Source organism: Lynx rufus, unplaced genomic scaffold (genome assembly GCF_022079265.1).
Source record: "Lynx rufus isolate CCGP_SWC_20201006 ecotype Redwood Valley unplaced genomic scaffold, mLynRuf1.p SCAF_10, whole genome shotgun sequence".
Classification (NCBI taxonomy): Eukaryota; Metazoa; Chordata; class Mammalia; order Carnivora; family Felidae; genus Lynx; species Lynx rufus.
In genome coordinates this window covers 86678194-86746737 of record NW_025814824.1, presented here as the reverse complement: position 1 = coordinate 86746737, position 68544 = coordinate 86678194, and the positions used below count along the sequence as shown (strand labels likewise).

Here is a 68544-nt window from a genome sequence, read left to right as displayed (position 1 = left end):
ACCCAGACTGGCCACCAGGGACCCAGGCTGGGCTGATGAGCCTGGCAGGAGCTGGAGACCATCAGGCCAGGCGGGAGCCCTGAGTGTGTCAGGGACAGGGTGACACTTGGCAAGTGGCCAGCTGGCTTCCCTGAGCCTCAGTTTCCTCATCATGTAGAGGGCCTGAAGATGTTCCCACCTTGCAAGGACTGCAGGGATTATGGAAGAGAGTGTAGACCAGGGGAGTCTGCTCAGCTGACCCTCTTGTCAGCAAGGTTGGGTGTGGATGGGGGCATGGGGTGTGCCTTCCATCAGGGCACCCGAGAGAGCAGACTGAGCTAAAGCCTGAGCCCATCCTGCCTCTCCTCCCCTCTGTTGACACTCTTCTCGGGGGTCTCCCTGCAGCTGCCCCTTCAGGTCACTTACCAGCTGTTCCTGGAAGACAGGCTCCACAGGGACCCAGAGCAGAGGAGGGGCTGGGATCAGGTTTGGGGTGGAGTCCTGGGCCTTGGTCTGCAGGGCTCCCAGCAGGACAAGGCCCAACCACAGGAGACCTAAGGCCATGATTTCAGGGCCAAGAAGGCAGGCACCACTTTCAGTTTCCCTGAAAGAAGGGATGAGTGAGGAGGCTTCTGGGGGGATGCTATTTATGGTCTCTGTGGCCAATGGCTCACCCCAGGGTGGAGCGACTTATCCTTTGCCAAATCCTGGAAGGATGAGGCAATTGCCAGCAACTCGTGCTGAGGATCATGGCAAGCTCTCTGCCCTTTCCCTCAGGTCAGAATTATGCAAGATGAGGGGCAGAAAGGTCCAGGAGGCTGGAGGGTGCATTCCCCATATCTCCACATCTCTGGAGGGGACAGTGACTCCTTCCACACTCTCTTCCCTCTGGTTAGCACTGTGAGTGGTCAAGGGTCTTCGATCTGGACCAGCTGTCTGACTGCCAGGAGCCTCTCAACTGGAGCTCAAGAGCAGGGTGTGGTAAGGGTGGTGGGACCCCCTTCCTGCACCTGGTGAAAACAGAGAATTCTTCACACCAAAGGAGCCAATGTTGCTTTCTGGTTCTCCAAGGGGAACAGAAGTGGAGGCAGCTGAAAAGGACATTCCTGGCACGAAGGACAGAGTGTACCCTGTGCTGCTCATGGAGCCCAGATCCTGGCCCTCCCAGGGACCCACCCCAGGCCCTGGCACAGTGTGAAACACGCTTCTGCTCCCTGCACCTCCCAACAGCTCACCTGGGAATGTTCCTGATGAGGGAACATAAGGTAAGCTGAGGGGAAAATACATGCTAGCATCCCCCTCCCCCTAGTTGGGATCTGTGTGACAATCCTCAGGCGCTCCTGGCTGCCCAAGAACAAAGGAAAAGAAAGAAAACAAATGGTTAGCTGAGAGAGATTACTGTCCTGAAGGTCATGACTCTCCATCAGTCTACCTATGTCCTAGTAAGTTAGGAGAAAAAGGGAATCTTATCAATAGCCTAATCGCCAGAAACCTATACTCAGTTTCCTGGAGCCCCAACTTCACCCTCCCTCCCATAGTGATATGGGGAACAAAGGCAAGAAGGAAATGGCAGATGGAATTGAATTTCATTAAAACCTACAGTCCATTGAGAAACTTGAGGCACATACAGAGTATAACATTTCTCCAGGAATTCCTTACTGTCTGAATGTTAATGCTTTGCTAGAGGGTTAAACAACCTTAGCTTGACAACATCTAGGCCTCCAGTAATGTGGGAGTCTACTTGAGCATATGAAAATCCCTTTAGAAACTTCCTCTTGACTTTATGTCCCCCAACCCCATGGATTATAACCAGTCACTCTTCACAACCCCAGTGTAGCTCTTTATGCTCAAGACTATTGTCCCTGTGCTTTAATAGAATCACCTTTTTTGAACAAAAGATGTTCCAAGAATCCTTTCATGGCTGTCATCTCTGAACCCCCACCATTCAAAAGCACCCTCATTGCCATCAAGAATCAGCTCCTCCCCTCCTCCATGCCCCATTGGCAGGGTGAACCCAGACCTCAGTTGGCCCCTAAGGGACTTGGCCCTTAGTTCCTTCCTGGTGGGGGACAATGGGGACATGCATCTGCACTGTGTGAAGTGGGGGGGGGGCTGGCGCCCCAAGGGGGGCTCTCTACCCTGCTACTCTGGACACCGGGAACCTTGGGTCACAGTGAGTGCAAGGACTCAGCCTCATCCTTGAGAGATCACTGATTTAATCTGCCATATCTGGCCATAGTCTTGAACTGTGGAGCCCAGGGATAGGACTGGATCGCCAGAAATGTTCCTGCCATGGCTGATCCCAGCTTTGTCTGGGAGGGAAGCAGTTTCCTCATGGGAGCTTGGATGTCCATGGGAGGCAGTGATGGGCCCCAGCCCCCAGGCAGTGTCTCCTAGATATCACCACCAGGGCCAGAGCTGATGTAATGCCTGACCTGAGGCTGACCTGAGGGCTGACTGGCCTCAACTGAGACTCCCAGAGACCTCATTAGCATGTCTACTTGCTACAGGGGAACCAGCTCCCCTAGCCTGGGCTTTGGGTGGTTGGTCCAGAGAGAAGGAACTCTGGGTGAATAGGGAGCATAATATACAAGCTAGAGCCCCCCACCCCCACTCTCAGGTGGGATATGTGTGACATTCCTCTGGCTGCCCAAGAACAAAGGAAAGGAAAGAAAACACATGGTTAACTGATAGAGATCCCAGTCATGCAGGACATGAGTCTCCATCAGTTTACAAACATCTTAGTAAGTTAGAAGAAAAAGACAATCTTATCAATAGTCTAGTTTCCAGAAGCCTATAGACTCAGGTTCCTGGAGCCCCTATTAACACCCTCCCCACCATGGAGTTGCAGGAAAAAAGCAAGAAAGAAATGGCAGGTAAGATTAAATTTCCTGATACCCTGCAGCCCAGTGACAAATAATTGAGGCACATACAGGGTACATTTTCCCAGGACCCCCTACCATTCCTAAATATAAATGCCTTACTAGAGGTAAAACAACCTAAGCTTGACAATAGCAGGTCCTAGGGTAGATTAGGAGTCTTCTTTAGCACGTCAGACTCCTTTTAGAGGCCTCCTTCCCTTTTGACTTTACTTCCCCTAACTTCCTAGTATATAAACACTCTTCCCAACTTCAATGCAGCTTTTTCTGCCCATGGGTCCTGTCCTCATGTTTTAATAAAATCTTTTTTTTTTTTTTTCACCAAGACATCTTCAAGAATTCTTTCTTGGCTGTCAGCTCTGGAACCCTCCCCACCCCACTCAATAACCTCACCATTTGGCCTCCAATGTGGGGTGTGGGTCTTTTCATCTGGACTCAGAGCTTCAGTGCAAACTTGGTGAGCACTTTCTCTTTGCTTCCTTTGCTCTTATTTCAGGGGCTTTTCAAGGAGTCTGGTCTTATTAGAACACTTTCCTGTCTATTGCTCAGGCTGTACTCCTGTAGCCTGTGGCTACTCCATGGGGAGGTGAGAGCCTGTCTTTTGGCTGGAAGTGAATCCCCAGGCCGGAATGGTAAACAGATCCAGAAACTTGTGCCCTCTCTTTATTTCTGTCCTTATACATAGTTGTCTGTCCTGGGCACAGGACAGCCACCTAAGTGACTAACATGGCTGCCAATCTTAAGACTCCTGTGTAAGGTTTCCTCTTCATTGGTCTAGCGTGATCCCATCCACATCCCTGGTCTCACCAGTTCTGGCTGTGGGACCTCCCCTAGAAGCCTGCAAAACCAGTACCCTGATGAACTGGGGACCATTTCCCAGGAAGCTGGCTGTAAAGACTGTATGTGTTGGCATGTAGAGTAGATCATAATGGGTTTCAGTCTTCACAGTTTTTTGTCAATGTCCTCTATTAACTAGGACTTAAATTACAAAATTGGGCAATTCCATCTTGTAAAACTTTTCCAGTATTTTCCATGATTTAAAAATGATGTTGTCTTCAGCTTCTCAGCAAGGCAAACTAGGTCCATCTGCTGGCACCGACTTGTAGGCTAGGATGAAATGGGAAAGTGGGGGGGACACCACCATCCCTCCTACAGAAGCCCTTAAAGGCTGGTTGGTGATCGAGATTTGCTTCGAGGTACGCCTCCGGTCACTTTGACCCCTCAGAAACCTCTGATGTATCCTGCACGGGTGCTGCCACCTGGTGATTGGGCGGGATTTTCATGGTAATGGCCCTTCTCTACTTTTCTCTCTCTAGGAAGAGGATGGGAGCTTCTCAGTCCCCAAGGACTCCTCCTTGGGATGCCTTTTTAACCCACTGGAAACAAATTGGATTGCAAAATTTAGGAAAGGGCTGATGTCATATAACTGTGTATGGCCTTAGTAGGATCTAGCAGCTAGAGCTCTTCTGCAGGAAACAGAATCAATGCACAGGGGTACCCTAGGTCGAGGCCTTCACAGATCTAAGGACCTGGACCAAAAGCCTTTTGCAGAATGCACTTGCCCAAATGTGTTTGGTTAGTAAACTCCCTCCGGGCATAGTGGATGTCCTAACAGGCCTCCTCCTGATGGAACTCAGGTGCTAGTGGAAGCACAGGCCCTCCCTGACAAAGGGGATGCTGACTCTTTCTCTCTCTTCCTCCTCCTAATAGATGTGGGAGTCTCTCCCTCATCCATTTCCTGAGTTATTGGCTATAATTGGAGCCAACTGTGGGTAGTCTACCTTGAGACATGGACTTTAAAGAATATTCCCAAGCAACTGCCCAAAAGCCCTTTGTTTCAGGGAAATCCCTTTTCTCTAGCCTGACATAGACTCCCTATTTCCACTTTGATGGAAAACAAACAAACAAACAAACAAACATGGCATCTCCTCTTTCCCAGCTGACAAAGTTTAGAACCAGAAATCCTCTCTCTCTGCCTCTGGCATTTCGCCTCTTCTGCCTTCCCTTCTCCCTCCTCCTGTTTCTGCATCACCCTCTGTGTGACCTACATAGCTGGCTTCTATACCATCCTCCCACCTGCGATGTCAAGGAGCGATGAGCACCCCTTTGGATCACCCACTTCAGATTCTCCCACTGCTGTCCCAGGTAAAATGTGACAATGGGTAACAAACTGTCCTTAAAGTGAACACAGGTGTGGGGCGCCTGGGTGGCGCAGTCGGTTAAGCGTCCGACTTCAGCCAGGTCACAATCTCGCGGTCCGTGAGTTCGAGCCCCGCGTCGGGCTCTGGGCTGATGGCTCGGAGCCTGTTTCCGACTCTGTGTCTCCCTCTCTCTCTGCCCCTCCCCCGTTCATGCTCTGTCTCTCTCTGTCCCAAAAATAAATAAAAAACATTGAAAAAAAATTAAAAAAAAATAAAGTGAACGCAGGTGGAACATAGTAAGTGTTAAAGGTTAAGTTTGTTGGTTAACTAAGATAGACATGTATTTAGAGTTAGCATTAAATATGAACATTTTTTTCTACCCAGGTTTCCTAAAGGTCAAACTCATGTGTCTCTGTTGCAATTTGTTAGCAAAAAGATGACTTAAAATAAAGGGTAATTTTATGTATCTCAAAGTTTTCATGGATAATTGTTAAGATAGCTTTCATAGTCTTTGGTAATCTGACACTTGGATAAATGGGATTGAATTCACTGGATATCTAGGTCTTTTCCAAATAGAATGAATGGAGTGTTAAAGCATTGATTGCTGAATATAGGTTTCTGCTTTTGACTTCTTATTGCAGAGAAACTAAGAACATTTGGGTCTATTGGAAAACATGGTTTAAGCTTAATTGATTCATGAATTTGCCATCTAAAGGATTCTGGTGTAACGGTTTACAAATGGTTACTCCTTAGTCTCAGCTGGACACTAAGGTTGCTAAGAGTCAAAATTCTGCTAAGCATAATTAAGACTGATGGAAATAAGGAAAGCCACTCTATATGTAAGAAAGTATGAATGTGTAAAAAAGAGAGAAGGAATAGAAATATATATTTTTGTTACAGGTAAAAGAAAGTAATTTTGTCCTAAATGAGACTGGTTTGGAGAAAAATGGCTTGGGACAAAATTTGAATGCAAAGGAAAGTCATAGAAGGTTCATGAAGGGAAATCTTTGGAAAAGAAATTAAAAAAAAATTTTAATGTTTATTTATTTTTGACAGAGAAAGAGACAGAGCATGAGCTGGGGAGGGGCAGAGAGAGAGGGAGACACAGAATCCGAAGCAGGCTCCAGGCTCCAAGCTGTCAGTACAGAGCCTGAGGCGGGGCTCGAACTCACAGACCGTGAGATCATGACCTGAGCCGAAGTGGGACACTCAACCGACTGAGACACCCAGGCGACCCTGGAAAGGAATTTTGTGTGTGATTATGACAGACTATGTTGCAGAATGGATTTTTAAAAGTACACCAGTATAAGGTTGAAATTCTGCTTTTCTCTCTGTTCAAAACACAAAGTTTTCTTTGGATTGTACGGCTCTTGATTAAAAAAATAAATACAAATAGTATACAAAGGTTTGTTTTCTCTTTTGTCTCCTGGGAAAACCACAGCTTTAGGTTTGTCTTTATCAGGTCATTGATCATTAAGTAAAAACTTCTCACTGTTAAAGGAGATAAGTTTTGCTAACAAGTATATAACCCTATATATTGCCTTTGGAATCTCATATTGCCATCTTGGTTAAATACATAATTTAAAGCTTTAAGATTTGTAATGAACTGAATTCTATTTCAGATGTTCACTATAACTTTCTAAGGTTTGACAAACTTCCCCAGATTTAAATTGTAAAAAAAGTCTTTTTGACCAAGGAGGTCTTTTTATTTGGTATGTTAAATGAAAGTCCTGTTAAATAATGATACACCTTAGGTGGTATTGCTTGGGTAAATGCTGGAACTGTTCAAATGTGTTTGCAATTCCTAAATCTCTAAATGAACTTGCAAAACATATCCTACCTAAACCTGATCTGACAGATATTAGAAACCCACACCATATAAACCCAAAACACCTGGTTTATTTAAAGGATGGAAAGCCTACTATAACAGGGGATTTAACTCCAAAATGGAAGGGTTTCTACTGGATCATATTATGTACTCCCGCTGCAGTAAATTAGAGGGGCACACTTCATGGGCTCCTATATCTAAATAAAACCTGTATCCCCTTCCCAGGAATTCAATGGGTAAACTAATCTGCCTTCTTATTCCTGTGAACCTGTAGAAGACCTCAGACTTCTCCTAGGGTAGTTGTACCTTTCCTTTTCATCCTCCTTTCCCAATTTCTACTAACAGTTCCTTCCTACAACAGGCCATTCAAAAGGATCACCACAGATATTTGAGTTAAAAACCAGAAAGACCAATCTGATTCCTGCTGCCTGTTCCCAAAAGCATCTGAGGATGCTTCAAGCCTAAAATCTAAAAAAAAAAGCTCACTGGCAGTACTGGGAGAGACTGGGTTTGTAATCTGCTGTAATCACTAACCAGTATTTGTCTTGTTTCTATAAAAGTACCTCTTATTAATTACCTGATGGGTTACTAAACAAAACAGAGTCAATATGATGGTTATACACCACGTGTTACACGGTTAAGGCCTTAAATGACTCTCAAAATACCATTATTTTACTAAATATGAAAATAACTAAAATGCATAAAACACTTCTACAAAACAGACTGGCAATAGATGTTTTAAGTGCTACACAGGGTGGACGTTATATTCTCATAAGTACAAAATGCTATGTATACATTCTACACTATTACAGAAATATTTCTGGATTTCTAACGACAAGAATACTCAAATTGGCACATTAAACAATTCCTCTCTTTCCTTTAGTGATTGGGTAAACTCTTGAACTGGAGGATTTTTGTTATCTACCAAAGACTTTTCATTTGAGCTGATCTTTCTAGTTATTCTACTTACGTTTTGCTGTTTTCTCCCAAGTCTCTCTGCCTGGTGCCAAGACTCCATCACTATAATAACTTCAAGCCAAGAGATGATCCTTTCTACTCAAGTAAGTTCATACAACGTTTTCCACCTTGGATTCAGCTGCCTCACCTTGACTGACCTATGTTCCCCTATGGACCAATAGTGACCCATAGGTAGGGACAACTCTATGCCCCTACTCAGCAGGAAGAAGCTTTGGAAGATGAGACCTTCTTCCTTCAACAAACTTAAAGATTTAAGGGTCAAAGTTGATCAGGGGGGATATGATGAGGAAGTCTGAGGCAACTGTGAACAAAACAGGCTGACAACCCCCCCCCCCCCCCCCGTGGAATATGTGACATATTTCTCACACGTTCCTGGCTACCCAAGAACAAAGGAAAGGCATTTAATTGCTTGCCATGGTGATGTAGGAAACTAGGGCAAATGAAAAATTAAATCCCCTTACTGCCTGCAGCCCATTGACAAGTCCTTAAACCAGCAGTGACCTCCCTCTAGGATCTCAGCTGCTTTGAAGATGACACTTTGCTAGGGGCAAAGAGAACCTAAAGTCAACATTATCCCAACCTCCAAGATCCTTACAGGAAGGAAGTCTACTTCCTTCTCTCAACTACCCCAAGGTGTATGCTGGCAATCATACTCCAAACTTATGGCCCCTGATATGCATCTGAAGAGTTTCATGATTGAGGTTTTATTCAACTGTAATAAGTGGTGTTTCCCTAGCAACAGCTAGCCCCTCAAGGTCCTGAAAACCTTGCTTCCAAAATACCTTAGAGACCTACTCTATCCCTGACCTCCTCCAATTTGAGGCTAAATATAATCAGTTACCCATCACAACCCCAGTGCAGCTTTTCCCACCCATGGGTCCTGTCCTCATGCTTTAATAAAATCACATTTTTGCACCAAAGATATCTTCAATAAATATTTATTGGCCCTTAGCTTGGGAGCCCCCCATCACTCCAAAACTTTATCACTGGTGACAGAGGGGTGACAGCACCTCAACCCACCCCCCCCAACCCTCTCCATCTGCCTGGTTCTGGCTGGACCTCTGACATTGGACCTGCTGCAGGTGGTTGAACATGGGTGTGAGATGTGCCCCTTCAGTGTGCTAGGAGGCAGGGGCAAGTCACGACTCCTGCTGGTCTGGGTCTGGGCCTGGATTTGGGAGCTAGAAGTGTTCAGTCAAAGCTGGAATCAGCTTCTGTGGCCTCCATCCCTTGCTGGGGAACACAATACCTGGGAGTGATGCTAATAGGAGCCTGCCCTTGATTCTTTTCCCTCTCAGAGGGCCCAGAGGTCAAGGAGCACAGGTTGGAGTTTGGGGGACATGTGTTTATTTAGACAGTAATGAGGGGTTCCATTAACAGGGCAGTCTGGGAAGCAGTGAGCTGGTGGGCTGTGTAGTGAGAATGGTCCCCTGGATCTCTCACTGGTGTCCAGAGTGGTGGGGACAGCTGGACAATGCCCTGAGCAGAGGTCGACGTGAGGGGGATGGGGTGGAGAGAGTCAGAGGGCACCTGAGAGGGAGTCAGGGGAATAAAGAGGTGCTGGGCAGGTGGGACAAAGGCAGACTTGGGACCCCCTCCCAGATGCACCCTGGCTACCATCAGCCCCCTCTCCAGCCATACTTACCACACCTTTGCTCACTCATCGATGCACTGATCTGTGGAGGACAAAGTGGTCAGCATGGGCAGGGGTGTGTGTGTGGGATCCTTGACCTCCAGGGCCCCTGCACTGCCCCTGGGCTGTCCTGGATCCAGTCACAGAAGCTCTGGGGCTTCCCTTCAGGGATGGTACAGCAGAGGACTAGATGATAGGGAAGGGGACTGAAGGAGAGGCCTGAGGACAAGCAGACCTGGGTGATACCCATTCTCCAAAGAAGGCAGGTGAGGCTCAGCCAAGTTCCTGCTTGGGCACCAAGTCTTCTGCCTGCTTACCTGCTGAGTCCTGACACACCCTCAGCCTTGGGGAGGCACCTGCCCAGGCCAGGCTGCCTGAGGACAAGGGCACCTGCCAAGTCAGTGGTGAGCCAGCCCCAGGGCAAAGGGGGAGGTGGTCCAGGACAAACAGGCCAGGCAGGGAAGAGGAAGAGGGAGAAATGACCAGGAAAGGAGACTGGGGAAGCTTGGCCCTAAATGTGTAATTCTCATGTGGGCAGGACTGAGCTATTGTGAAGGAGGAAACTTGGGAACCAGAACCCTGGGTGTGACAGGGTCTTCTTGAACCCAAAGTGGCTCCTGGAGCTCCAGTGACTATAGCAGGGCCCTGCCTCCCTTCTCTCTCCCCTTCTCTAGTGAGGCAACATCAGGCCTGGGCAGTACCCATATACCCTTCTCCTGTCACCAGCTGGTGATTACCAATGTGGATAGGGAAGATGATGTGGTCATCGGTGAGGCCCAGGGCTTTGGCGAAGCTAATGAAGTTTTCCTTCAGCTCATGGGTCAACTCCTTGGTCCTCCCTGTGACCAAGATGGCTGGTGAGTGGCTGGCAAAAGCCCCATAAATATTGTGGAACCCATGAATGATGCCTCAGACCCCTCCCCACCTCTCTTTTCACAGATCCCTCTCCCACCTCCCAGGGCTCGGAGTGTAGGTAACCTTGGGGGCTGGGTGTTGTGGGCCTCTTCTTCCCCAACACAAACAAGAGCCAGGCCCCAGGGGGGTAAGACCCACCATAGAGGGTGATCTTGAAGAACTCCCGGTTTTTGTAAACTGTCTTGAAGAACACCGTGGCAACCTGGTTGTAGTCTGTGGCCACCACTCGTACAGTGTAGCTCTGAGTTCCAATGTAACCTGCATGGCAGACACTAAGGAATTAGCCTGCCCTGGCCAGGTAGAAGGAGCCATTGCTTCCACCCCGACCTCCACAGGTTGGCATCTGTGTGGAGGGACAGGAAGGTCAGTGACCTTGGAGACCCAATCCACTTGGGACTCACGCTCAATGTTGCCCAGGGTGAATTCGCCTGGCTGTGAACTTGGGATGAAAATTCTGAGCCAGTGGTCACAGGTCTCGTTCCTGTGGAAGCAAGAGATGGGTGGGTAAGAGGGTGACAGCCCACCGTGCCACAGCAGGAGCCTCACTCCCCACCCCTCAGATGGGCCTGGCTCTTCCCCACTGAGCCCATCCCTGCCTCTCCCTGCCAACTCTGCCCTGAGCCCACTCTGACCTGCCCATACTCTCCCTCCCAGCACCTACTGTCCTTCCTTCTTCTGGGCTGTTTCCCCTTGGCAGCCTTTGCTCCATACTTTTCCTCACACCAAGGCATTTGTCCCATATATATATATTTTTTTAATTTTAACATTTTCATTAATTTTTGAGAGAGAGAGAGAGAGAGACAGAGCAAGAGGTGGGGAGGAGCAGAGAAAGAAGGAGACACAGAATCCAAAGCAGGCCCCAGGCTCTGAGTTGTCAGCACAGAACCCGACGCGGGGCTCACACCGACAAACCGTGAGATCATGACCTGAGACAAAGTTGGACGCTTAACCAACTGAGGTACCCAAGTGCCCATGTCCTCTATTCTTATCTTTCGGGACCCCGCTATAACCATTCTTGGGGGAATCACCACCAAGGCTCCAGTCTGCTGGATGCCAAAGACTCCCTTAGCTGTTGGGCCAACATCTAGTCCCCTGGCACTCCAGAGCCGATATCCCAACACCTGCCCCTCTTCGGACCCTTCAATGACAGATGCTCTATCCCCATACCCAAGTGCCAAATCCAGAAACCCAGAGGAGCTGGGTAAGCCTTGCCTCCCCTCTCTAGGTCCTAATCTGCCCCAAACTCTGGTCATCTCCACCTATGATTGATCAGCCTCCTGGGCTGCACACCATCATTCCTCTCCCTGCTGCAGCCATACCCACTCCTCACCAGTACCTGAGGCCCCTGCCACTGTGGCCACCCCCCCCCCCCCACTGCTCATCAGCTCCTGCTCAGGGCAGCCATGAAATGGCTTGCTGTTTCTTGAAGAAGTGGCTCTCTCTGACTCAGCCCAGCAGCCCTGCCATGAAGGTCCCAGGCCTTCTACTGACGCAGGTTGGTTCCTCAAGGCCCATTCCATAGACCACCTCCCTAGAAGCCCTTAAGAATGTCCTAGGTGGGATTCCACGCTAGATCCAGTGACCCTCCTCCCATTCTAGGACACCCTGCTCTCTTTGGTAGAGAGTCTCTGTCCATCCTCAGTACTCTACTGTGTCTGTGCTGAAGTGACCAAGAAATGTTGATCTAGTGAATGAAAGAAGGAATAAGCACAAGGATCCAGTACCCAATGGTAGGACGAATGATCATCTTTCAGCTTTGGTCACCCCTTGGCTAAGACATTAGTCTGCTTCTTGGACCCCCAAGGCAGTCCTGTAGGTCCCCCATGCTCCCTTAGGAGGTGGTGGCACTCACCAGGCCAGGATAGAGGTGACATTGTAGCTGTTCTCTTCGTTCAGCTCGTAGGTGGTGGCATACATCTTCAAGTGGCTGTGTTCTTCTTTATTAAATGCATTCCCTGCCAATCCTACGATGTACCATTTCCCCTGGAACTACAATGGGGGCTGGTGATAGGCAGGGCAAGGAGCAGCCCTAAGGGACCCTCCTGCTCCATCCCTGCAGGCACCTCTAGGCAGCCTGGGCCTCAACCAGAAGCCCCTCTAACTGGGCTGCTGGGACCCAGACTGGCCACACAGGCTGGGCTGATGATCCTGGTGGAGCTGTAGCCCATCAGGCCAGGTGGGAGCACTGAGTGTGTCAGGGACCAGGTGACCCTTGGCAAGTGGCCAGCTAGCTTCCCTGAGCCTCAGTTTCCTCATTATGTAGAGGGCCTGAAGGTGTTCCCACCTTGCAAGGACTACAGGGATTATGGAAGAAAGTGTAGACTAGGGGAGTCTGTCTACTCAGCTAACCCTCTTGTCAGCAAGGTTGCATGTTGTTGGAGGTTTCAGGTGTGTCTTCCATCAGGGCACCAGAGGGCAGACTGAGCTAAAGTCTGAGCCCATCCTGTCTCTCCTCCCCTCTGTTCACACTCTTCTCAGGGCCTCCCTGCACCTGCCCCTCCAGGCCCCTTACCAGCTCATTTTGGAAGTCAGGCTGCAGAGGGACCCTGTGCAGAGGCGGGGCTGGGATCAGGTTTGGGGTGGAGTCCTGGGCCTGGGTCTGCAGGGCCCCCAGCAGGGCAAGGCTCAGCCACAGGAGACCTAAGGCCATGACTTCAGGGCTGAGGAAGCAGGCACCACTCCAGATATTCCCTGATAGAGGGGATGAGTGAGGAGGCTTCTGGGGGGATGCTATTTATGGTCTCTGTGGCCAATGGCTCACCCCAGGGTGGAGCGACATAGCCTTTGCCAAATCCTGGAAGGGTGAGGCAATTGCTAGTATCTCATGCTGAAGATCATGGCAAGCTTTCTGCCCTTCCCCTAGGTCAGGATTATGCAAGATGAGGGGCAGAAAGGTCCATGAGGCTAGAGGATGCATTCCCCATATCTCCACATCTCTGGCAGGGACAGTGACTGTCTCCACAGTCTCTTCCCCCTGGTTAGCACTGTGTGTGGTCAGGGGTCTGTGATCTGGACCAGCTGTCATCTCTGACCTCCAGGAGCTTCTCTGCTCTGGCCCAAGTACACGGTGGGGTAAGTGCGGTGGGGCCCCCTTATTGCACCTAATGAAAACAGAGAATGCCTCCCACCAACAGAGCCCATGCTGCTTTGTGGGTCTCCAAAAGGAAGGGAAGGGGACTCAGCTGAAAGAGGACATTCCTGGTAGGGAAGGACAGAGTGTACCCTGTGCTGCTCATGGAGCTCAGATCCTGGCCTTCCCAGGTACCCACCCTAGGCCTTGGCACAAGGTGAGACACCCTTTCCCTGACCCCACAACCAAAGACCTACCGGGGAGTGTTCCTTATGAAGGAGCATAAGGCAAGCTGAGGGCAAAGCACATGTTAGCATGCCTCTTCCCCTAGGTGGGATATGTATGACATTCTTCAGGCACTCCTTGATGCCCAAGAACAAAGGAAAGGAGTGAAAACAAATTGTTAGCTGATAGAGATCACAGGTTTGCAGGACTTGAGTCTCCATTAATTTACCCTTGTTCTAGTAAATTAGGAGAAAAATGGAATCTTATCAATTCCCTAATCTCCAGAAACCTATACTCAGTTTCCTGGAGCCCCAGTATCAACCTCCCCCTCATAGTGATATGGGGAAGAAAGGCAAGAAGGAAATGGCACATGGCATTAAATTTCATTATGACCTGCAGCCCATTGACAAATACATGAGGCAAAAATGGAGTGTAACATTTCTCCAGGAATTCCTTACTGTCTTTATGTTAATGCTTTGCTAGAGGGCAAAACAACCTTAGCTTGACAACATCTAGGCCTCCAGTAATGTGCAAGTCTTCTTGAGAATATGAAAATCCCTTTAGAAACTTCCTCTTAACTTTATCTCCCCCAACCCATGGTATATAACCAGTCACTCTTCACAACCCCAGTGCAGCAGCTCTTTCTGTCCAAGAGTCCTGTCCCCATGCTTTAACAAAATCACCTTTGGACTGCAAGCTGTATTACAAAGCTCTAATCATCAAGACAGTATGGTACTGGCACAAAAACAGACACTCAGATCAATGGAACAGAATAGAGAACCCTGAAGTGTACCCACAAACGTATGGCCAAGTAATCTTTGACAAAGCAGGAAAGAATAATATTCAATGGAATAAAGATAGTCTCTTCAGCAAGTGGTGCTGGGAAAACTGGACAGCAACATACAGAAAAATGAACCTGGATCACTTCCTTACACCATACCCCAAAATAAACTCAAAATGGATGAAAGACCTAAATGTAAGACAGGAAACCATCAAAATCCTTGAGGAGAAATCAGGCAAAACCCTCTTTGACCTTGGCCACAGCAACTTCTTACTCAACATGTCTCCAGAGGCAAGGGAAATAAAAGCAAAAATGACCTACTGGGACCTCATCAAAATAAAAGCTTCTGCACAGCAAAGGAAACAATCAGCAAAACTAAAAGGCAACGATGGAATGTGAGAAGATATTTGCAAATTACTTATCAGATAAAGGATTAGTATCCAAAATCTATAAAGAACTTATCAAACTCAACACCCAAAAAACAAATAATCCAGTGAAGAAATGGGCAAAAGACATAAATAGACACTTCTTCAAACAAGACATCCAGGTGGCCAACTGACACATGAAAAAATGCTCAACATCACTCATCATCGGGGAAATACAAATCAAAACCACGATGAAATACCACCTCACACCTGTCAGAATGGCAAACATCAACAACTCAGGCAACAAAAGATGTTGGCGAGGATGCAGAGAAAGAGGATCTCTTCTGCACTGCTGGTGGGAATGCAAACTGGTGCAGCCACTCTGGAAAACAATATGGAGGTTCCTCAAAAAAATTAAAAATAGAACTATCCTACAACCCAGCAATTGCACTACTAACTATTTATCCAAGGGATACAGGGATGCTGTTTCAAAGGAGCACATGCACCCCAATGTTTATAGCAGCACTATCAACAATAGCTAAAGTATGGAAAGATCCCAAATGTCCATCAATGGATGAATGGATAAAGAAGATGTGGTATATTTGTATGCATATACATATACATATGTGTGTGTGTGTGTGTGTGTGTGTGTATACACACAATGGAGTATTACTTGGCAATTCAAAAAGAATGAAATCTTGCCATTTGCAACTACATGGATGGAACTAGAGGGTATTATGCTAAGCAAAAATTAGTCAGAGAAAGACAAATATCATATGACTTCACTTATATAAAGACTTTAAGATACAAAACAGATAAACATAAGGGAAGGGAAGAAAGAATTATATAAAAACAGGGAGGGGGACAAAAACTTGAGAGACTCTTAAATATGGAGAACAAACAGAAGGTTACTGGAGGGGTTGTGGGGGGGGGATGGGCTAAATGTGTAAGGGGCATTAACGAATCTACTCCTGAAATCATTGTTACACTATATGCTAACTAATTTGGATCTAAATTTAAAAAATAAATTAAATTAAAAAAATTTTTTAAATCACTTTTTGTGCACCAAAGATATCTCAAAAATTCTTTCTTGGCTGTCAGCTCTGAATCCCCACCATTCCAAAGCCACATCATTCATACCTTGAGTCATTGCTCCATTTCATCCATGCCCCATTGGCAAGGTGAACCCAGACTTCAGCTGGCCCCTAAGGGACTTGGCCCCTCCTGTGGGCCCAGTGGACAGAAACCCCAAGCTAGGCATGCCAGCCACAAATAAGACAGCTTGACAGAGTAGAACTCTGAGGCTAAAGTCCCGGTTCCATCCTGCTGGGGGACAATGCGAGCCATGCATTTGCACTTTGTAAAAAGGGGTGGTGGGCTGGGGCCCCAAGGGGGGCTCCCTACCCTGCCTCTCTGGACACCAGGTACTTTGGGTCACAGTGAGTGCTAGGACTCAGCCTCATCCTTGAGAGATCAATGATACCACCTGCCATCTCTGGCCATTATCTTGGACTGTGGAGCCCAGGCTAGGACTGGACCCCCAGAAGTGCTCCCGCCATGGCTGATCCCAGCTTTGTCCAGGAGGGAGGCACTTTCCTCATGGGGGCTTGGCTGTCCATGGGAGGCAGTGATGGGTCCCAGCCCCTGGGCCGTGTCTCCTAGGTGTCACCAAGTTGGCCAGAGCTGGTGGAATGCCTAACCTGAAGCTGTCCTGAGGGCTCACTGGCCACAGATGAGACTCCCAGAACCTCAATGGCTCTTCTATCTGTTGCAGGGGAACAAGCTAGCCTAACATGGCCTTTGGGTGGTGGGCCCTGAGAGAAGGGACTCTGGGTAAAGAGGGAACATAAGGAAAACTGAGGGCAATGTACAAGCTAGAACTCCACCCTCCCAGGTGGGATATGTGTGACATTCCTCTGGCTGCCCAAGAACAAAGAAAAGGTAAACACACACACACACACACACACACACACACACACACACACAAATGGTTGACTGATAGAGATCCCAGTCATGCTGGACATGAGTCGCCCATCAGTTTACAAATATCTTAGTAGATTATAAGAAAAGGCAGTGTTATCAATAGCCTGATCTCCAGAAGTCTATAGACTCAATTTCCTGGAGCCCTATTATCACCCCCACCCCCATGGTGATGCAGGGAAGAAAGGCAAGAAGTAAATATAAGGTAAATTAAATTTCCTGATATGCTGCAACCCATTAACAAATAATTGAGGCAAGGACTAGAACAACATTTCTCTAGGAACCCCTACCATTCCTAATACAAATGCCTTACTAGAGGTAAAACAACCTTAGCTTGACAATAGCAAGGCCTGAGGTGATTAGGAGTCCTCTTTAGCATATCAAAGTCCTTCTGGAGGCCTCCCTTCCTTTTGACTATACCCCCCTCTAACTTCATAGTACATAATCAGTCAGTCTTCACAACCAGAGTGCAGCTCTTTCTGCCCATGGGGCCTGTCTCCTTGCTTTAATAAAATCACTTTTTTTTTTGCACCAAACACATCTTCAGGAATTCTTTCTTGGCTATTAGCTCTGGAACAACCCCCCCCCCCACACACACACACACTCTAAAACCTTATCATTTGTCTCCCAATATGGAAGTGTCAGTCTTTTCATCTGGACTCTGAGCTTCGGTGCAAACTTGGTTCCTTTACTCTTATTTCTGGGGCTTTTCAAGGAGTATGGTGTTATTGGAACACTTTCCTGTTTATTGTTCAGGTTATACTCCTCTAGCCCATGGCTACTCTACGGGGAGGAGAAAGCCTGGCTTTTGTCTGGAAGTGAGTGTCCAGTCAGGAAAGGCAAAATGACCCAGAAACTTGATGCCCTCTCTTTATTCCTATCCTTATACGTAATTGTCTGTTTTAGGCACGGCACAGCCACCTAAGTGACTAGCATGGCTGCCAATCTTAAGACTCCCGTGTGAGGTTTCCTCCTCATCGGTCTAATGTGATCCTCTCCACATCCCTGGTCTAGCCAGTTCTGGCTATGGGACCTACCCTGGGTGCCGGCAAAACAAGTCCTGATTGAATTAAAACCCAACTGGGAATGTTTCCTACGAAGTCGGCTCTAACGATGTTATGTGTTGGAATGTAGGTTAGATCATCATGGGTTTCTGTCTTCACTGTTTTCAGTCCATGACCTCTGCTAACTACTACTTAAATTACAAAATTGGGCAATTCCCCCTTGTAAAACTTTTCCAGTGTTTTCCATGGGTTAAAAACGGTGGTCTCCTCAGCCTTCTCAGCAAGGCAAACTAGGTCCATCTGCCCACACCTATTTGTAGCCTAGGATGCAATGGGAAAACAGGGGGACACTAGCATCCCTCCTACAGAAGTCCTTAGCAGCTGATCATAGCGAATCAAGGTATGCCTCAGATCACTTTGACACCTCAGGAACCTCTGATATATCTTGTGCCTGGGATGCCACCTGGGAGTTGGGGGGGAGGGGCGTGGATTTTTGTGGTAATGGACTTTCTATACTTTTCTCTCTCTAGGAGGAGGATGGGACCTTCTCCTTGGTTGCCAATGACTCATCCTTGGGATGCCTTTTCAACCCACTGGAAACAATTTGGATTGCAAAATTTAGGAAAGGACTGATTTCCTGTAACACTGCATGGCCTTAGTAGGATGAAGAAGTTAGATCTCTTCTGCAGAAAACAGGGTAAATGGACGGAGGCACCCTAGTTCCAGGCCCTCACAGTTCTAAGTGAGGACCCAGACCAAAAGGTCTGTTGCAGAATGTATTTACTTTGAGGCGCCTGGGTGGCTCAGGCGACTGACTTCAGCTCAGGTTATGATCTCACAGTTTGTGAGTTCAAGCCCCCTGTCAGGCTCTGTGCTGACAGCTCAGAATCTGGAGCCTGCTTCGGATTCTGTGTCTCCCCCTCTCTCTTCCCCTCCCCTGCTCATGCTGTGTGTGTGTGTCTCTCAATAATAAATAAATGTTAAAAATTTTTTTTACAGAATGTATTTGCCCAAATGTGTGTGGCTAGTAAGCTCCCTCCCAACATAGTGGATGTCCTAACAGGCCTCCTCCTGATGGAACTCAGTTGCTAGAGGAAATACAGGCCATCCCTGACAAAGGGGATGCTGACTCTTTCTCTCTGTTCCTCCTCCTAATAGATGTGGGGGCCTCTCCCTCATTCATTTCCCTAGTTAATGGCTATAATTGGAGCCAACCGCGGTTAGTCTATCTAGGAGCAGGGACTTGAAGAATATTCTCCAGCAGCTGCTGAAACTCCCTTTGTTTCAGGGAAATTCCCCGTCTTCTCTAGCCTGGCATAGACTCCCTATTTCCACTTTGGTGGAAATCAAAACAAACAAACAAACAAACAAACAAACATGGTGTCTCCTCTTTTCCCAGATGACAAGGGTTAGAACCAGGAATCCTCTTTCTCTGCTTTTTGGCATTTTGCCTCTTCTGCCTTCCCCTCCCCCTGCTCCTTTTCTGCCTCACCTTCCTTGTGACCTAAGTAACTGGCTTCTATACCATCCTTCCACCCGCATGTCAAGGAGCAATGAGCACCCCTTTGGATCGCCCACTTCAGATTCCCCCACTGCTGTCCCAGGTAAAATATGACAATGGGGAACAAATCGATTGTCTTTTAAGTGAACGCAGGTGGAACGTATTCGACATTTAAGCTTATTTAAGTTTGTTGGTTTAGCTAAGATAGATATGTATTTAAAGTTACCAGCATCAAATTAAAACTTTATTCTATCAAGGTTTCCTAAAGATCAAATAAGCTCATGTCTCTGTTGCAATTTGTTAGCAACAAGATGACTTAAAGTAATAGTTAATTTTGTGTATCTCAAAGTTTTCACGGATAATTGTTAAGATAGCTTTCCTAGTCTTTGGTAATCTGACACTTGGATAAATGGGATTGAATTCACTGGATATCTAGGTCTTTTCCAAATAGAATGGAGTGCTAAAGCATTGATTACTGAACATAGATTTGTGCTTTTGACTTCTTATTGCAGAGAAAGTAGGAATATTTGGGTCTATTGGAAAACATGGTTTATCCTTAATTCATTCATGAATTTGCCATCTAAAGGATTCTGGTGTAACAGTTTACAAATGGTTACTACTTAGTCTCAGCTGGACACTAAGGTTGCTAAGAGTCAAAATTCTGCTAAACATAATTAAGACTGATGGAAATAAGGAAAGCCACTCTATTGTGGGAGAAGTGAATAAAGTACACCAAAGATGGCTGATGGGGCTAAAACAAACTCTGGTCTCTAGCTTAGAGACCCCTCCTCTGGGTTCTTCTTCCTTTGCTGCATACACGAACCCCCCCCCAATATGGAGGCTGATAAATATAAATTACCCTTCCCACTCGCATTTGGGGCTCAGATCTTTGGGGAAACCATCTCCTCTGAGCCCGTGGATGTTAAATAAATCTCTGATCCACCAAGATCTCTGAGTGCTGGTTGGTTTTTCCGCCAGTGTTCCAGCCTGGTTCCATAACAAATTTGGTTCCCTGACCAGTAAACCCAACCACGCTGGCCCATTGTTGCCACCAATTTGGGAGAACGGTGAGGGGGTGACGGAATGAGGGATTGCAAGGAAGAGTGAGCGCCCTGCCTGAAGTTTGGCAGTCTCCTGCTCGGTTGCCTCAGGCCAGCCCCAGCTCTGCTGTTCCCGCCAGACTCCAGGAAAGTTGGCAGGTGAGGACCTGGACCCCACGTCGGAACCGGTAAGGCTGGGGCCCAATCTAGTCAGGCCCACTCACAAGGGTGGAAGGGGGACCTGATCACTCCCTGAGACTTCAGAAGTCTCACAAGTAGGGATTCTATGGGAGGGAATGTAATAACATCTGGTGTGTATGTGAATGTGAGACTCGGTCTAACTTGCCTGCTGAATTCAATTCTGTAGCTCCACGGGCGGGTGCCCTTGGGGTCTTAGGGGCCCATGGAGTCTGAGTGGGCCCATCTGCAATTCCGTGATGGATGGCACTTGGTCTGTGGCAATATCAGAGTGGTTTCTGATCGTGGGTTGCAGGGCTGTGACCTGTGGGGCTGAGCGTCACCTGGGTTCCTTCAGGACATGGCCAGGCAGGCATCTGGCTGGTCTCCTCATTGGAGGGGGTGCCCCTGTCCTTCTGTCTTTGTGACTCCACCTCAAGGGAGCATCATGGGGTTGGGACGGAGCAAGGAGAGCCAGGCAAAGGTTTTAGCTGCTTTACCCGGAGACTCACCCAGGGAGGCAAAGAAGCAACCCACCACTCCCCTAGTGTTCTGCCTCCTCATGACTCATTAGGCTCCCTCTCCCTTTCCCTGAGCTTGAAACTCCTCCCTTGTCTGTGTTGCTGCCACCAGGCTCAGGCCCTCTCCAGATGCTGGTCCACATCCACTGCTATCAAGAGGCTCTCCAAGGGATCAGAGCAGGAAGCCGAGAAAGCCATAAATATAGACCTACTTCAAGGGGAAATGACATTAAAAAGAATAAGTGTCCCAACCAGGGAAAGTCCCAAAACCCCAGCCGAAATCAGGAGGAACCTCGAGAAGGGGACCTTATAGTCTAGCCGAGATAGAACCAGACTAAAAGGGGACACTGACTCTCTCTCCCTGTTCCTCTGCTTAATAGAGGTGAGGGATTCTCCCTCATTTCCCAGGTTAATGGCTATAATTGGAGCCAACTGTGGTTAGTCTACCTCGGGACAGGGACTTTAAGGAATCATTCCCAAGCAGTTGCTGCTTCTGCCTTCCCCTCCCCCTCATGTTTCTGCACCAACTTGGGTGTGGTCCTATACCATCCTCAATGTCTCAGGCACCATTGGCTCCTTGTCCCACCCTCCAAGTCAAGGAGCAAAGTCCACCCCGCCACCCCCACCTTGGACCACCCATTTCAGATATCTCCACTAGTGCCCCAGATGAAAATTGACAATGGGGAAAAATTGATTGACTTTTAGGTGGACGCAGGTGAAACATATTCGATGTTTAAACTAATTTAAGTTTATTGGACCTGTCTTTAAAGTTATCAGCAAAGATCAAATAAGTTCATGTTATCTCTGTTGCAATTTGTTAATGACAGTTCATTTTTTCTGTCTCTAAGTTTTCATGGGCAATTGTTAAGATAACTTTCAAGGTCCTTGGTAACCTGAAACTTTCCAAATGGAATGGGATGCTAAAGCTTTGATGATTGAACACAGATTTGTGTTTTTAACTTCTTATTGCTGAGAAATTTAAGGCTTTTCAGATCTATTGGAAAACATGCTTTGTACTTAATTGGTTCATGAATTTACCATATAAAAAAAATTCTGGGAGCACCTGGGTGGCTCAGTCGGTTGGGCATCCAACTTCAACTCAGGTCATGATCTCATGGTTTGTGAGTTTGAGCCCAACGTCAGGCTCTGTGCTGGCAGCTCAGAGCCTGGACCCTGTTTCAGATTCTGTCTCCCTCTCTCTCTGCCCCTCCCCCAGTTGTGCTCTGTCTCTCTCTGTGTCTCAAAAATAAATAAATGTATGGCACAAAAACAGACACATAGACCAATGGAATAGAATAGAAACCCCAGAACTGGACCCACAAACGTATGGCCAACTCATCTTTGACAAAGCAGGAAAGAACATCCAATGGAAAAAAGACAGCCTCTTTAACAAATGGTGCTGGGAGAACTGGACAGCAACATGCAGAAGGTTGAAACTAGACCACTTTCTCACACCATTCACAAAAATAAACTCAAAATGGATAAAGGACCTAAATGTGAGACAGGAAACCATCAAAACCTTAGAGGAGAAAGCAGGAAAAGACCTCTCTGACCTCAGCCGTAGCAATCTCTTACTCGACACATCCCCAAAGGCAAGGGAATTAAAAGCAAAAGTGAATTACTGGGACCTTATGAAGATAAAAAGCTTCTGCACAGCAAAGGAAACAACCAACAAAACTAAAAGGCAACCAACGGAATGGGAAAAGATATTTGCAAATGACATATCGGACAAAGGGCTAGTATCCAAAATCTATAAAGAGCTCACCAAACTCCACACCCGAAAAACAAATAACCCAGTGAAGAAATGGGCAGAAAACATGAATAGACACTTCTCTAAAGAAGACATCCGGATGGCCAACAGGTACATGAAAAGATGTTCAGCGTCGCTCCTTATCAGGGAAATACAAATCAAAACCACACTCAGGTATCACCTCACGCCAGTCAGAGTGACCAAAATGAACCAATCAGGAGACTATAGATGCTGGAGAGGATGTGGAGAAACGGGAACCCTCTTTCACTGTTGGTGGGAATGCAAATTGGTGCAGCGGCTCTGGAAAGCAGTGTGGAGGTTCCTCAGAAAATTAAAAATAGACCTACCCTATGACCCAGCAATAGCACTGCTAGGAATTTATCCAAGGGATACAGGAGTACTGATGCATAGGGGCACTTGTACCCCAATGTTTATAGCAGCACTCTCAACAATAGCCAAATTATGGAAAGAGCCTAAATGTCCATCAACTGATGAATGGATAAAGAAATTGTGGTTTATATACACAATGGAATACTACGTGGCAATGAGAAAAAATGAAATATGGCCTTTTGTAGCAACGTGGATGGAACTGGAGAGTGTGATGCTAAGTGAAATAAGCCATACAGAGAAAGACAGATACCATATGGTTTCACTCTTATGTGGGTCCTGAGAAACTTAACAGGAACCCATGGGGGAGGGGAAGGAAAAAAAAAAAAAAAACGAGGTTAGAGTGGGAGAGAGCCAAAGCATAAGAGACTGTTAAAAACTGAGAACAAACTGAGGGTTGATGGGGGGTGGGAAGGAGGAGAGGGTGGGTGATGGGTATTGAGGAGGGCACCTTTTGGGATGAGCACTGGGTGTTGTATGGAAACCAATTTGTCAATAAATTTCATATATAAAAAAACAAAAAAAAAACAAAAGATATGAGTACAATAAAAAAATAAAAATAAATAAATGTAAAAAATTTTTAAAAATTCTGATGTAAACACCTCTCAATTGGTTACTAAGTCTTCAATTGGAGACTAAGGTTTCGTAAGAGTTAAAATTCTGGTAAATGTACTTAAGACTGATGAAAACAAAGAAAACAACCCTGTATATAGGAAAATAGGAGGTATATAAGAAAGATATAAAGAATGAAAATACACTTTTCTTGAGGGTAGAAGAAAGTAATTTTGTCCTAAGTGAGACTGGTTATTTGGGGAAAAAATGGCTTTGGGACAAAATTTGAAAGCAAAAGAAAGTTGTAGCAGGTTAAGATGAATGAAATTTTAAAAGTACACTGGTATAAGGTTGAAATTCTGCTTTTCTCTCAGCTCAAATGACAAGTTTTCTTGAACTGTTGATCTGCTCTTGGTAAGACAATGCAAACAAAGGCTTATCCTCCAGGAAAATAAAAGTTTTAGGTCTCATCTCTATCAGGTCTTTGATTACTTAGTTAAAACTTCTCAATGTTGAAGGAGCTAGGTTTCAAGAACATGTGTATAATGCTATACATTCACCTTTGGGATATTTTATTGCCACTTTGGTTGAATAAATAAAATTGTAAGATTTGTAACGATCTGTAATCCTATTTAGGATGCACTTATGACTTCTGGGGTTTTAACAAACTTCTCAGGATTTAAATGGTAAATAAAGTCTTCTTGACCAACTAGGTCCTTTTATTTGGGATGCTAAGTTACTTGGAAAAGCACTGTCATACAATGGTAAACCTTAGGTTGTATTGCACAGGTAAATGCTGTAACTGCCCGAATATATGCAATTCCTAAAGTTTTAGTGTTTTGATATAAGGTCATCACTTAATATTCTGATTACTTGAGATGTTATGTGTCACAGAAATAACTGAATTTCTTTGTCAATTGCATCATAATGAACTCTCATCAGATCTTGAATGATGTCTATTTCTAAGATTTTGTCATTTATAATTGTTCTTATTCTCTCACAAAACGTGTTTCTTCTTCAAGGAGATTTATAAAAAGGACTTTGGGGATAAATACAGGTATTCAGCATCTTTAAGATTAATACTAAAATGGGTAAGAATTTCCAGAACTCAAAAGCTGCATTCAAATTGAACAAAAATTAGGAACATGGGATTAAATAAACTGAGGAAGATTATAGTTTTGTGATTCTTGTTAAAAATATTTCTGGTTCTCTAATGTTTCGTCTTCCAGATTAAGGAAACTTTCTCTTAAGATATCTATGATATACAAAAATGTCATAAAATATGCATTTATAAACTGAAACATTTATCTTTTCTCTCTACATAACTCCCCTGAAATTCAAAACTCTCAATGAGTATTCTTTCTTTCATGGCAATTACAATTGCTTGCATAAGTTCAATAAGAATCTGTTCATCTTGTAACAGGTCACCATTGGAAATACTGGTTATTTTACCAAGGCTTTGACTGGAATGTCATATTTGAGGATGACATTCATAGACTCAGATATGACCAGACAGCTTTAAGCAATTAGGGTTGGCTTTATAAAACATGGAGCCATAAAGCCCCTTGGAAATGTTGGCCTGGTGACTGACTTACAGAGTTCCCAGCAGCCTCACCAAGTGAGTAAAGAAGGTCACTTCCTGGCAGGTGCAGGAACCTCAGGATATCTTGGGGACCTTGTGAAGAGGAATTCGCCCAATTCTACAGGTATTGCAGGCCTGTCTGATGGCAAGTATTTGGCTTGGCTTCTGGCCTGGAGAGGCTACTAAAAGTTCAACCCAGAGATTCCTTATAAAAGGTTCCAACAAAGCAAACTTTAAAAGATCCTCATGACTAATCGCTATTCTTGCTGAGCTTATGTAAATAATTAGGCCAGATTTGTTAAGACTGGATTTGTTCTACAAACGAATTGGTCCCAATTGGGCTATCTCTAGAAAGGGGGGATTTTTAGAGAAAACAACTATGTTTCAACAATGTACCATTATGGATGTTAAATTCTAGTTATGATTGCCTTTAAATGTTTGTTGTTTGCCTAAACTAGACAACTTGAGGTAAACTTCAGAAAATTGTCCCTGTATTTCGTGTATAGACAATCTTCTGTGCTTGTTATTCTAGGGGATAATAATCAGACCCCATGGGCATGATTATTTAAACAACTGGACAGGATGGATCTCTAAATATGCAAACCATATCTTCCCTAAACCTGATCTGACAGTTACCAGGAACCCCCCCCTTTTGAAGACTCGGAGGTGGACTTTACTGACATACAACGAAATAGAGGATTCAGTTTCAGGTATCACCCCATGAGTCCATCACTCCAGAGCTAAGAAGGTAACTCAGAGGAACGCTCAACCTGGTGAAGTGATCCAGATCCAGTCAACCCACTTAAACTGACCCTCAAAAAGACACGGGCCCCTGAGATCTCCAGCCCTGCTCCAGCCACACCCCAGAAGCTGGCTGGCCTGCGCACGGCAGAAGCTTAAGGAATCAACATGTGGACTAAGCCCAGGGGTTTGGAAGCAACTCTGTGAGCCCTTGCCCCTTACTTGTGTCATAGCCCTGATCTTACTTCTTACTGTTGGGCTGATAGAGACTGCAGTAACAAGCTGGACATGGGACAAAAGAGGCATGCCAGGGGCGCCTGGATGGTTCCGTTGGTTAAGTAGCTGACTTCAGCTCAGGTCATGATCTCACGGTTCATGAGTTCGAGCCCCACAACAGGCTCTGTGCTGACAGCTCAGAGCCTGGAGTCTGCTTTGGATTCTGTGTCTCTGTCTCTCTCTGCCCCTCCCCTGCTCATGCTCTCTCTCAAAAATAAATAAACATTAAAAAAATTTTTAAAAAAGATCCATGCCAGGTCTCACATACCTCCTCTGGATGGGAGGATTATTAAGTATTGCCTGTATATTATGATAACCTCTCTCACCCTCACAACTGCCGCTTACCCACTTTGCCCCCAGGATTGTTATATAACAATAAGGGGGTCAAGGGCATTCAGCACCTTCACCTCCCTCCACAAAGATTGCTACAAGGGAAAAACACCCACTCTCTGTCAGTCACCTGGTGCCCCAAGGACTAAGTATTGCACCGTAGAGATAACCCAAAATGTCAGGGACCCATGTCACAACAAGGGCCTCCAGAGAGGGAAGCGAGCTTGCTACACTTACCTTCCTCAATGAGGGATCTCGGATGGGGGAGGGATGCCAGACAGGGCCCTTCAAAAAGTTATAAAGGATACCCAGGATAGGGTAATATAAGCCATAAAGGTGACCACTCCCCTGACAGCCTACCAAGGTTTGACCTTTCAGCCCTCAATCAGATGCTTACCAATTCCCCACTCCAGCATTGGGCCAACACTACTCTACAACTCCTCCATAAAATAGATAATCACACCCAAACCTGCTGGATGTGCTTGCCGCTCAGCCGGAGGGCTTACTTAGCCACTCCTATCCCTTTGACCTCTAATTCAGCCTACCGATGCTTAGAGGCCAACTGGACTCAGATGTTATTTCCTCTGCCTAACCCCAGAGATATCCGTGTACACTGAAGATCAGCTCCTAACAGCCTTTAGCCCCAAGTTCCGGGCTAAACGGGCAATCCTGCTACCCATTCTGATAGGCGCAGGAATTGTGACAGGAATAGGAACCAGAATAGGGGGCACAGGTTCATCTGTAGGACTGTACCATAGAGTATCTCAAGAGATAAATGAAGACATGGAACGGGTGGCAGATTCTCTGGTAACCTTACAAAGCCAAATAAACTCTCTGGTGGCAGTGACCCTCCAAAATAGGCAAGCCCTTGACCTCCTCACTTTAGAAAAAGGAGGGACTTGCATCCTTCTGGGGGAAGAATGTTGCTATTTCATAAACCAGTCAGGAATAGTTACAACTAAGGTTCAGGAACTCAAGGAAAGAATTCAACATAGACAACAGAAAAGTATCAATCAATGGAAAGGATGGGATCTCACGGATTGGGCATCCTGGCTTCCTGCCCTGGCGGGGCCCCTCCTCTCCATAATTTTATTTGTATCCATCGGCCCCTGTATACTGAATGCTGTGGTACATTTTATTGAAAATACTGTTGCTCAGGGGCGCCTGGGTGGCGCAGTCGGTTAAGCGTCCGATTTCAGCCAGGTCACGATCTCACGGTCCGTGAGTTCGAGCCCCGCGTCGGGCTCTGGGCTGATGGCTCAGAGCCTGGAGCCTGTTTCCGATTCTGTGTCTCCCTCTCTCTCTGCCCCTCCCCCGTTCATGCTCTGTCTCTCTCTGTCCCAAAAATAAATAAAGGTTGAAAAAAAAATTAAAAAAAAAAAAGAAAATACTGTTGCTCACCAAACTACTGCACATATCTTAGCCTTCTAAGAGTACCAACCTGTAAAACTGAAAGGTGATGCCTACTAAAAGTTTTTTTTTTTTTTTTAAGGCATCAAGGGGGAAATGTTGGAGAAGTGGATAAAGTACACCAAAGATGGCTGATGGAGTGAAAACAAACTCTGGTCTCTAGCTTAGAGACCCCTCCTCTGGGTTCTTCTTCCTTTGTTTACTGTGCGCAAAACCCTCCCCCCCCTCGCAAATATGGAGGCTGATAACTATAAATTACCCTTCCTGCTGGCATTCGGGGCTCAGATCTTTGGAGAAACCATTTCCTCTGTGTCCGCCGGTGTTAAATCAATCTCTGATCCACCAAGATCTCTGAGTGCCAGTTGGTTTTTCCACCAGCGTTCCAGCCTGGGTTCCGTAACACTCAAGGTGGTTCATACATGTCCGCCTTGGATTCAGCTGCCTCACCTTAACGGCCCTATGTTCCCTGATGGACCAATATTGACCCATAGGTAGCAACAACTCTATGTCCCTACTCAGCAGGAAGAAGCTACAGAAGATGAGACCTTCTTCCTTCAACAAACATAAAGATTTAAGGATCAAAATTGTTCAGGGGGGATATGATGAGGGAGGGTGGAGCAAGCAGAGGGCAAAACAGGCTGACATATGCCCCTTCCCCCAGGTGGAATATGTAACACATTTCTCATACACTCCGAGCTACCCAAGAACAAAGGAAAGGCATTTAATTGTTTGCCATGGTGATGTAGGAAACTAAGGCAAATGAAAAATTAAATCCCCTTATTGCCTATGCCTATTGGCAAGTCCTTGAATCTAGCAGAGTAGCCTCCCTCTGGGATCTCAGCTGCCTCATTAATGACACTTTGCCAGGGGCAAAGAGAACCTTAGCTTAACATTATCCCAACCTCCAGGATCCTGTAAGTCTATTTCCTTTATCTCAACTGCCCCAATGTATATGCTAGCAATCATACTCCAAGCTTAAGGCCCCGTGTTATGCATCTGAAGGGTCTAATGATTGAGGTTTTATTCAACAGTAATAACTGGTGTTTACTAGCAACAGCTATCCCCTCAGGGTCCCAGAAACGTTGCTTCCAAAATACCTTAGAGGCTTACTCTATCCCTGAGCCCCTCCCCACATGAGGGTATATAATCAGTTACCCATCACAACCCCAGTGCAACTCTTCCTGCCCCTGGGTCCTGTCCATGTGCTTTAATAAAATCACATTTTTGCTCCAAAGATGTCTTCTAGAAACTTTCTTGTTCATCAGCTCCAGACCACCCCGTCAAATGCAAAACTTCATCAGTATGCATTCTAGATTATCACACAAATATTTCTGGATTTCTAACTGATTGGAATACTCAAACTGGTGCTTTAAATAATCCCTCCCTTTCCTTTCATGATTGGTTAAACTCCTGGACTTGAGGATTTTCATCAATTACCAAAGGACTTTTATTCAGGTTGCTCTTTCTTGTTATTCTAATTACATTTGGCTGTTTTCTCCCATGTCTCTGCCTGGTGACAAGACTCCATCACTACAATAACTTCAAGTCAACAGAGGATCCTTTCCACTCAAGGAGGTTCATAATCTTTGTCCACCTTGGATCCAGCTGCCTCTGCCTTCTATCGCTCTTCTATGTGTTCCCCAAGTGATCAATATTGTCTCATGGGTAAAGATATCTCTTCACCCCTAAAGAGCAAAAAGAAGCTGCAGAGATGAGTCCTTCCACCTTCAACAATCTTAAAGATGTAAGGGTGAAATTGTTTATGGAGAATATGATGAGGGAGCATAAGGCAAGCTGAGGGCAAAGTACAAGTTGGCATTACACCTCCCCTAACCCCAGGTGAGATATATGTGTGTGATATTCCTCAAGCACTCCAGGCTGCCCAAGAACAAAGGAAAGGAAAGAAAACAAATGGTTAACTGATAGCGATCACAGTCATATAGGACATGAGTCTCCACCAGTTTACAAATATCATAGTAAATTAGAAGAAAAAGGCAAACTTATCAATAGCCTAATCTCCAGAAAGCTATAGACTCAGTTTCCTGGAGCCCCCACATCACTCCTCCATAGGAATATGGGGGAAAAAAGGCAAGAAGGAAATGGCAGGAAATATTAAATTTCCTGATACACAGCAGCCCAGTGACAAATACTTGAGGCTGGCAGAGAAAAACATTTCACCAGAAACTCCCTACTGTCTTAATGTTGATGTTTGCTAGAGGGAAAAATACCTTAGCTTGACAATAGCTAGGCCTCCAGTATTTTGTAAATCTTCTTTAGCATATGAAAATCTCTTAGGAAACTACCTTGACTTTACTGCCTCTAACTTGAGTATATAAGCAGTCACTCTTCACATCCCCAGGGCAGCTCTTTCTGTCCATGGATCCTGTCCCGTACTTTAATTAAATCACATTTTTGCACCAAAGATGTCTTCAAGAATTCTTTCTTGGCCTTTGGCTGTGGAACCCACCATCACTCCAAAACATCATCACTGGTGAAGTGGGGGGTGAGAGCACCTTGGCCCCCCAACTCTCTCCAGCATCCTGACCCTGGCTGGTCCTCTGCCATTGGACCTACTGTGGGTGGCTGAACATGGGTGTTAGATGTGCCCCATCAGTGTGCTAGGAGGCAGGCGTAAGTGAGGGTGCTGCTGGTCTGGTGCTGGGCCTGGAGTTGGGAGCTAGAGGTATTCTTTCAGAGCTGGACTCTGCTTCTGTGGTCCCCTATCTTCCTGGGGACAACACTTCCTGGGAGTGATGCCATTAGGAGCCTATCCTTTATTCTTTTCCCTCTCAGAGGGCCCAGAGGTCAAGAAACACAGAATGGGGACCAGAGGACATGTGTTTATTTAGCAAGCAAGAGTGGTTCCATCAGCAGGGCAGCCTGGAAGCAGCTGATGGCTTGTGTAATGAGAAGGGTCCCCTGGCTCTCTCAGTGGTGTCCAGGCTTGTAGGTACAGCAGGGCAGTGCCCTGGGCAGAAGTCGATGAGAGGTGGATGGTGTAGAGAGAGCCAGAGGGCACCTGAATAAAGAGGACAGCAGTGCTGGGCAGGTGGGACAAAGGCAGACCTGGGACCCCCTCCCAGCTGCATCCTGGCTCCAATCAGCCTCCTCTGCAGCCATACTTACCGCACGCTTGCTCACTTATCCATGCACTGATCTGTGGGGGAATGAGTGGTCAGTATGGACAGGGGTGTGTGTGTGGGATCCCTGACCTCCAGGGCCCCTGCACTGTCCCTGGGCTGCCCTGGGCCCCAGGCTGGTTCAGCCACAGAAGCTCTGGGGGTTCCCCTCAAGGCTGGTACAGCAGAGGGCTGAATGATGGGGCAGGGACTCAGGGAGAGGCCTGGGGACAAGCAGACCTGGGTGACCCCTGTTCTCCAAAGGAGGCAGGTGAGGCCCAGCCACAGTTCTGATTGGGCACCAAGCCTTCTGCCTGTTTACCTGCTGAGTCCTGACAGACCCTCAGCCTTGGGGAGGCACCTGCCCAGGCCAGGCTGCCTGAAGACAAGGGTGCCTCCCAAGTCAGTGGTAAGTCAGCCCCAGGACAAAGGTGAGATGGCCCAGGACAAACACACCTGGGTAGAGGGGGAGGTGGCCAGGCAAGGAGACTGAGGAAACTTGGCCCCATGCCTCCAATTCTCATGTGGGCAGGCCCGAGCTAGTGTGAGGGAGGAACACTTGGGTCCCAGGACTCTGGTTGCAGCAGGGTCTTACTTAATGTAAAGTGGCTCCTGGGGCTCCAGTGACTACAGCAAGGACCTGCATCCCTCTTCTCCCCCCTTCCCTAGTGAGGCAACATCAGGCCTGGACAGTCCCCATATGCATTTGTCCTCTCCCCAGCTGGTGATTACCTATGCGGATAGGGAAGATGATGTGGTGATCTGTGAGGCCCAGGGATTTGGCAAAGCTGATGAAGTTTTCCTTCAGCTTAGGGGTCAGCTCCTTGGTCCTCCCTGTGGCCAAGATGGCTGGTGAGTCACTAGCAGAAGCTCCATATATATTGTTGAAAGCATGAACGAGGTGTCAGACCCCCTCCTTATTGAGGGGTTCTGTGGATGACCACTCTCCCACCTTCCGGAGCTCCATAAATACTGTGGAACCCGTGAACGATGCGTCAGACCCCTCCCTCCTGAGGGGTCTGTGGAAAGACCCCTCTCCCGTCTCCCAGGGCTCAGAGTGAAGGGGACCTTGGGTTGGGTGCAATGGGCCTCTTCTCCCCCCAGCATGACCAAGACCTGGGGCCCAGAGGAGGTAAGACCCACCATAGAGGGTGATCTTGAAGTACTCCTGGTTTCTGTAAATTTTCTTGAAGAACAACATGGCAAACTGGATGTAGTCTGTGGCCGCCACTCGTAAAACATACCTCTGGATTCCAGTGTACCCTGCATGGTGGATGGTGAGATCTCAGCCTGCCCTGGCTGTGCAGAGGGAGCTATTGACTCTTCCCCTGCCTCCATAGGATGGTGTCTGTGTAAAGGGGCAGGGAGGTCCATGCCCGCAAGGACCCACCCCACTTAGGACTCACGCTCAATGTTGCCCAGGGTGTATTGGCCTCGCCGCGAAGTTGGGATGAAAATTCTGAGCCAGTGGTCACAGGTTTGGTTCCTGTGGAGGAAGAGATAGGTAGGTAAGAGGGTGACAGCCAACAGTGCCACACACCTATTCTTATCTTGCGGGATCCCACTGTAACCTCTCCTGGGGTAAATCACCACTGAGGCTCCAGTCTGCTGGATGCCAACACTCCCTTAGCTGTTGGGCCAACCCTGACCTCTCAGCTGCATCCCATCTGGTCCCCTGGCACCATAGAATTAATCTCCCAACATCTGTCTTTCTTCTGCTCCTTCTATGACAGATGCTCTAGCCCCATCCCCAAGTGCCAGAGCCAGAAACCCAGAGGAGCTGGGTAAGCCTTGCCTCCCCTCTCTAGGTCCTAATCTGCCCCTGCTCTGGTCATCTCCCACCTACGACTGATCAGCTTCCTGGGCTGCACACCATCATTCCTCTCCCTGCTACAGCCACACCCACTCCTCACCAGTACCTGAGGCCCCCACCACTGTGTTCACCGCCCCCTCCATACTGCTCATCAGCTCCTGCTCAGGGCAGCCATTCAATGGCTTGCTGTTTCTTGAAGAAGTGGTTCTCTCTGACTCAGTCCACCAGCCCTGCCACGAAGGTCCCAGGCCTCCTTCTGATGCAGGTTGGTTCCTCAAGGCTCAGCCTACAGACCACCTCCCTGGAAGCTCTTGACAAAGCCCTAGGTGGGATCCCAGGCTGGATCCAGTGACCCTCCTCCCATTCTAGGACACCTATTCTCTCTTTGCCTTGTTTCCTGATGATGGTCTGTGTCCATTCCCAGGACTGTCTTCTGTCTGTGCTGAAGTGGCCAAGAAATTTTGATCCAGTGAATGAAAGAAGGAATAAATACAGGGACCCAGTACCCAGCGGTAGGATGAATGACCATCTTTCAGCTATGGTCACCCCTTGGCTATGACATCAGTCTGCCTCTTGGACCCCCACGGCAGCCTTCTAGGTCCCCCATGTTCCCGTCGAAGGTGGTGGTACTCACCAGGCCAGGGTAGAGGTGACATTGTAGCTGTTGTCATCATTCAGCTCATAGGTGGTGGCGTAAATCTTAAACTGTCTGTGTTTTTCTTTATTAAATTCATTCCCTGCCAATCCTAAGATGTACCATTTCCCCTGGAACTACAATGGGGGCTGATGATAGGCAGAGCCAGGAGCAGCCCCAGGGGGCCCTCCTGCTCCATCCCTGCAGGCACCTCTAGGCAGCCTGGCCCAGAACCAGAAGCCCCTCTAACTGAGTTGCAGGCACCCAGACTGGCCACACAGGCTGGGCTGATGAACCTGGCAGGAGCTGGAGCTCATCAGGCCAGGCAGGAGCACTGAGTGTGTCAGGGAGAAGGTGACCCTTGGCAAGTGGTCAGCTGGCATCCCTGAGCCTCAGTTTCTTCATCATGTAGAGGGCCTGAAGATGTTCCCATCTTGCAAGAACTTCAGAGATATGAAAGAGTGTGAACCAGGGGAGTCTGCTCAGCTGACCCTCTTGTCAGCAAGGTTGGTGTGGATGGGGGCACAGGGTGTGCCTTCCATCAGGGCACCAGAGGGCAGACTGAGCTAAAGCCTGAGCCCATCCTGTCTCTCCTCCCCTCTGTTCACACTCTTCTCAGGGCCTCCCTGCACCTGCCCCTCCAGGCCCCTTACCTCCACATTCTGAAAGTCAGGCTGCAGAGGGACCCTGCGCAGAGGCGGGGCTGGGATCAGGGTTGGGGTGGAGTCCTGGGCCTGGGTCTGCAAGACCCCCAGCAGGACAAGGCCCAGCCACAGGAGACCTAAGGCCATGACTTCAGGGCCAAGGAAGATGGCACCACTCCGGATATCAGCTGAAAGAGGAGGTGAATGAGGAGGCTTCTGGGGGGGTGCTATTTATGGTCTCTGTGGCCAATGGCTCACCCCAGGGTGGAGCGACTTATCCTTTGCCAAATCCTGGAAGGGTGAGGCAATTGCTAGTATCTTGTGCTGAAGATCATGGTAAGCTTTTTGCCCTTCCCCCAGGTCAGGATTATGCAAGATGAGGGGCAGAAAGGTCCAGGAGGCTGAAGGATGCATTCCCCATATCTCCACATCTCTGGTGGGGACAGTGACTCCCTCCACACTCTCTTCTCCCTGGTTAGCACTGTGTGAGGATAGTGGTCTCTGATCTGGACCAGCTGTCATCTCTGACTGCCAGGAGCCTCTCAGCTGGGGCCAAGTGCAGGGTGGGGTAACTGGGGTGGCATCCCTTTTCTGTATCTGATGAAAGCGGAGAATACCTCACATCAACAGAGCCCATTTTGCTTTGTGATTCTCCAAAGGGAAGGGAAGGAGAGGCAGCTGAAAGAGGACATTCCTGGTAGGGATGGACAGAGTGTACCCTGTGCTGCTCATGAAGCCCAATCCTGGCCCTCCCAGGGACCCACCCCAGGCTCTGGCACAGGGTGAGACACCCTTCCCCTCCCCCCACCACCAAAGGCCTACTGGGGAGTGTTCCTGATGAGGGAGCATAAGGCAAGCCGAGGGCAAAGCACATGATAGCATGCCCCTCCTCCCAGGTGGGATCTGTGTGATATTCCTCAGGTACTCCTGACTGCCCTATAACAAAGGAAAGGAAAGAAATCTAATGGTTAAGTGATAGAGATCACAGTCCTGCAGGACGTGACTCTCTCCATGTCCTAGTAAATTAGGAGAAAAAGGATATCTTATCAATAGCTGAATCTCCAGAAACTTATAAACTTATAAAGCCCAAATATCACCCTCCCTCCATAGTGATATGGGGAAGAAAGGCAAGAAGGAAATGGCACATGGCATTAAATTTCATTATGACCTGCAGTCCATTGACAAATACATGAGGCAAAAATGGAGTATAACATTTCTCCACATATTCCCTAGTGTCTGCATGTTAATGCTTTGCTAGAGGACAAAACCACCTTTGCTTGACAACAGCTAGGCCTCCGGTAATGTGCCAGTGTTCTTGACCATATGAAAATCCCTTTAGGAACTTCCTCTTGACTTTATGTCCCCCAACCCCATGGTATATAACCAGTGACTCTTCACAACCCCAGTGTAGCTCTTTCTGCCCAAGAGTCCTGTCCATGTCCTTTAACAAAATCACCCTTTGTGCACCAAAGACATCTGAAGAATTCTTTCTAGGCTGTGAGCTCTGAATCCCCACTATTCCAAAGCCCCACAATTCCCATCTTGAGTAAGTCCCTCCCCTCTTCCATGTCCCATTGGCAGGGTGAACCCAGACTTCAGCTGGCCCCTAAGAGACTTGGCCCCTCTTGTGGGCCCAGTGGAGAGAAACCCCAACTTGGCATGCCAGCCACAAATGAGACAGCTTGACAGAGCAGAGCTCTAAGCCTATAGTCCCAGCTCCATCCTGGTGGGGGTCAGTGGGGAACATGCATCTGCACTGTGTGAAAAGAGGTGGTGGGCTGGGGCCCCAAGGAGGGCTCTCTACCTTGCCACACTGGACACCAGGAACCTTGGGTCACGGTGAGTGTTAGGACTCAGCCTCATCCTTGAGAGATCACTGATACCATCTGCCATCTCTGGTTATAGTTTTGGGCTGTGGAGCCCAGGTCCTTAGGCCTGGACCCCAGAAGTGTTCCTGCCATGGCTGATCCCAGCTTTGTCCTGGAGGGAAATAATTTCCTCATGAGGGCTTGGCCATCCCAGTCCCTGCCCAGTCCCTGAGCAGTGTCTCCAAATGTCACCACAAGGGCCAGGGCTGACAGAATGCCTGATCTGAGGCTAACCTGAGGGTTCACTGGCCTCACATGAGACTCCTGGAGACCTCATTGGCTCTTCCACCTGCTGTAAGGGAACCAGCTCCCCTAGCGTGGCCTTTAGGTGGTGGGCCCTGAGAGAAGAGACTCTGGATAAAGAGGGAGCATATGGCAAGGTGAGGGCAATGTAAAACTAGAACCCCCTACACCTCCCCCCACCCCCTGTGGGATATGTGTGACATTCCTCTGGCTGCCCAAGAACAAAGGAAAGGAAAGAAAACACATGATTAACTGATAGAGATCCCAGTCATGCAGGACATGAGTCTCCATCAGTTTACAAATATCTTAGTAAATTAGAAGAAAAAGGCAATCTTACCAAAAGTCTCATCTCCAGAAGCCTATTGACTCACTTTCCTGGAGCCCCTATTAACACCCTACCCTCCATGGTGATGTGGGGAAGAAAGGCAAGAAAGAAATGGCAGATAAAATTAAATTTCTGATACCCTGCAGCCCAGTGATAAATCCTTGAGGCAAATACCAAGTACAACAATGTCTCCAGGAATCCCTACCATTCCTAATATTAATGCCTTACTAGAGGTAAAACAACCTTAGCTTGACCATAGCAAGGCCTCAGGTACCTTAGGAGTCCTCATAAGCATGTCAAAGTCCCTCTGGACACCTCCCTCCCTTTTCACTTTACTTCCCACAGCTTCATAGTATATAGTCAGTCACTCTTCACAACCAGAGTGCAGATCTTTCTGCCCATGGGTCCTGTCCACGTGCTTTAATAAAATCACTCTTTTTTGCACCAAACGCGTCTTCAAGAATTCTTTCTTGGCCATCGGCCCTGGAACCCCCTGCCCACTTCACTCAAAAACCTCATCTTTTGGTGTCCTATGTGGGGGCCTGAGTCTTTTCTTCTGGGCCCTGAGCATTTGTGCAAACCTGGTGAGTACTTTCTCTTCTCTTCCTTTACTTTTATTTCTGGGGCTTTTCAAGGAGTATGGTGTTACTGGAACACTTTCCCGTCCATTGCTCAGTCTGCACTCCTCTAGCCCATGGCTACTCTATGGGGTGAAGAAAGCCTGCCTTTTGGCTGGAAGTGAGTCCCCAGGCTAGAATAATAAAAATACCCAGAAACTTGGGCCCTCTCTTTCTTCCTGTCATTATATATTGTTGTCTGCCTTGGGCACGGAACAGCCACCTAAGTGACTAGCATGTGAGGTTTCCTCCTCATTAGTATAACGTGATCCCTTCCACATCCCTGGTCTAGCTGTTTCTGGCTATGGGACCTCCCCCGTTACTGTTGAAAACAGTACCTGATTGAATTAAAACCCAACTGGGGACCATTTCCTAGGAAGTTGGCTGTAAAGGCTCTATGTGTTGGAATGTCACATGGAACATGATGAGTTTCTGTCTTCATTGTTTTTGGTCAATGTCCTCTACTAACTACTACTTAAATAGAAAATTGGGCAATTCTCCCTTGTAAAACTTTTCCAGTGTTTTCCATGGGTTAAAAATGGTGGTTTCTTCAGCCTTCTCAGCAAGGCAAAGTAGGTCCATCTGTTGGCTCCTATTTGTAGCCTAGGATACAATGGGAAAGCGGGGGAGGGGGTACCAGCATCCCTCCTACAGATGCCCTTAGTATTTGGTCGGTGACAATAGCGATTTGGTTAAAGGTACGTCTCGGGTCACTATGACACCTCAGGAACCTCTGATATATCCTCTGCAGAGGACACCACATGGGAGTTTGGGGGGCATTTTTTTGTGGTAATGGATCTTCTCTACTTTTCTGTCTCTAGGAGGACAGGAGCTTGTCCTCAGTCCCCAAGGACTCTCCCTTGGGATGTCTTTCAACCCACTAGAAGCAATTTGGATTGAAAAATTTAGGAAAGGACTGATGTCCTGTAACATTGTGTGGTCTTGTAGGATCTAGCAGCTAAATTTCTTCTGCAGGAAACAAGGTCAATGGACGGAAGTACCCAAGATCCAGGCCTTCACAGCTCTAAGTCAGGACCCGGATTGAAAGGCCTGAATGTATTTGCCAAAGGCCAGATTGAATGTATTTGCCCAAATGTGTTCGGCTAGTAAACTCCCTCCTGACATCGTGGATGTCCTAACAGGCCTCCTCCTGATGGAATTCAGTTGCTAGAGGAAACAGGCCATCCACGACAAAAGGGGATGCTGACTGCTTCTCTGTTCCTCCTCCTAATAGATGTGGGGGCCTCTCCCTCATTCATTTCCTGAGTTATCGTCTATAATTGAAATCAACTGTGGTTAGTCTACCTCGGGTTGGGGACTTTAAAGAATATTCCCAAGCAGCTGCCCTTCTCACTTTGTTTCAAGGAAATCCCCCAACTTCTCTAGCAAGACATAGACTCCCTATTTCAACTTTGGTGGGAATCAAACAAACAAAAAGACCAAAAAAAAAAAAAAAAAAAAGGGATCTCCTCTTTCCCAGCTGACAAGGTTTAGAACCGGGAATCTTCTCTCTCTGCCTTCTGGCACTTCACCTTTTCTGCCTTCCCTTCTCCCTCCTCCTGTTTCTGCATCACCTTCCGTGTGACCTACATAGCTGCCTTCTATACCATCCTCTCACCTCGATGTCAAGGAGGGATGAGCACCCCCTTGGATCACCCACTTCAGATTCCCCCACTGCTGTCCTAGGTAAAAAAAATGACAATGGGGAACAAACTGTCCTTTAAGTGAACGCAGGTGGAACATATTCGGTGTTTAATATTATTTAAATTTGTTAGTTTAACTAAGATAGACATGTATTTATTGGCATCAAATACGAAACTTTTATTCTGCCAAGATTTCCTAAAGGCCAAATAAGCTCATGTTGTCTCTGTTGCAATTTGTTAGCAACAAGATGACTTAAAATAATGGTTAATTTTGTTTATCTCAAAGTTTTCATAGATAATTGTTAAGACAGCTTTCAATGTCTTTGGTAATCTGACACCTGAATAAATGGGATTGAATTCACTGGATATCTAGGTCTTTTCCAAATAGAATGGAGTGCTAAAGCATTGATTGCTGAATATAGGTTTCTGCTTTTGACTTCTTATTGCAGAGAAACTAAGAACATTTGGGTCTATTGGAAAACATGGTTTATGCTTAATTGATTCATGAATTTTCCATCTAAAGGATTCTGGTGTAACAGTTTACAAATGGTTACTACTTAGTCTCAGCTGGAGACCAAGGTTGCTAAGAGTCAAAATTCTGCTAAATGTAATTAAGACTGATGGAAATAAGGAAAGCCACTCTATATGTAAAAAAGTAGGAATGTGTAAAAAAGAGAGAAGGAATGGAAATATATTTTTTTGTTGCAGGTAAAAGAAAGTAATTTTGTCCTAAATGAGACTGGTTTGGAGAAAAATGGCTTGGGATAAAATTTGAATGCAAAGGAAAGTCGTAGAAGGTTCATGAAGGGAAATCTTTGGAAAGGAATTTTATGTGTGATTAGGACAGACTATGTTGCAGAATGGATTTTTTACAGTACACTGGTATAAGGTTGAAATTCTGCTTTTCTCTCTGTTCAAAAAACAAAGTTTTTTGGATTGTTTATCTCTTGACACAAATAAAAAAACATACATATATATGTATGCATGTATACAAAGGATTGTATTCTCTTTTGTCTGCTGGGAAAACCACAGCTTTACGTTATGCCCTTATCAGGTCTTTAATCAGTTAAGATTTCTCACTGTTAAAGGAGGTTAAGTTTTGCTGACAACTATATAACCCTACATATTTGCCTTTGGAATCTCTTAATGCCATCTTGGTTAAATACATAATTTAAAGCTTTAAGATTTGTAATGATCTCAACCCCATTTCAGATGTGCTCTATACTTTGTAAGGTTTAACAAACTTCCCAGGATTTAAATTGTAAAAAAGTCTTTTTGACCAATGAGGACTTTTTATTTGGTATGTTAAGTGGAAGCCCTGTTAAATAATGGTAAATTTTAGGTGATACTGCTTGGGTAAATGCTGGAACTGTTCAAATGTATGTGCAATTCCTAAATCTCTAAATGAATATGCAACACATATCTTTCCTAAACCTGATCTAACGGTTGCTAGAAACCCACACCATATAAACCCAAAACACCTGGTTTATTTAAAGGATTGAAAGTCTAATACAACAGTGGGTTTAACTTCAAACTGGAAGAGCCCCTACTGGGTCATATTACGAACTCCCACTGCAATAAAGTTAGAGGGGCACACTTCATGGGCTCCTATATCTAAAATAAAATCTGTGCCCCCTTCCCAGGAATTCAACGAGCAAACTAATATGCCTTCTTATTCCTGTGAACCTGTGGAAGACCTCCAACTTCTCTTAGGATGGTTGTACCTTTCTTTTTCATCCTCTTTTCCCAATTTCTACCAACAATTCCTTCTTACAATGGTCCATTCAAAAGGATCACCACAGACATTTGAGATACAAGCCAAAAGACCAATGTGATTCCTGCTGCCTGTTCCCAGAAGCATCTGAGGATGCTTCAAGCCTAATGTCTAAAATATCTCACCGGCAGCACTGGGAGACACTGGGCTTTTAATCTGCTCTAATAATTAACCTGTATTTTTCTTTTTTCTATAAAAGTATCTCTTTTTAATTACCTGATTGGTTACTAAACAAAACAGAGTCAATATGATGGCTATACATATTAACTGTTACACAGTTAAAGAATTAAATGACTCTCAAAATACCATTATATTACTAAATACTAAAATAACTCAAGGGGCACCTGGGTGGCTCAGTTGGTTAAGCATCCGACTTCGTCTCAGGTCATGATCTCATGGTTTGTGAGTTCAAGCCCCGCATCAAGCTCTGTGCTGACAGCCTGGAACCTGCTTTGGATTGTGTGTCTCCTTCTATCTCTGCCCCTTCCCCACTTGTGCTCACTCTCTCTCTCTGTCTCTCAAAAATAAATAAATGTTAAAAAAAATTAAAAATAAAATAAAATAACTCAAATGCATAAAACACTTCTACAAAACAGAGTGGCATTAGATGTTTTAAGTGTTGCACAAGGTGGAACTTAAACTCTCATAACAACAAAACACTGTATATACATTCCGGAGTACCTCAAAAATATTTCTGGATTTCTAACTATCATGACACTCACACTGGTGTATTAAATAACCCTTCTCTTTCCTTTGGTGATGAGTTAAACTCTTGGACCGAAGGATTTTGGTTAGATCCCAAAGGACTTTTCATTTGAGCTAATCTTGCTAGTTATTGTACTTGGTTTTACTGTTCTCTCCCACGTCTGTCTGCCTGGTGCCAGATTCCATAACTACAATAACTTCAAGCCAAGAGATGATCCTTTCTACTCAAGGATGTTCATACATGTTATCCACCTTGGATTCACCTGCCTCACCTTGATTTCCCTTTTTGTTCCCTGACGGGCCAATATTGACCTATAGATGGGGACAACTGTATGCCCCTACTCATCAGGAAGACGTTACAGAAGGTGACACCTTCTTCCTTCAACAACCTTAAAGATATAAGGGTCAAAATTGTTCAGAGGAGATATGATTAAGGAGCGTGGAGCAAAATGAGGGCAAAACAGGCTGGCATATCTCCCCTCCCCCAGGTGGAATATCTGACATATTTCTCACACACTCCTGGCTACCCAAGAACAAAGGAAAGACATTTAAATGCTTGCTATGGTCATGTAGGAAACTAAGGCAAATGAAATGCCTACAGCCTATTGGCAAGTCCTTTAAACCAGCACAGTAACCTTCCTCTGGGATCTCAGCTGCCTCATTAATGACACTTTGCCAAGGGCAAAGAGAACCTTAGCTTAACAGTATCCCAACCTCCAGGATCCTGTAAATCTACTTCCTTTATCTCAACTGCCCCAAGGTATATGCTGGCAATCATACTCCAAGTTTATGATCCCACAGTATGCATCTGAAGGGTCTCTCGACTGAGGTTTTAATTCAACAGTAATAATGGTGTTTCCCTAGCAACAGCTAGCCCCTCAAGGTCCTGGAAACTTTGCTTCCAAAATACCTTAGAGACTTACTCTATCCCTGACCCCCTCTCCGCCTGAGGGTATATAGTCAGTTACCCATCACAACCCCAGTGCAGCTCTTCCTGCCCCTATGTCCTGTCCCCACGCTTTAATAAAATCACCTTTTTTGCATAAAATGTCTTCCAGGAATATTTCTTGTCCATTGGCTCCAGACCACCACACAGAAAAACCCCAAAACATCATAAGTATACATGCTAGATTACCACACAAATATTTCTGGATTCTAACTGACCTGAATACTCAAATTGGTGCTTTAAACAATTCCTCACTTTCCTTTCATGATTGGTTAAACTCCTGGACTTAAGGATTTTCATCAGTTACCAAAAGACTTTTATTCGGGCTGCTCTTTCTTGTTATTCTAATTACATTTGGCTGTTTTCTCCCATGTCTCTGCCTGGTGACAAGACTCCATCACTACAATAACTTCAAGCCAACAGATGATCCTTTCTACTAAAGGAGGTTCATACTCATTGTCCATTTTGGATCCAGCTGTCTCTGCCTTCTGTAACGTCTTATATGTTCCCCAACTGATCAATATTGACTCATAGGTAGGGACATCTCTACTCCCCTACTGAACAGGAAGAAGCTACAGAAGATGAGACCTTCCCCTTCAACAACCTTAAAGATGTAAGGGTCAAAATCGTTTAGGGGTGATATGATGAGGAAGAATAAGGCAAGCTGAGGGCAAAGTACAAGCTAGCATTACATCTCCCCCCACCCCAGGTGAGATGTGTGTGACATGCCTCAGACACTCCTGGCTTCCCAAGATCAAAGGAAAGGAAAGAAAACAAATGGTTAACTGATAGAGATCCCAGTCATGCAGGACATGAGTCTCCATCAGTTTATAAATATCTTAGTAAATTAGAAGAAAAAGGCAATCTTATCAATAGCCTAATCTCCAGAAACCTATAGACTCAGTTTCCTGGAGCCCCCACATCACCCCTCATAGTAATATGGGGAAGAAAGGCAAGAAGGAAATGTCAGGTAACATTAAATATCCTGATACCCTGCAGCCCGTTGACAGATACTTGAGGCTGGCAGAGAAGAACATTTCTCAAGGAACTCCCTACTATCTTAATGTTGATGTTTGCTAGAGGGAAAAATACCTTAGCTTGACAATAGCTAGGCCTCCAGTATTCTGTAAATCTTCTTTAGCATCAAAAATCTCTTTTAAAACTTCCCTTGACTTTACCTCCTCCAAGGCCATAACATAACCAGTCACTCTTCACAACCCAAGTCCAGCTCTTTGTGTCCGTGGGTCCTGTCCCCGTGCTTTAATAAAATCATATTTTTGACCCAAGTACATCTTCAAGAATTCTTTCTTGGCCCTTGGCTCCAGACCCTTCCATCACCCCACCCCTATCACTCTCCATCACTGGTTAAGTGGTGGTGAGATCACCTCGGCCCCCCAACTCTCCCCAGCTGCCTGGCCCTGCCTGGGCCTCTGCCATTGGACCTGTTGCAGGTGGTTGAAAATGGGTGTGAGTTGTGCCCCAGCAGTGTGCTACAAGGCAGGGGCAAGTGACGACTCCTGCTGGTCTGGGGTTGGGCCTGGAGTTGGGAGCTAGAAGGGTTCAGTCAGAGCTGGACTCTGCTTCTGTGGCCTCAATCCCTTTCTGGAAACCACATTTCTTGGGAGTGATGCTAATAGGAGCCTTTGCTTTGTTCTTTTCCCTCTCAGAGGGCCCAGAGGTCAAAGAGCACAGACTAGAGACTAGGCGATACGTGTTTATTTAGCAAACAAGGAGGGGTTCCATGAGCAAGACAGCCTGGGGAGCAGATGGTGAGCTGTGCAGTGAGAAGGGCCTCCACATCTTTCAGTAGCGTCCAGGCTGGTGGGGACAGCTAGGTGGTGCCCTGGACAGAGATTGGAGGGAGGTCAATGGAGTAAACAGAGCCGGGGGCACCGGAGAGGGAGTCAAGGGAATAGAGAGGGCAGCAGTGCTGGGCAGGTGGGACAAAGGCAGACCTGGACCACCCCTCAGCTGCACCCTGGCTCCCATCAGCCCCCTCTGCAGCCATACTTACCGCACACTTGCTCACTCATCGATGCACTGATCTGTGGGGGACAGAGGGGTCAGTATGGACAGGGGTGTGTGGGGGGGTCCCTGACCTCCAGGGCCCCTGCACTGCCCCTGGGCTACCCTCGGCCTCAGTCTGGTCTAGCCACAGAAGTTCTGGGGCTTCCCTTCATAGACGGTACAGCAGAGGGCTGGATGATGGGGCAGGGACTCGGGGAGAGGCCTGAGGACTAGCAGACCTGGGTGACACCCATTCTCCAAAGGAGGCAGATGAGGCCCAGCCATGGTCTTGATTGGGCACCAAGCCTTCTGCCTGTTTACCTGCTGAGTTCTGACACACCCTCAGCCTTGGGGAGGCACCTGCCCAGACCGGGCTGCCTGAGGACAAGGGCGCCTGCCAAGTCAATGGTGAGCCAGCCCCAGGGCAAAGGGGGAGGTGGCCCAGGACAAACAGGCCAGGCAGGGAGGAGGAAGAGGGGGAAATGGCCAGGCAAGGAGACTGGGGAAGCTTGGCCCCAGATGTGTAATTCTCATGTGGGCAGGACTGAGCTATTGTGAAGGAGGAAACTTGGGAACCAGAACCCTGGTGTGACAGGGTCTTCTTGAACCCAAAGTGGCTCCTGGAGCTCCAGTGACCACAGCAGGGCTCTGCCTCCCTCCTCTCCCCCCTTCCCTAGTGAGGCAACATCAGGCCTGGACAGTCCCCATGTGCCCTTCTCTCCCCAGCTGCTGATTACCGATGGGGATTGGGAAGATGATGTGGTCATCGGTGAGGCCCAGGGATTTGGCGAAGGTGATGAAGTTTTCCTTCAGCTCCTGGGTCAGCTCCTTGGTCCTCCCTGTGGCCAAGATGGCTGGTGAGTGGCTGGCGAAAGCTCCATGAATATTGTGGAACCCGTGAATGATGCCTCAGACCCCTCCCTCCTGAGGGGTCTGTGGAAAGACCCCTCTCCCGTCTCCCAGGGCTCAGAGTGAAGGGGACCTTGGGGGCTGGGTGTTGTGGGCCTCTTCTCTCCCAGCATGACCAAGAGCAAGGTTCCAGAAGGGGTAAGACCCACCATAGAGGGTGATCTTGAAGAACTCTCGGTTTTTGTAAACTTTCTTGAAGAACACCGTGGCAACCTGGTTGTAGTCTGTGGCCACCACTCGTATAGTGTAGCTCTGGATTCCAGGGTAACCTGCATGGTGGACAGTGAGGGATCAGCCCTCCCGGCAGAGGGAGCTATTGGTTCCTCCCCTGGTACCACAGGATGGTGTCTGTGTGGAGGGGCAGTGAGGTCCTTGCCCCCGGAGACCCACTCCACTCAGGACTCACGCTCAATGTTGCCCAGGTTGAACTGGCCTGGCTGGAAACTTGGGAGGAAAGTTCTGATCCAGTGGTCACAGCGCTGGTTCCTGTGGAACAAGAGGTGTGTGGGTAAGAGGGTGACAGCCCACCCTGCCACAGCAGGAGGCCTGCACGCCACCCCTCAGATGGGCCTGTCTCTTCCCCGCTGAGCCTATCCCTGCCTGTCCCTGCCTACTCTGCCCTGAGCCACCTGAGGTGCTCAGACTCTCCCTCTGCACCTGCTGTCCTTCCATCTTTTTTTTTTTTTTTCAACGTTTATTTATTTTTGGGACAGAGAGAGACAGAGCATGAACTGGGGAGGGGCAGAGAGAGAGGAAGACACAGAATCGGAAACAGGCTCCAGGCTCTGAGCCATCAGCCCAGAGCCCGACGCGGGGCTCGAACTCACGGACCGCGAGATCGTGACCTGAGCTGAAGTCGGACGCTTAACCGACTGCGCCACCCAGGTGCCCCATGTCCTTCCATCTTTGAGGCTGTTTCCCTTGGTGGACTTTCCTCTACACTGTCCCCTTACCCAAGGTATTTGTCTCCTATTTTTTTTTAACTTTTTAAATGTTCATTAATTTTTGAGACAGAGAAAGAGAGAGAGAAAGAGAGAGTCTGAGTGGGGGAGGGGGGAAAGAGGGAGACACAGAATGCAAAGCAGGCTCCAGGCTGTGAGCTGTCAGCAGAGAGCCCTACACGGGGCTCAAACTCAAAACTGTGAGGTCATAACCTGAGACAAAGTCAGAGGCTTACCCGACTGAGCCATCCAGGGGTCCCCTGTCCCCTATGCCTATCTGGTGGCTTCCCGCTATAACCTCTCCTGGGGGAATCAACAGAGGCTCCAGTCTGCTGGATGCCAAAGACTCCCTTAGCTGTTGGGCCAACCCTGACCTCTCAGCTGCATCCCGTCTGGTCCCCTGGGAACCCAGAGCCGATCTCCCCACACCTGCCCTTCTGCTCCTTCTATGACCGATGCTCTAGCCCCATCCCCAAGTGCCAGAGCCAGAAACCCAGAGGGGCTGGGTAAGCCTTGCCTCCCCTCTCTAGGTCCTAATCTGCCCCTGCTCTGGTCATCTCCCACCTACGACTGATCAGCCTCCTGGGCTGCACACCATCATTCTTCTCCCTGCTACAGCCACACCCACTCCTCACCAGTACCTGAGGCCCCTGCCACTGTGGTCACCACCCCCTCCATACCGCTCATCAGCTGCTGCTCAGGGCAGCCATGCAATGGCTTGCTGTTTCTTGAAGTGGCTCTCTCTGACTCAGTCCAGCAGCCCTGCCACGAAGGTCCCAGGCCTCCTTCTGATGCAGGTTGGTTCCTCAAGGCCCATCCCACAGACCACCTCCCTGGAAGCTCTTGACAAAGCCCTAGGTGGGATTCTAGGCTGGATCCAGTGACCCTCCTCCCATTCTAGGACACCCTGTTCTCTTTGTCTTGTTTCCTGATGACGGTCTGTGTCCATTCCCAGGACTGTCTTCTGTCTGTGCTGAAGTGACTGAGAAATGTTGATCCAGTGAATGAAAGAAGGAATAAATACAGGGACCAATTGCCCAGCGGTAGGATGAATTATCATCTTTCAGCTTTGGTCACCCCTTGGCTATGTCATCAGTCTGACTCCTGGACCCCCACGGCAGCCCTCTAGGCCCCCCATATTCCCATAGGAGGTGGTGGCTCTTACCGGAGCAGGGTGGAGGTGACATTGTAGCTGCTGTCTTCATTCAGCTCGTAGGTGGTGGCATACATGTTGAACTGGCTGTTGTCTTCTTTATTAAATGCGTTCCCTGCCAGTCCTACGACGTACCATTTCCCCTGGAACTACAATGGGGGCTGATGATAGGCAGAGCCAGGAGCAGCCCCAGGGGGCCCTCCTGCTCCATCCCTGCAGGCACCTCTAGGCAGCCTGGCCCAGAACCAGAAGCCCCTCTAGCTGGGCTGCTGGGACCCAGACTGGCCATACAGGCTGTGCTGGTGAAGCCAGCAGGAGCCATTAGGCCAGGAGGGAGCCCTGAGTGTGTCAGGGAGAAGGTGACCCTTGGCAAGTGGCCAGCTGGCATCCCTGAGCCTCAGTTTCTTCATCATGTAGAGGGCCTGAAGATGTTCCCACCTTGCAAGAACTTCAGAGATATGGAAAAGAGTGTGGACCAGGGGAGTCTGCTCAGCTGACCCTCTTGTCAGCAAGGTTGGGTGTGGATGGGGGCATGGGGTGTGCCTTCCATCAGGGGACCCAAGGGTAGACTGAGCTAAAACCTGAGCCCATCCTGCCTCTCCTCCCCTCTGTTCACACTCTTCCCGGAGCTTCCCTGCAGCTGCCCCCCACTCCCCAGGCCTCTTACCAGCTCATCCTGGAAGTCAGGCTGCAGAGGGACCCTGAGCAGAGGCGGGGCTGGGATCAGGTTTGGGGTGGAGTCCTGGGCCTGGGTCTGCAGGGCTCCCAGCAGGACAAGGCTCAGGCACAGGAGACCTAGGGCCATGACTTCAGGGCCAAGGAAGCTGGCACCACTCTGGATATCAGCTGAAAGAGGAGGTGAGTGAGGAGGCTTCCGGAGGGCCCCTTTTATGGTCCTGCTGGGCAATGGCTACCCCAGGGTGGAGCAACTTATCCTTTGCCAAATCCAGGAAGGGTGAGGCAATTGCCCGCAAATCATGCTTAAACTTTTGGCAAGCTCTCCGCTCTTTTCCCCAGGTCAGTATTGTGCAAGATGAGGGGCAGGAAGGTCTGGGAAGTAGGGAGGGGGCTTTCCCCATATCTCCACATCTGTGGCAGGGACAGTGAGTCCTTCTACACTCTCTTCCCCCTGGTTAGCACTGCGTGTGGTCAGGGGTCTCCGATCTGGACCAACTGTCGTCTCTGACTGCCAGGAGCCTCTCTGCTCTGGCCCAAGTGTAGGATGGCGTAAGTGCAGTGGGGTCCCCTTCCTGCACCTGATCAAAGCAGAGAATGCTCACATCAACAGAACCATGCTGCTTTGTGGGTCTTGAAAGGGAAAGGAAGAGAAGAGAAGAGAAGGGAAGGGAAGGGAAGGGAAGGGAAGGGAAGGGAAGGGAAGGCAAGGCAAGGCAGCTGAAAGAGGACATTCCTGGTAGGGACGGACAGAGTGTACCCTGTGCTGTTCATAGAGCCCAGTTCCTGGCCCTCCCAGGGACCCACCCCAGGCCCTGGCACAAGGTGAGACACCCTTTCCCTGACCCCACAACCAAAAGCCTGCTGGGGAGTGTTCCTGATGAGGGAGCATAAGGCAAGCCAAGGGCAAAGCACATGATAGGATGCCTCTCATCCCAGGTGGGATCTTTGTGACATTCCTCAGGCACTCCTGGCTGCCCAAGAACAAAGGAAAGGAAAGAAATCAAATGGTTACGTGATAGAAATCACAGTCCTCCATCAGTTTACCTATGTTCTGGTAAATTAGGAGAAAAAGGGAATCTTATCAGTAGCCTAATTTCCAGAAACCTATACTCAGTTTCCTGGACCCTGAACATCACCCTCCTCTCCATAGTTATACGGGGAACAAAGGCAAGAAGGAAATGGGAGACTGGGGCACCTGGGTGGCTCAGTCGGTTGAGCCTCCGACATCAGCTCAGGTCATGATCTCATGGTTCATGTGTTCAAGCCCCGTGTCGGGCTCTGTGCTGACAGCTTGGAGCCTGGAGCCTGCTTCAGATTCTGTGTCTCCCTCTCTCTCTCTGTTCCTCCCCTGCTCTCACTCCATCTCTCTCTCTCTCTCTCTCTCTCTCTCTCTCTCTCTCTCAAAAATAAATATTAAAAAAATTTTTTAAAGAAGGAAATGGGAGATAATTTCTTTATGATCTGTAGCTCATTGACAAATTCTTGAGGCAAATATGGAGTATAATATTTCTCCAGGAATTCCCTACTGTCTCTTGACCATAGGAAAATCCCTTTAGAAACTTCTCTTGACTTGATCTCCCCAACCCCATGGTATCTAACCAGTCTCTCTTCACAACCCCATGCAGCTCTTTCTGCCCTAGAATCTTGTCTCTGTGCTTTAATAAAATCACCTTTTGTGCACCAAAGATGTCTCAAGAATTGTTTCTTGGCTGTCAGGTTCAAAGTCCCACCATTCCCATCTTGAGTCAGCCCCTCCCCATCTCCATGCCTCATTGGTAGGGTGAACCCAGACCTCACCTGGCTCCTAAGGGACTTGGTCCCTCCCGTGGGCCCAGTGGACAGAATCCCCAAGCTGGGCATGCCGGCCATAAATGAGACAGCTTGACAGAGCGGAGCTCTGAGGCTACAGTCCCAGTTCCATCCTGTGGGAGGACAATGGGGGACATGCATCCTCACTATGTGAAAAGGGGTGAGGGGCTGGGGCCCCAAGGGGGGCTCTCCCTGCTGCTCTGGACACCGGGAACCATGGGTCACAGTGAGTGCTAGGACTCAGCCTCATCCTTGAGAGGTCACTGAGGGGTCACCTGCCATCTCCGGCCATAGTCTTTGGCTGTGGGGCCCAGGGGTTTATGCCTGGGCCCCCAGAAGTGTTCTCGCCGTGGCTGATCCCAGCTTTGTCCTGGAGGGAAACTTACCTCATGGGGGCTTGGCTGTCCATGGAGGTAGCGATGGGTCTCAGACCCTGGGCAGTGTCTCCTAGATGTCACCAAGGGAGACAGCACTGACAGAATGCCTGACCTGAGGCTGTCCTGAGGGCTCACTGGCCTCAGATGACACTCCCGGGATCTCAGGGGCTCTTCCACCTGCTACGGAGGAACCAGCTCCCCTAGCATGGCCTTTGGGTGGTGCACCCCGAGGGAAGGGACTCCGGGGGTACTGAGGTGGTGAGTAGGGGATGGCTTCCACCTCCCTGAAGCCAGAAAGGCCCCCAAGGGATCCCTGCCCCCTCAGGCCTGTCAGGGTGATGAAGGCAGGAAGTGAGAATGAGCAAAGCTTTGGGGTATGATGTTGCCATCAAAGCCCAAGTGCCCTCGAAGGCACCAGTGGCCACCCCCCACCCCCGTCATCTCCACTTACAGTTCCGTGAACTCCACCCCTGCTCCTCTCCTTGACTTTAGAAGGTATCTCTGAGTTTGCATGACTTCTAGATGTAGATGGCTAGAGCTCCAGAGAATTTTTTTTTTTTAAGTTTAATTAGGAATTTCAAGAGAGATAGAGACAGCAGAAGCCGGGGAGGGACAGAGAGAGAGGGAATCCCAAGGAGGCCCCACACAGTCAGCACAGAGTCGGACGGGCAGCTCCATTTCACGACCATGAGATCATGACCTGAGCCGAAACCAAGAGTCAGACGCTTAACCAACTGTGCCACCCAGGCGCCTAACTAGGGGAGAGGCAGTGCTCTGGATCACCAAGGAGTCACTGGACAGAATATTCTAGACTTGAAATGTCATGAGGTAGAATGGCCAATGCTCCTTTGGTATTAATTCACACCTCTGCTCGCCAGGGTATGAACTAGGGAGGGGTTAGGGCCCGGTCTGCAGCCTGAGAAAACCAGGGCCAGGTGCAGGAAGGGACAAGGCCCAGCTCATGGGCCCCCGTTTGAAACCTGACTCTCCTAGGTGCTGCCCACCCGCTGCCAGTTTACCCCTCTGTAAAGACAGCTGCAGACAAACCATAAGAGACTCTTAAATACAGAAAACAAACTGAGGGTTGCTGGCGGGGTGTCGGGCATTAAGGAGGGCCCTTGTTGGGATGAGCGCTGGGTATTATATGTAAGTGATAAATCACTAAATTCTATTCCTATATTATTACACTATACATTAACTAACTTGGATTTAAATTTTAAAGAGAGAGACAGAGAGAGAGAGAGAGAGAGAGAGAGAGAGAGAGAGCTGCCCTGCAAATTCTGTGAGGTGTTGAAAAGAAAACCATAGGCCCAAAATGGATTCACTTATGTTAAGGGCCCTGTCTCTGCGAGCTAAGACCTAATACCTAATCTCACTGCAGTTTCGGTCCCCCTGCCCCCACCATGTAACCTTTAACTGGTTAGAATGGAATTTCCTGGTCAGCACAATGAAACTTACTGATAGACCCTTCCCGTTTCCGATAGGAGGGTAACCTTGCCTAAAACAATGGATTCTTTGATAACTTCCTTTTCTCTATTCCTTCTCTACCTTTATTTTTTTTTATTTTTTTTTTTTATTTTTTTTTTCAACGTTTATTTATTTTTGGGACAGAGAGAGACAGAGCATGAACGGGGAAGGGGCAGAGAGAGAGGGAGACACAGAATCGGAAACAGGCTCCAGGCTCTGAGCCATCAGCCCAGAGCCTGACGCGGGGCTCGAACTCCCGGACCGCGAGATCGTGACCTGGCTGAAGTCGGACGCTTAACCGACTGCGCCACCCAGGTGCCCCCCTTCTCTACCTTTAAAAAACCTTTCCTTTTCTGCAGCTCAACAAAGCTCCTCTCTCTCTATTTACTAGATGGGATGCTGCCTGACTCATGAATCATTCAATAAAACCAATTTGATGTTTCAAATTACTCAGGTGAATTTGTGTTGTTTAACGGAGGCCATGCACACACACACACACACACACACACACACACAGGGTGTCTCTACACAAGGCCATCTCGGAGTTTCTGATCAAACCCATTCTTCTCTCTGTGTTGGCTCCAGGCCTATCTCAGGCCCACTGGTCTTGTCTCTCTGTTCTCATCTCTGTGTGGTCTGGCCTCAGCTGACACCTGGTGATAGCTATCTTATCACCCCTTCCTCACCTAGCTGCCTCTGCCCTCCTCCACTGGCTCAGCCCAGGAGCCAAAGGAAGGGAGAAGAGTGAAGGGGATGAGGCCTGTCCACGGATTTGAGGCTTAGCAGTGTGTAGTATCCCAACCATACTTTGTGGGGGCCCAAGGACAGTCATGGTCATGGCCGGGCCAGAGATCGAGCCAAGCTACGGTCAATCCCAGCCAACAAGATGTGGGTACTGGGCTGGCTGGAGCTGGAGGGGTGGGGACCAGCTGGGGGTACCCATTGCATTTAGCCTTAGGAAGGGAAGAGTCCTGCAGGCTGGGCTGGGGATAAAGGTAGAGTTCTGCCTCCCCTCCTCAGAGTCCAACAGGGCTGTGGGGGGAGGGTCAGCTCAACATGCACACCGGCCTCATGTCAGTTGAGACTCAGCACTCAGAGGGATGGCGGAGGACCATGGTGTGGACTCAGGCCAACTCCAAGGGCTCCAGGGTAGACAGGACCCTGAAGGCCACACTATTCACCCGTGGGAACCTATAACAAGCTACACAGAAGCCTTGGGGCCAAGCCCCTCCTGGGAGAGGCCAGGACTGGGCCTTCTAACCCAACCTCTGGGTCTCTACAGTACAGCAGAAACTTAAAAGGCATCCACACCTAGGTTTCTCTGTGGCAAGAAGCCAGGAGAACTCCAGCTGCTCCAGACCTTCCCCACTGTCTCTGGAGGGTGGTTCTCCCCACTCCACGTACCCAAGAGGAGAGGCTCCAACGGACTGGAGTGGCCTGTCTTCCCATAGAGGTGCCCAGGCCCCACCCCTTGGATGATTGGGTCACCCAATCACCCAGGGGAGCAGCAAAATGCTCTCTGGCAGTTCCTGCGCCTCAGGAATCCCGTCCAACCCCCCGGACTGGTTTCTAGAAGACTGTGAGCAATGTCCAGCCCAGCCCATGTTTGAGACACAAGCAGTCCTCTCTCCCCTGCTTGAAGGCTGGGCAGGCCATCCCCAGGGGGAGGGGACAACTGGACTTCTCAGAGCCCAGGACCACACCTGGGAGGAGCCTCCAAAGGAGATGCCCCCTGGAGGCCAGTCACGGCAGCAGGAACTCTTGGTGTCCACCGATGAGCCCTCCTTGCTCACTGCAGGTCCAAACACACTGGAGGGGGAAGGCCTACTCCTCCAGAGCCTTGGCTTGAGTTTCTAGTTTTCAGGAGTTTTCCAGCTCCCACGCCTCACCTGTCATACTAGGGCTCACCAGGGGGCCTCAAGGATCTCCCGGCTCCTGCCCCTTCCACGGTTGGGGACCGTGCCTATGGAAAGGCTCTGAAAGGCAGTCCCTCCCTACCTCTCCCATAATACACCCACTGGGTTCCTCCCTCTGCAAAGGTCCTTTGGGCCCACAGGGCAGTGGGGAGCGGGCCCTGCCATACAAGGTCTGGGCCTTGTCAGTCTGGGCCTTAGGTACCTGGTCCAAGCACGCCTCCTAGCTGGATACTCCTGCCTTTCACTCCAGGACCTGAACTCCCACGCAGGCTAGAGGGCCTATGAAGACCACAGTGGGGACTAGAGGCCACTGCCCTGGGCAGGGTCTGCGGTGGACATCCCGGTGCTTAGTTTATCAGGTCTGTGGCTGAGCCTCTCCCTCTGGGGAAGGGGGTCATGAGCAAGGTTGTGACAGGCAGTACGGACAAGGTCAGACCCCCAAGGGAGAGCTCGTCCAGCTTTAAAAGAAGGGGCTAACTTGGGATCAGTGGAGAGCGGGGTGAAGGGCCAGGAGGCTGGTGCAGGGGGTGGAAGAAATGCCGAGAACATGCACTGAATCCTCTGCAGAGGCCAGAGTACAGAGCACAGGTCTGGGTGCCTCCCTCTGGGCCCGGCATCCTTCAGGTCTTGGGTGGGCACTGGCCTCCCACCAAGGCAGTGCAGCTGCAAGCATCCCTCCCTAATTGTTTAGCCGGGTCAGCCAGGACTGGAGTTTCCCATGGCTCCTCGCTTTCTGCCCATACCCCTTGGTCCCCATTTACGGGACTGAAAGCTTAAGTCATAACCAGCCCCCCGAATTCATATGTTGGAACCTAATCTTCGGTGTAGTATTTGGGAGTGGGGGGGAGGGCCTTTGGGAGGTAATTAGATAATAGGGGTGGAGCCCTTGGGAATGGGATTAGTGCCATTGTAAGAGACCCCAAAGAGCTTCCTCGCCTCTCCTGCCATGTGCACAGTGAGAAAGCGGTCATCTATGAACCAGGAATAGGCCCTCACCAGACACTGAATCTGCCAGTGCCTTGTGGCAATGCCTTCCCAGCCTCCAGAACTGTGAGAAATAAATTTCAAAAAAATTTTCGAGGGGCACCTGGGTGGCTCAGTTGGTTAAGCATCCAACTTCAGCTCAGGTCATGATCTCACGGTTCATGAGTGAGTTAGAGCCCTGCATCGGGTGAGCTCATGCCCCGCTCTGGGCTCCACCCTCTGCACTCTCTCTCCCTCTCCCTCTGCCCCTTGCTCACTCACACTCTCTCGCTCTCAAAACTAACTAACTAACTAACTAACTAAATAAATAAATAAATAAATAAATTTACTTAAATAAATTTTTATTTGAGTAAAGCTGACACACAATGTTACATTAGTTTCATGTGTACAACACAGTGATTCAATGTCTCTATAAATTACCTTATGCCCTCAAGTGCAGCTACCATCTGTCACCAATCTGTCGCCATGCAAGATCACAGACTCTAGTCCCTATGCTGCCCTTGAGAAATAAATTTCTGTTGTTTATGAGCCACCTAGTTTGTGGTATTCTGTTAGAGACTGAGATAGTCACCTCCCCATGCTGCTGGATCTCCCTGTCCTGGGCCACCTTCCCTCCAACGCCCCTGGAGACCCATCTTGGGCCACCTCTTCCCCCACATCCTTTGGTCTCCTGTTTAGCCCATACCCTTGACCTTCTCTCCAGAGCACCCTCTCCAAACAGTGAATTTCCTACCTTTAGGATCTTCTGGAGAGGATGCTTATTTCCCAATCATCAAATTACTGCAAAAATCACCACGAACTTTTTAGGTTAAATTAACACATTCCAAAGGCCAGAATCGAAAATCAGAAGTTCACTGTGCTGGGGTGCCTGGGTGGCTCAGTAGGTTAAACGTGGACTCTTGGTTTCAGCTCAGGTCATGAGCTCACAGTTCAGTAGTTCGAGCCCTACATTGGGCTCCGCGCTGATGGTGCAGAGCCTGCTTGGGATTCCCTCTCTTTGCCGCTTCGTTGCTCTCTCTCCCTCTCAAAATAAATAGTCTTAGAAAAGAAAAATAAACAGTTCACTGTGCCAAATCAAGGCGTGGGCAAGGCCGCACTCCCTCTGGATGTTCCAGGCGGTTATTCCCCACCTTTTCCAGCTTCTGGTTGCTGCTGGCCTTTGTTGGCTTGCGGCCCCACTGATCCAACCTCTGCCTGTCTTCCCATCACCTTCTCCACTGTGTGTGTAATCTCACTCGCCTCTCTTCTGAGCCCACTCGTGATGACAGGTAGGGCCCACCCAGATAATCCGGGATGACCTCCTCCTGTCACAATCCCACCTCATTTAAAAGGTGGAACAACAAAAGGCAAAGAAGTAAGGAAAGAAAGTAGGAGAAGGAAAAGAAGGGAAAGGCCAATCATTAGTTTTGAATACCTGTCTTCTACTATCAAAACATTCGCGAGTTATGAGAATCATTTTCTTCTTCTCTTAGACATTTAAAAACCGAATGCACTCTGGGTCATATTATGAATCCGGGGTGGGAGGGCTCTGCGGTCCCTTCCATGCCTCCAGCGCGGCCCAGATTCCCCTTCCCAAGGAGGCAGCCCTGAGAAAGCGAAGGTCCGTGTCACCTGCTTCCCCGAAGCCACCATTCCCGCCTTTCGCGCCCGCCTCCGCCGGCCCGCCCAGGTCCCCGTCGGGGCCCGACATCGCGGGCTCCGGTGCCGCGGCGACCATCCAGCCGACAGCCGGTGGCGGGCGGAAAGTGGGGGCGCCTGACATAACGCGGAGCGCGGAGAGCGAGATGAGGCAAAGGAACGCTACCGCACCGCCATGTCCGCGCAGCACCAGCCCCGCCCTGCTCCCGCCAGACTCCGCCCTTCACGCCCAGCGTTCTGTCCCGTCGCAGCCCAGCTCTCGCGCTTTCTCCCGCGAGCCAAGCTCTGTCCCCGCCCCGCCGTCAGACTCCGCCCCTCCCCGCCCACAACGTGACCCGCCTTTCGGATGGCAGCGTATTCTCCAAGCCCCGCCCCTCCCCCGGGTGCCGGGCGGGGCCATCCGGGGCTGCCCGCCGAGAAGCCTAGGTGGTGGGGGGCCGGACCCTCAGCTATGGCGAGCGAGCCCCGCAGAGGGGCAGAGACAGCCTCCACTCAGCCCCTCCGGCCGCTGGGGACCTACGGGTCAGTCAGTGAGCCGGCGCCTCCACAAGGGCGAAATCCGAGACACGTGGTTTCTAAGGCCCCTTACGTGTATGGAAGAATTTATGGTTCGGGACGCAGAAGAAACCGTGCAGCAGCGCGGGAGGGCAGAAAAAGCCAGAGTTGGGGCACCAAGTCCGGTCCGGCTGTTTCCGCGGCCCTCCTGGACCCAATGCTGTGGCCCTTTTTCTGACACTCTGAAGGGTTCAGTATCTTTCGATTGGGTGCATGAGGTAGAAGTTAATAAACACACATTCCGGAAGACCCTGGGATCCGAAGGCCACACGGCGAGTTCCTGCATTCGGCCCGGGGTCACCACCGAGACCAGTTATATCTCATGTTCAGAAGCCGGGCCTTTAGCGCCTTCCATACATCCCAGGGTGTGTTTGAGCGGCTCTGATGGGTGCGTGGAAACTGGGCGCCCGGGACGCAAGCCCATTCCCTCCAGAGTTGTCTTTCCCCGCTCGGCGTCACTGTCACCCTAGCAACCCTCCCGCGACGGAGACCCGTCCCTTTAAGGGGAGCCTGAGCCCCGGCGGTCTTCGTTTCGCGCGCCCGCCCGCGGCGCCGGCGGAGCGAACATGGCCCAGGTTGCGCGGGCGCTGTGGCCGGTCCCGCACGCTCTGGCCTGGAGGCTGGGCGGTCGCCTCCAGTCGGCACTCCCCGCGCAGAGCCGGGCCGGCTTCGCAGGAGCGGCAGGAGGCCCGGGTCCCGCTGCTACCGCCCGCAAGGGGAGCCCGCGGCTGCTGGGGGCGGCGGCGCTGGCCCTGGGGGGCGTCCTGGGGCTGTACCACACCGCGCGGTGGCACCTGCGCGCCCAGGACCTCCGCGCAGAGCGCTCTGCCGCGCAGGTAAGCCCGGGCCGGATCGAGCCGCGGGTGGGGGTGCTGGGGGGCAGCAACGAACTTCGGGACTTCTGGCGGGGTCAGGTATCGCCTCCTCCGTCCGTTCGTGACCTTGGGCGACTGACTTGGTTTTAAGTCTCTGAGCCCTTAGCGTCCTCATCTGTGAAATGGGGTCGCTACTAATGCCTGCTAACTAGAATTGTTGTCTTTGCCCTAAAGTCGTTTTCTAACGTGTTCTTAGACTTTTTAACGGAAAGCTTTGGAGATCACAAGAAAGGGAAAGAAAGCTTGCGGAGTTTATTATTTTCCATACTTTTTTTTGTCATTTGTCATTTGGAAAGTAATAAACGTTCCCTAAACCCTTCCACTGCCTTCAGATCCTAAAGCTGTGTATTTATTAGTGTTAGTGTTTTTAGGGAGCCGATGACCCTTAGATTCCAGGCCCCCGGAGACAGAGAGGGACAGGGAGGTGTCCCATAGCCGAGTGGTGGCCCAGCTGCCCTCGCAGTGCTCCATACACATCGCCAACACAGCCTTTCTCTGCTGTGGCACCCACCATCCATCCACAGATGCCCCTTTTCTGGACCCAGGGGGAGCAGGATGGTGGGAGGGGAGTGGCCTTCTCTGTATCTCTCTGCCCACCCCCCATTGGCCAGCTGCAGTTTCCCATCTGAATGGTGAGGAAGGTGGACTGCCGCTGTGGCTTTCCAACATGAATACGCAGCAGCAAAAGCTCACCGGGGGCTGCGGAACATGCAGATCCAGGGCCGAAGCCCAGCTACAACCCTCCCCACTTGGAGATCTGAGCTAGACCCCACTCTGACAAGTGCTGGGCTCCGCCCTCTCACCCAGAGTCCCTTGGGCTGAGGGAGTGGCGGTGGGCACTCCAAGTTGAAACAGTTGCTCTGCATCTCGGGTGGCACACCTGGGAATGTCTGATGTCCCCTTGGGATAGGAGGGAGAGGAGAGGATCTAATGTTGAACAGAGACCGGAAGATGCTTCCTCTCCATACTTCCTACCTGGGGGGGGGGGGGGGGAGGGGGGGCGCTGGATGGGCGCTTGAGGCTGGAGTGCCCACTGCAGGAGCCTGCTCCCCACCTCCCTGTGCCTCCCTTTCTCTCTGTCACCTACCCCGGTTCCTCCTGATGTTCCCTAGAAGTCATCCTAGAAGACTTCCTTGGGAAAAGTTTGCTTGGGGGTGGGGCCTGGGCGCCAGGCTTCAGAAGCCCCTCCTCCCTCTGCTCCCCACCCAGCTCTCCCTGTCCAGCCGCCTGCAGCTGACCCTGTACCAGTACAAAACGTGTCCCTTCTGCAGCAAGGTCCGCGCCTTCCTCGACTTCCATGCCCTGCCCTACCAGGTGGTGGAAGTGAACCCCGTGCGCAGGGCCGAGATCAAGTTCTCCTCCTACAGGAAGGTGCCCATCCTGCTGGCCCAGGAAGGAGAGAGCTTGGTGAGCCTCAGGGAGCGACCCCCCATGTCCTGGGTTTTCCTGGAGTACCCCCGAGTTAGGCCCTGCTGTGCAACTCTGGAAAAATGTGGGGTCTTTGGACCTTGCTGAGGATTATGAACCAGCTGGGCCAAAGGAGGCAGAGCATCACAGAATTCGACAGTGAGCTCTGAAATCAGGGCGGTCTGGGCTCAGGGTGGGGCTTTGTCACTCCCTGGTTGTGTGACTAAGGGCCACTTAGTCTCTCTGGGCTTGCTTGTTCATTAATCAAAGGAGGACGATACTCTTGGGTGGTAGGAAATGGTTGGCACAGTGCTTGGCTCCTAGCTTGTAGTTTCTAGAGTCCACCCTGCCCCCCCACTGTCTGGGAGGCCGGACAGGCAAGTGGGGAGGTCCAAGATGTTAGGTCCTCCCCATACCCTCCTTCCCTTCAGTCACACTTGGGCCTCCCTTACCCAAGATGGGCCTCCCTGAGGATGGGGACTAGGTCCTTGGGGAGGAGAAAGCTCAGAGTGGACATCAGTTTGGGGGACGAACCCCCAGGGATGGATATAAACAATGCCAAGCTTCCCCCCGACCAGTTTCCTCGAATGCCTGGGGGTTTGTTTTAAGAGGACCCTGGTGACCCTGCTGGTGGCCAGACAACCCCTACCCATGCCCCCAATTTAAACCAACCTCTCGTTCTTCAGCAACAACTGAACGATTCCTCTGTCATCATCAGCGCTCTCAAGACCTATCTGGTGTCGGGGTAAGGAGCCCCTCAGAGGCCCAGTCTGGGGTCACATTTCATCCCTTTCATCTCCAGGGAGGCCTCACCTGGGTTCCTACAGGGGCGCAGGGTAGGGCTGCTGCCCGGGTTTCCAGAATGAGCCATGGGCTTTTTACTCTGAGATACCCCCTTCCTTTCCTCTGCACGTCTCCCTCCACCAGGGAAGTGCTTCTGGTGTTTGCCCCAAGTCCCTCTTGCTGCAGGACCTCCTGTGGCACCCACGAGAGGGTGGAAAGTTTTGCGGGTTGGTGCCGGTTCCATCCCGGAGCTGGGTCAGGCTGGGGTAGATACTTACCCTGAGGAGGTCACGGCTCAGCCCCCGCGGAGGAAGAACTACTTGGGATGAGACTCTGGATGTCGTCTCCCAAAGGCAGCCCCTGGAAGACATCATCACCTACTATCCACCCATGAAGGCCGTGAACGACCAGGGCAAGGAGGTGACCGAATTCTGCAACAAGTATTGGCTCATGCTAGATGAGAAGGAGGCCCAGCGAATGTATGGCGGGAAGGAGGCGAGGACGTAAGTGGGGCCGGCGCAGGTCCCAGGAGGTGGCAAGGGCGGGGCCTTCCCAGAGGGGACAGGCTGAGCGAGACACTGTAAGGGGGGAGCACTATGGGAGACCAGGAGGGCTGGGGCCACGGCCAGGGCTGAGTCTCCTTAAGGACCTCCTGCTCGGGCCTCAGCTTCCCATCCGCACGCTGCGCGGTCTAGACAGCGTACCTGCTCCCGCGCCTCCCAGGCCCCAGGCTTCCTAAAAGCCCACCTGGCCTGCCCTCTGTCCCCACTTTGTCCACAGGGAAGAGATGAAGTGGCGGCAGTGGGCAGATGACTGGCTGGTGCACCTGATCTCCCCCAATGTGTACCGCACTCCTGCTGAGGCCCTGGCCTCCTTCGACTACATTGTCAGGGAGGGCAAGTTCGGGACAGTGGAGGGTGCCGTGGCCAAGTACATGGGTGCAGCTGCCATGTACCTCATCAGCAAGAGGCTTAAGAGCAGGTGATGATGGTGTGTGTGTGTGTGTGTGTGTGTGTGTGTGTGTGTGTGTGGCCTGCTGTCTCTCAGTCCCTAGTATAAACCGAGTCAGGACTCGAACTCAGAACTTCCAGTTGCCTCCACCACCCCAGGGGAAGCAGGACTGGCCTCAGAGTCCAGAGCTGGGTGCCTGCCTTCTGCCTTCTTCTGTTTCCTTCTCTGTGGTCGGGTCTCTTTCCTCCTCTGCCCACGGCCTCCCTGTCTGGGACAGATGATGACTGATTTTTGCAGGGGTGATGCCCCTCGGGGGAGCAGCCCTGCCCCCCCCCCCCCCCCCGCCGCCGCGAGCCTCGCTGCTGTCCCAACCTGGGCTGAGGTTTGGAATTCCCCTGATGGACTTCCCCCTTCCCCACCCAGGCACCACCTCCAGGATGACGTTCGTGAGGACCTCTATGAGGCTGCCAACAAGTGGGTGGCAGCCGTGGGCAAAGACCGGCCCTTCATGGGGGGCCAGCAGCCAAATTTGGCTGATCTGGTGAGTGTGGTGGTGGCAGGGGGTGCCCGGACCTGAGGGGCCTGTCTGGGCAGAGAAAGCCCGGATGTAGGCAATACCTCCATCTCAACAGCCCTCCCACTCCGGAGGCACCTGGCTCCCTGCAAGGGACTGTCTTGATTTACATAACTGACAGGCTCAGAGGAGGGGTTGGCTTCAGGCCCAGCCTGATCAAGGGGCCCAAATGGTATTAGGTCTCAGCCTCTCCTGTTTCATCTCAACCCCTTGGGGTTGGCTTTAGCTTGAGGCAGGCCTGGGTCCAGCGCTCCAAGCTTGCACCCAGCAAAAGTCCCGGGACGGTGTCTTGTTGGTCTGGCTTCGATGCCAAGCCTTGAAGCCGTCCTTCAAGCCAAGGTGGAATATGTTGATTGCCAGGTCCGGGTCTTAGAGCTGGGGGGCGGGGGGGGTCCCCTCTCCTCAGCACATTTTCCCAAAGGAATCTCTGGAGGTGAGGGTTCTTGCCCAGATGTGGGGTGTGGGTGAAGGGCAGGCAAAACCTATAGAAATCCCACACACTTCACTCAAAGCCCCAAGTGCAAAATTGGCTGTTCAGTGAGCGCTTTCAGAGAGGAGAGGTGACGGGCCCCAGGGCACACAACTGGTGGAGGACAGGGCAGGTCTGGACACCCCCTCTGTACCCACCCCCAGGCAGTATACGGCGTGCTGCGCGTGATGGAGGGCCTGGAGGCTTTTGACGACCTGATGCGTCACACCCACATCCAGCCCTGGTACCTGCGGGTAGAGAAAGCCATTGCTGAGGTCCCCCAGTGACCTGAGTGTCCCAGGAGGGGTGCGAGACAGTGAAAGACACCAGCTGCCAGGACCAGGACCATGGGGTCAGCACCTGGTGATGCTGTGCGGTGGGGGACAGGATCGTTCTGCATCTTGCCCCCCCCCACCCTCCCAGCCCCAACGTTCTAGCATTGGACACCTGCTGAGGCCGTGGGACGCTGGGGGACAAAACCCAGGTTTGATTTCTGTTCGTAGTCCCCCTGAGGGGCACCCCGGCCCCAAGGAGCCAGCCCACCCCTGCCTCCCGTCCTGGGCCTCCCTACTTTCAGCCATTCTCGGGGGCTCACAGTGGCTGCTGTGTCCACACCTTGTGGGTGGGGATTGGGTCGGGCTCCTGCCCTGGACGGGGGAAGTGGGAATAGTCCGGTTCGCAGAGGATTTCATCCCTGGCTCCTCTTGGCTCCTGCCCTTCCCAAGTGCCCCCGAGACTCTGTGTCATGTTGGCAATAAAGAAAAGGTTTGCGGCTGTCGTGGAGATCTGTGGCGAAATGCTGCGTGGGAGGCTTCAGAAGGAGGCCGTGTCCAGCCCTGGTGGTAACTGCTATCTGTCCAGTGCCTTCTAGGTGTCAGGCCTGGGGTGAAGGACTTAGCAGGCTTTGTGTCACATAAACCCTGGCACGCCACCACAGGATAAGCAGCAGGGAGGCTTGAGGTGTCCCAGGGCACGGGTCCAGCTCTGCCCCTCGCTGACCGTGGGACTTTGGGCAGTGGCGCCCCTCCCTGAGCCTCAGTGTCCTCATCTGTCGAGTGAGCATAATGATAGTCTCCACCTCGAGGGGAGGTGGTGAGGGTTTGATGGGGAGGTGCAGGTCAAGTGTGGAGAAGGACACCGGGCTCAGAGCAGGGGCTGGACGGATCTCATCCTGCTCTACACATCAGGAGAGAAGGTTTCAAGAACACTGTCCCTTTCAGGGCCCTCTGAGACAGATGGGCACCCAGGCTTCAGTCCCAGGCCTGCGACTTCACAGGTAGGGGACTCTGGAACAAGGGGTCTAGAGGGAGAAGCCAGCTCTAGGAGCAATGGTCGTTGGGGGGGGGGGGCGGTTAATGAGTGGCGCCCCCTTCTGAGCAGAGCACCCTGGTCGGGGGTCCCTATTCCCCTGGTTTCAGCAAATGAAGAGCACAGTGGCCTCCCCAGGCCAGACAGGTGGCTAGTGGGCAGAACTCTACTCCCTGGGCTCTCCCTGCCGGGGCAACTGGGCAACCCCTTCCCCCAGACCCCCTCAGGAGAGTTTTAAAATTTTATTTTCTTTATTAGTTTTTTTTTTTAAACGTAAAAATAATTTGGGGCACGTGGGTGGCTCAGTCAGTTGAGCGTCCAGCTTCGGCTCAGGTCATGATCTCACTGTTTGTGAGTTCGAGCCCCGCATCGGGCTCTGTGCCGACAGCTCAGAGCCTGGAGCCTGCTTCCGATTCTGTGTGTGTGTGTCTCTCTCTCTCTCTGCCCCTCCCCCACTCGCAATCTGTTTCTCTCTCTCTCTCTCTCTCTGTCTCTCAAAAATAAACATTTAAAAAAACATAAAAAGAATTCATGTGCCTTGTGACGGCAGACGTTGAAATAAGAGGCCTGAGGAGCATTCTGGAGGCAAAACAGCCTAACATTTGGAAGCAGCGGCCTCAGTCTCTCCTGCAGAGCTGGTCTGCTACCTGCTTGTTCTCATTCCCATCACAGGCTTCTGTCCTTGTCAGCACACGTGACCCTGGCTTGTTGTTCACAGCTGCAGGGTGCTCGCTGCATGGATAAGCCATAGCCCGCTGGCCAGGCCAGCCCCCCTTCCTGTCTCCTGGGAGTGCCTCTCCTGTGGGAGGAAGCAGAGAAGCCAAGGCCGGAGGCCACATCAGTCTGTGGCATGAGGCCACCTCCAAGAGCCACGCTTGTGTCCAGAATACTGTTCCTCTGAATCAGTCAGGCCTTAAGTCCTCAAAGGGAGGCCTTTGCTCCAGGGACCCGGGCCTGCGGATCCCAGAGCCTCCCTCAGGCAGGATAGGAACTAGGCCGGCAGCGCTGTGGGTCCCCCGGGGAGGGCCTTCCCTGCATCCCTGTCCCTCTTCCCACCTCTTCACAGACAGCCTTCTCCTGCCACCCAGCTGTCCGTGACGCCGTGGCCAGGGGAGGGTCTCACCGCCCACATCTCCACCCTATGCTCCCTGCCCCTTCTCTCCTGCTCAGCCCAGGGATCGTGTCTCCCAGCGCAGCCTTCCCCACTTGAGGCCTGGTCTGGCTAAGGGGGCTCAGGTACAGGCCAGGCCCCAGCTTCCAGCTACCTTCTCCCTGTTTTCACAGATTCAGATATTTTCTTCTGTCTCTGCATTTCACAGAGGAGGATATGGTTGTGGCAGAACCGTGTGCTGGGGACAGGGACCTGGCTGGGGGCTTTTTCCCTGGGGCCGCTGCAGGCCGAAAGGCACCCAACCGGCACCCTCCACACCCTCCTCCACTGACTGGTCACCTTGATGAAAAGGCCAAGGACGATAGTAGCTAGACCTGTTCCCTGCGACTGAGGCTGGAGAATGGCCAGTCAACCCAAGGCCACCGTGGGACACCAACTGAGCGTGCTTCTTCCCCTGAGTATCCTCCACCGCAGGTGACAACCCTGCCTCAGTTTTCCCAGATGCTCCTTGGCCAGCCCCTGGGTATATTTTCCCATAACCACCAGAGGGCAGTAGAGGATGCGAAACAGGGCCTCATGCTGCCACCTCGTGACCAGCTTCAGAATCGCATCTCTTGTTTGGCTGGTCTTTGTTATCCAGCGACTCTTGGCTCATCTATAAAATGGGTTGAGCAGGTAAGGGTCCGAAAATGGGCAGGCAGGAAAAGCCACACCTCTCGGAGGAAAGGGCCCCAAGCCAAGAACCTCTGCCCCATTTTGGTCAGGCTCAGATCAGGGCAGATGCCCCGTGGCCTTGATGACAGCAGAAGGCCTGAGGTGGGAACCTTGTCACTACCTGCTGTGACCTTGGACAAGCCCTCGGAGGTCAGTTAACCTTCGTGGGGCTGATGTGGTTGGAGATGGGAGTACTACACAGAGTCAGCGTGCACAGTTGACATGTGATGGGCGTTTTATGCAGCCGGTGGGGTCTGCTGGCCTCAGAACACTCTCTGTTCCCAACTGGGCTTTTAGGTCAAGAGCTCCAGGAAACAAGAAGAGTCGTGAGAACAGCGAGATCCTTCTGCCCTGGGAGTCAGGGAGGTCTCTGGGGAGGACAAGCCACAGCTGGGGCTTCAAGAGTCAGGAGGATTCCGGTTTGCTTTTTTTGTTTGTTAGACTGTTAAATTTTAAAATTTCACTTTGATTATGCAAATGATGAATGTTTATTGTACATAAATAGAACTTTCAGATAAGCAAAAAGTTGATACCAATTATTCATGGTCCCACCGACCTAGAGATATGAGCACTCAAAATTTTTTTGGAGTACAGCCTTCTAGATTATTTTTTATGTAGCCCACATATAGTGCATATGTGTGTGTGTGTGTGTGTGTGTGTGTCACACACACAGATAGGTATAGATAAAATTTATATTTTATAAATAAATATCAGCTAAATGGGGCCTATTTTATGGCAAGGATTGTTTTGAGCACTTTACATACTTTACCCCATTTAAGCTTTGCTACCCCACGTTACAAATGAGGAAACTGAGCCATCAGAGAGGTTAGGTGACTGGCCCAGTGTCACACAGAGCTAGTGGGTGGCAGAGGTGGGATCTGAACCCAGGTCTGGCTCCAGAATCTGTAATCTTTTTAGGTATGTATGTATGCATGTCTGTCTGTCTGTATGTATTTTAGTGTTTATTTATTTTTTGAGAGAGAGAGACAGAGACAGAGTGTAAGCCAGGGAGGGGCACAGAGAGAGGGAGACACAGAATCCAAAGCAGGCTCCAGGCTCTGAGCTGTCAGCACAGAGCCCGACGTGGGGCTTGAACTCACTGACTGTGAGATCATGACCTGAGGTGAAGTGGGACGCTTAACCGACTGGGCCACCCAGGTGCCCCAAGTTTTTCCCTTTTTTAAAATAAAAATTCAGATCGTGAACATATTCCGGATCAGTAATTGCTCTACAAGCCTGAGTAGTCCTCCACGGTAGCCACCTTCCGTGGGATGACTGTTCCCTCATTTACTTCACCAGTCGAACAGGAAGGATTTTGAGGGCTGAGGGGCAGAAGGGGGTAACGGGGAACAGGGTTTGCAGCGGGGGAGTGGCGTGGTGGATTGAGTAATGGCCCCCAAATGTGTCCAGGTCTTTGTCCCGGGAACCTGTGGCTGTTACCTCGTTGTGCTCAGGGGAATTTGTAGATGTGATTAAATTAGTGATTTTGAGATGAAGGGATTTTCCTGGATGGGGTCTCAGGATTCGGCCCTAAAGGTAACATGATCACAAATGTCCTTGTAAGAGGGAGGTGTGACTCCAGAAGAGAGGAGAAGGAAGCAGAGGCCAGCGGGGGCGGGGGGACATTCGAGAAAGCTCGACCAGCCAAGGGATGCTGAAGCCTCCAGAACCGGAAGGAGCCAAGAGGCGGACTCTCCTCGGGAGCCTCCAGAAGGAAGCAGCCCTGCGGGCACCTTGATTGCAGCCCAGTGAAATAGAGATCGGACTTCCAAGCCTCTAGAACCGTGAGAGAACAGATGAGATGAATCTGTCATAAGACACCACGCTTGTGGCACTTTGTAACAGCAGCTATAGGATACTAATACATAGGATAGAAGCCAGTGTGGCCTGGGAAGAGAATCGGCTACTGGGAGGAGCCTAGTGACCTCCGGCAAGTCCCTTGTCCCGTCAACTCTGTGAACTGAGAGGTGGGGCTGGGCTGTGTGGTGCGGAGGGGGCGGAGCCACTGAGGGGTGGAGCCAGCCCCCTCGGTCTTCAGCATCTACATCTGCTGTGGGGAGATAACAGGTCGTGTTGATGGGCAAACGGTCAAAAGAGATGGCTCCTGGGTGGCCGCCCCAGCCAGCTTCGGTTCCAGGAAGCTCCGAGCAGGAGGCCCGGCTCAGTCTTGCTCCCCTGGGGGAACTGCGGCAGGCCTCTGGCCCTCCCCCGGCCTCAATTTCCTCATTCTTGGTTCTTACCTGGCCTAGCCCATTGTGTCCCTCCTGCTGGCCCTTCCTAGCCAGCCCTGGCCAGCCAGTGTGACCAGGCCTGGCTGGTCTGCTCCGGCCTCCTCCTCGTCAGCCCTGGAGGGCAGGGACCAAGGTTCACACCTGGGCAGCTGGGCCCAGCACGCAGGTGCTCCCCTCTGCCTTCCCCTACATTCCAACCTGCTCAGACCAATGAGATCTGGATGGGGGGCGGCCCGGCCGGGAGCCAAGGTTGAGAACATGGCTTCAGAGTGAACGAGCTGGTTTGAATCTCACTTCAACATATACTTACCCTTTGTATGAACCCGGACAAGTTCCCTCTCACTCTAAGCCGTCAGGAAGGTTCTGTGCCCATCTTGCTTGTGAGGAAACTGAGATTCAGGGAGGCATGAGATTTGCCCAAGATCATATCACCAGGTGCTAGGATTTAAGCACAGGCTTGCCCAACGAGTTCTAGGTTCTCTGTGGCCTCCAGGCTCAGGAGAATAACCAGGGACCGGGTGCCACCTGTCTGGAATCGAGACAGAGTGCTCCTGGGTGCAAGTCCCCACGGGTGGGTCGCAGCATGGTCCCTGTCCCATGGGCCTCCTGGCGGGCAGCCTCAGCAGAGCCCAGGGGTCAGCTGACGTGCATTTGAGGCCCTGTCAGCTACTCACAGTGAGGCCTTGGGCAAGTCATTTTTCCTCCAGCCTTAGTTTCCTCATCTGTAGAATGGGGCCGTGGTGGCAGAAACACCTCCTAAAACCACTGAGGGCTAAGTCCTGTGTGTGCAATGCTCCAGCTGGTGCCCTCAGGATTAGAGATGGAAGGGTCTATCTAGCTTCAGGAGGGAGACGGGTAGAGGAATCACCAGGCCCTGCAGCACAAATTGCAACCCCCACCCCACCCCCAGGTTGGGTTTCTTCAGATGCCAGAGACCCCAGGCCTGCACGAGCCTCCCAACACTGGAGGCTAGAATGACAAGCATTGAGGGGGTTACTTACTGTGTGTTTGGCTGGGGAAAGGGAGCTGTTTTGTTTTTTTTTTTAATTTTTTTTTTCAACGTTTATTTATTTTTGGGACAGAGAGAGACAGAGCATGAACGGGGGAGGGGCAGAGAGAGAGGGAGACACAGAATCGGAAACAGGCTCCAGGCTCTGAGCCATCAGCCCAGAGCCTGACGCGGGGCTCGAACTCACGGACCGCGAGATCGTGACCTGGCTGAAGTCGGACGCTTAACCGACTGCGCCACCCAGGCGCCCCAAGGGAGCTGTTTTTTAAGGACCAGTCTTGTCTTTTCCTGATCTCATTTCA

At 49.9% G+C, this 68544-nt stretch overlaps 5 protein-coding genes across 7 annotated transcripts in view; 1 reads left to right on the top strand and 4 right to left on the bottom strand.

Annotated features, from left to right (window-relative positions):
* LOC124526904 (neutrophil gelatinase-associated lipocalin-like) overlaps nt 1–543 on the bottom strand; it is a 3580-nt gene extending 3037 nt beyond the window's left edge. The window contains exon 1 of the mRNA XM_047100108.1: nt 406–543. Coding sequence (XP_046956064.1) covers nt 406–543 — 138 coding nt within the window. The remainder of the gene's footprint in view (nt 1–405) is intronic.
* Nucleotides 544–9449: 8906 nt separating this feature from the next.
* LOC124526877 (neutrophil gelatinase-associated lipocalin-like) lies at nt 9450–48256 on the bottom strand. 2 transcript variants are annotated; one of them, XM_047100068.1, is made up of 7 exons: nt 48054–48256; nt 47399–47535; nt 45699–45778; nt 45442–45561; nt 45121–45222; nt 44391–44421; nt 44078–44219 (listed from the first exon to the last, which is right to left on the bottom strand). In XM_047100068.1, the coding sequence occupies exons 1-6, from the start codon at nt 48189–48191 to the stop codon at nt 44402–44404; spliced, it is 597 nt and encodes a 198-aa protein (XP_046956024.1). In that variant the 5' UTR covers nt 48192–48256; the 3' UTR covers nt 44078–44219; nt 44391–44401. The 2 variants fall into 2 exon arrangements, with proteins under 2 accessions (XP_046956034.1, XP_046956024.1); XM_047100078.1 differs by lacking the exons at nt 44078–44219; nt 44391–44421 and adding an exon at nt 9450–9481.
* LOC124526887 (neutrophil gelatinase-associated lipocalin-like) lies at nt 9462–13003 on the bottom strand. Its single transcript, XM_047100090.1, has 6 exons — nt 12866–13003; nt 12206–12342; nt 10755–10834; nt 10492–10611; nt 10176–10277; nt 9462–9481 (listed from the first exon to the last, which is right to left on the bottom strand). The coding sequence occupies exons 1-6, from the start codon at nt 13001–13003 to the stop codon at nt 9462–9464; spliced, it is 597 nt and encodes a 198-aa protein (XP_046956046.1).
* LOC124526895 (neutrophil gelatinase-associated lipocalin-like) lies at nt 31183–34402 on the bottom strand. Its single transcript, XM_047100099.1, has 6 exons — nt 34265–34402; nt 33612–33748; nt 32571–32650; nt 32308–32427; nt 31897–31998; nt 31183–31202 (listed from the first exon to the last, which is right to left on the bottom strand). Exons 1-6 carry the CDS (start codon nt 34400–34402, stop codon nt 31183–31185), a joined length of 597 nt encoding a protein of 198 aa, XP_046956055.1.
* A 9120-nt stretch (nt 48257–57376) lies between the features above and the next one.
* On the top strand, nt 57377–62643 carry PTGES2 (prostaglandin E synthase 2). 2 transcript variants are annotated; one of them, XM_047100049.1, is made up of 7 exons: nt 57377–57646; nt 58895–59092; nt 59779–59837; nt 60229–60378; nt 60656–60856; nt 61250–61367; nt 62034–62643. In XM_047100049.1, the coding sequence occupies exons 1-7, from the start codon at nt 57377–57379 to the stop codon at nt 62154–62156; spliced, it is 1119 nt and encodes a 372-aa protein (XP_046956005.1). In that variant the 3' UTR covers nt 62157–62643. The 2 variants fall into 2 exon arrangements, with proteins under 2 accessions (XP_046956005.1, XP_046956012.1); XM_047100056.1 differs by having other exon boundaries at nt 57381–57646; nt 59000–59092.
* The last annotated feature ends 5901 nt before the right edge of the window (nt 62644–68544 follow it).

Bases quoted from the DNA above. Each gene is read 5' to 3' on its own strand.
- LOC124526887 (XM_047100090.1), bottom strand. From the start codon at position 13,003: ATGGCCTTAGGTCTCCTGTGGCTGAGCCTTGCCCTGCTGGGGGCCCTG. The intron at 12,343-12,865 runs GTAAGGGGCCTG...CCCCCATTGTAG, and splicing joins CTGACTTCCAAAATGAGCTG to TTCCAGGGGAAATGGTACAT. The intron at 10,612-10,754 runs GTGAGTCCCAAG...TCTGCCATGCAG, and splicing joins CACCCTGGGCAACATTGAGC to GTTACATTGGAACTCAGAGC.
- LOC124526895 (XM_047100099.1), bottom strand. From the start codon at position 34,402: ATGGCCTTAGGTCTCCTGTGGCTGGGCCTTGTCCTGCTGGGGGTCTTG. The intron at 32,428-32,570 runs GTGAGTCCTAAG...TCCACCATGCAG, and splicing joins CACCCTGGGCAACATTGAGC to GGTACACTGGAATCCAGAGG. The intron at 31,203-31,896 runs GTAATCACCAGC...ATTCCCCCACAG, and splicing joins CATCTTCCCTATCCGCATAG to ATCAGTGCATGGATAAGTGA.
- LOC124526877 (XM_047100078.1), bottom strand. From the start codon at position 48,191: ATGGCCCTAGGTCTCCTGTGCCTGAGCCTTGTCCTGCTGGGAGCCCTG. The intron at 47,536-48,053 runs GTAAGAGGCCTG...CCCCCATTGTAG, and splicing joins CTGACTTCCAGGATGAGCTG to TTCCAGGGGAAATGGTACGT. The intron at 45,779-47,398 runs GTAAGAGCCACC...CTTGTTCCACAG, and splicing joins GTCACCTCCACCCTGCTCCG to GAACCAGCGCTGTGACCACT.
- PTGES2 (XM_047100049.1), top strand. From the start codon at position 57,377: ATGGCCCAGGTTGCGCGGGCGCTGTGGCCGGTCCCGCACGCTCTGGCC. The intron at 59,093-59,778 runs GTGAGCCTCAGG...CTCGTTCTTCAG, and splicing joins CCCAGGAAGGAGAGAGCTTG to CAACAACTGAACGATTCCTC. The intron at 60,379-60,655 runs GTAAGTGGGGCC...CTTTGTCCACAG, and splicing joins GGCGGGAAGGAGGCGAGGAC to GGAAGAGATGAAGTGGCGGC.